A 72,089-nucleotide genomic window follows, 5' to 3' on the forward strand; every position below is an offset into this window, starting at 1 on the left:
AAAGTCAGATGAAGATTTACAAGCTCCTTGTGCCACTTTTCCCATGTTAAAAGTGACACAAAAGTGGCGCAATAATCTGTAGATCTGTTCCTCAGACTGTTGTAACCTATCTGTTGTCACTGCTTGGAGGTAATTGTACATTTCTATACAGTGAAGCTGCTGCACACTACCCATTCCCTCCTTTCACGGATAATTTGTTATTGTTTTGGAAACAAAATTCTTTTCTCACCTAGTGCCATAGGCATGATTAAAAGAGGGTGCTCTACGCCTCGAATCATGCTTCACTGTTGCCAACAGTGTTCACCACTTGAACTCAGGTAAGGTTCTATACTGCACAGTGGACACAGCAGCATCCTTACTGTAAAAAAGAAAAAAAAACGATGTGAGAGATAGTAAAAAAGAGAGAGAAAAAAGGACATTAAAATGTGGAAGAGACACACATGATGGGTGGGGGGCTGAAGCACTCTTAGCCTAATGGGTACTGCACGCCTGCTGCATACTATATATTCTCTCTTTTCACAGAAAACTTGTCGTTGTATCGGAAACAAGCTTCTTTGCTCACCTTGAGCTATTGGCGTCATTCAAAGAGGGTGCACTACGCGTCGAAGCAGGCTTCTCAGTCGTTGTTACAGTGGCCACGCATCATTGCAAAATACATGAACGTAGAGCTTTGTAGGTTTCTTTTGCGGAGGTTTCAACAATTTGTAAAACACAACCTGTACGATAAAAAGGTAGTTAACATTGTGTGTAATTTTTTTATGAAAGGAGAGGGGAAATAAGAGAGTGACTAGAAACAATATTCGTAGCTCACCTTTCTGTCACCGGTGTTTTTCACCACGTGCCGGACATAATGCTCTACATCAAAAAGATAATAAAAGAAAGATGTTGTGATTGATAATTGTTACCATCTAATTGTGCACTTAGATAACATTGCACTTTCATACATGTTCCTTCTGAAATTTATAAGAACTATTTGTATAGGTAATATTCCGGATGTTTCAGCGATTATAAAAACGTACCTGCTATTGGGAATAAAAATGTATACATGTAAATTGATACACTATATAGGAGTGTGTTCGTCTAAATCGCTGCGTCGCCTTTTTGTTTCGAGTCTGCTACAACCCTTTTACTCCCTTCGATGCGTACCCAGGCCTCACTGCTCACCTTTTTGTATAAAAGACACCTTCTGTATCATGTAGTCCCGATCTGCGACAAATGAGTCTCATATATGATGCTGAGTCTTGATATCTCTATGGCTAACGACATACTTGTGCTCCCATCATCATCATCGCAGGTTCTTCTCCCGCTCTGTGCTTTAGCTACCACTAACTCAGTGACCAAAGAGGCCACGCATGTGGTAGTGGGCCTCCTTGTCTGGTAGTTTGGGAACAACTCTAAAATGGCGTACAACACGTGCGCTCTGTCTTTCTTATAGATCGAGTCACGTGTGTAGTGACGGATGCGCTGCATGGGTGTGGTGTGGATGTATACCAACCATGAGGGAGTGTGTGTGTGCCGATCTGACAACTAGACCTGGAACTAACAAATCACTACAACGGAAATCTGGGCCATGTAGTGTTGTTGTGTTTTCCTGGTAGTGTAAGCGGGGTGGGCTGTACTGATGTATTCAGTCTCGATTCATTTACACCTCCCCCCGGGGTTTTAAATGTTGGGAGGGGGGCGGCCCGGCTCCGAGGCACAGGAGGAGCTGGTCTTCGGCGTGGCAGTTTCCAGGGCCTTGGAGGGCTCTGGGCATAGGGTCATGCAGTCTGCCACACACAATACACTAATAAGAAGAGAAAGTGAATAGAGATGATTTCTGACGTGTTTAGGCTTGAGAGCCTGGATAATCATTAAATGGGGTCTGGCAGTAAAGTGCATACTTATTCAGGAAGAAGCCTTTTGGGGTCTTGCGAAAGCAAGTCATCTTTAAAAATTCCCTCTCGCTGCGTGTACATAAAAAGATATCTCATTTACTCATATCTTAAAAACAGAAACTTTCAACACCTCTTTTTGATTGGTTGTGAAGCACTGTAAGAAAACGTATTAGCGACCAATCCTTTTCCTTGAGCAGATTTTGAAAATAAATGTATTGGCTGTTGTGTACTTACGTCTACCTTCCTCATGCTAATTTTGATAGGCTTTCTTTTTTCTATGTGACGTTACGATACAGTCACCATGTGTGTAGCCCAAGTTGTGAGCACTTTATTTTTCTATGCGTTTCAAAAACTGGTTGTGGTAGGGTGCTTTTAACTTAAACTGTGTACTCTGCTTACGAGTTTGTTGACTGTAAAAGTATTTAGAAACATTATTCTACTTTCCATTCTATCATAATTGTGCTGACTTTTCTCCTTTAGCGTGCATAACTATGCTCTTTTGTGAAATGTATAAATCTCAAACCATCCTTGAAAGAAAAATGCTCATGTTTTCAAAATATTTTTACTGACTCTTTTATATTCATCATATGGGTGAAATGCAAAAAATCTTTTACAATCATTAGTATCACGCGTATGACCAAATTGTGTTGAATTTCATAATAAGCACCTATTCCTTATGTTTACATTATATAAGTGTTGCCCCATCATCTTTTTATAAATTTTTGGGCTTCTTTTACTTTCACATAAAATAGAATAGAAGTGCTACGACAAACACTCCCTCACTACTTCATCTTTCTTTTTTTATGTACATTTCATGTCATTATTACATTTAACACTCATGACATTTTAATCCACATTTATATTACTTTTTTTCAAAAAAGTGCTTCCGAAGATAATCCCCCTATTCTTCACGAGTGAAATTTGCAAAAAGCACTACTTAATATAAATACTTTTTGCCCAATTTCACTCTAGAAGATAAAGAGTTTTTGTTTTAGTAAATTTTTCAATCATAAAGAAATACTTGCATACTAAAAAAAAGAATTGTCGGTTGTAAGTCAATCAACTCCAGTTGAAGGATCATACATTTTAATATAAATTAAAATATACATTAACAATATGATCCCTCTTTGGAAATGAAAGATAAATTGAAGATTATGACATCGCTCCTAATCAATACTTTGCACGCACTAATTCATTAAATAACCTTTATTTCCATTCCTATAATTTACCTCTCTTCGATATTGTTTCCATCCTCCGTAGAAATTCATCCAACTCCTCTGGAAAGTACACACAGTATTATGTATTTTTAAATATATATTAACAATATGTACTCTCTGAGGAAAAGAAAGATAATGTGAAGATGTTTCCGCAGTTCCGAATCATTCTGAATCATAGTTTATTCGCCCGTATTGATTCTCTGAAACAAAACTAATCATCCCACAGGTGTAGTTTACATACTTTTTGGTTACTTAACAGTCTATGGGATCAAAGTATTGCTCCTCCCACTATTCAGTCACGTTTTTCAGTTGAGAGGTGTTTTAATTTCCACTGTTTAAGCGTGTCACGTGTTGATGTAAATGTGCCTCTTTCCATACTTTTTAACTTTCAATTCATTTTTCTAAAATGCGTTATTTAAACTTGTTTTTATTAGTAAAGCATTTCTATAGTTTACTATTTTTTAATCGGAGTATTAACATTCATTCCCCTTTTTTTCCCGACTTATTATTCTTGTAACTTTCCTTTTTTTTTACTTTTTTTAATTCTCTTTATTACCATATATTAATTTAATCATTCACTCAGTAAGCATGTTCTCATGCAGTGAGGCAGGCTTTAGGGAATGCACTGATTCAAAGTGATATGTATTATGCATTTTGTGGTGTAATAACCTTTCCATTTATGCTTCAGAACTACAAAAATCCCCAACTCACAATATATACCAGGGGTCTCCAACTACTAGCTCGGGAACTACTGGTAGCTCACCAGCACCCTAAATGTAGCTCTCAGACATGAAGCCAAACCAAACCAATCTCAGAGATGTATATTAAAGAAGATAGTACTGCTCATTTCACTACCCCTAAGAGTTACAGTTAGCCAAAGCAATGGTAGGGCCTGCTCATAACACTCAAACACAAAGGGGGTCATTAGGATCGCGGACGGACTTGCGTCCGTCCGCGACCCCAGAGCAGGAGGGAACCCCCGCATGGCATGCGGAGTTTCCTCCTGTGCAATTAGGATGTGACCGCAAGGGTTGCGGTCACATCCTCTATTTTTAACATTGCGGCGGGTGGAGCTTCAAGCTGCACCCGCCGCAATGTTAAAAATGCACGCATTTCATTTGCATGCAGTAAGAGGCAGGCACCGCACGGTGCCTACCGCTTTCTGCATGCAAATGCAGGGGGGTACCATAGGTACCCCCCATGTGCACCCCCCACCCCCCCTTCACCTAGGGGGCCCGCAACAGGCCCCCGCAGTGAAGTTCCGTATGCTTTCCCACGGCGGAAAACCCGCCGCGGAAAAGCATACTTTACAGGCCATCCTAATATGGTGGACGGTGTCTGGAAGACACCGTCACCATATTAGAGCTTTTCCGCCGCGGTTGTAAGCCAACCGCGGTGGAAAAGCTGCGGACGGAAACCAGGACCCACCAGCCATCCTAATGTGGCAGGGGGTCTTTGGTGGGTCCGCTGCGGTTTTCCGCATCCTCTGTGCCGGCGGTGCCTTCCGCCGAAGCCGAGGATGCGGAAAAACCGCAATCATAATGACCCCCAAACTGTGGTGGCGTATGAATTAATCAATTAGGGATGTATAGACCTCACTATTCATCTGTGAGGATTTTCAAGCGCTGTGGGAGTGTGTGGGGGGGATTTGTGCAGCTTTCGTCATTCGAAGAGGCAGGTGTAATGGCTCTTCCATAATGCTTTCAGTGTGGGGGTTCATCTGATGCTGAGGGGGAGTTCTTTCCAGGTCTTGGTCATGATGTACGAGAAGGGTGTGCCTCTTGTCTGGTTATCTCATTACAGAGGATTTTGGCCAAGGCCTGGTCAGAATAGTAGGCCCCCCTCTGGGCCATCCATTATTAATAACAATAAAGTGGGCTTTGTTTTTTTTCTTCTTTTTCACAGCATACGCGTACTTTGCGCGTATACCGCAACTTTTTTTTTTTTTAAATTTTTTCCTATGGGGTTCTTGTGGGACCCCCTGAGCAGGCCTACGGGGTCAGGGTGTTTCTACCATGCCTCCTTTGCGTTTTTTTTGCGTTTCTTTCACTGCTTTCTTGTGCCATGGTCCTACCAATACAAAAGGGGGAGGTGATGGACGGAGCATTTGAAAAAACAAACACTCATATCCAGTCAACAGATCTGGGTATAATCCATCACCGTTCTTTAGCCCTCTCTGCCACCCCAGTTCAGACATGGCCATATGCAAATCAGTCTGACCCTGTGCCTCATGGGAACAGTCCAGCCCGAACTGCCAAGTCATGCCTTCCATGGACAGGAAACAAGCTTCCCAGGACCGGTTTCGGGCATTTCAGCCATCTTCAGCCAGGCTTACTTGAATCCAGTGGCAAAGTGAGCAAGGGACTCACGTCTGAGCATACCCTGCCAACTTATGGTGAACAAAGCGGTACAAAAGGTGGTGGTGATGGACGGAGCATCTGAAACAATCAAACACTCACACCCAGTCAACAGATCTGGGTATTATCCATCACGGTTCTTTAGCCCACTCTGCCACCCCAGTTCAGACATGGCCATATGCAAATCAGTCTGACCCTGTGCCTCATGGGAACAGTCCAGCCTGAACTGCCAAGTCAAGGTGACGGTCTTGACGATACCAAATCATTGGTAGGGCGAGGTGGCTGAATCTCCCGAAGACAAACTTTGGAGATAACCGGTGAAGGTGATACACGAAAGAATGTATTGTGACGTGGATCGTGAGCAATCGGCCTTGGAAGTTTTCAAAAGGAAAACACCAACCGGGGGAGGTTTACCCCGAGATGTCAAGGAGAAACCCACTACCCTGACAAGCCAGTTCGTGGCTTTGGAGCGACTCTACGAGCGCGAGATCCGTAAGTGGTGGGAAGGGACATCACTGCAAAACTATGTGGAGGTGGAGAGGGTCCCATGGGGCCTCAGAATATACACAGTTCCCGCTTACGGGAACCCCGACCCACTGCTCTTTGAGAAATGGTCTGAACACACCGCGCATTCATGCAAGGGGATGCTTCTGATACTCATAGAGTTCGCCTGGAGCGATCACAAAAAAGTATGTGAAATGATAGAGAAAATGCAAAGCGAAATAAACCTGGACACTGATGCAGCAAGGCAAGACACTCTAAGAGAAGGGATGAGGAAACGCCTGAAGATCTATGAAAGTAAAATCCCTACCCGCAAACAAGAGAAGTTTGAGCGGGACAAACGAGATTATGCATCAGAGAGGGTATTGACATTCGCCAAAAATACGATGCAAAAAGAAAAGCATTACGTAATAAGGTAACAACACAAGCAACTGAAGAGCCGGCAACGAGTGAGTCGGATGCAAATATATCCGAGCAATCTGATGAAGAGAACCAACAAGGGAGGAGTGGAGGAAAGAAACAAGGGATTTTTCAGGACGAGTTTCAAATAATCCGACAATCATGGCAACACAATGCAAGAGGAAAACCTCCGGAGCAAAGAAACGCAGGAAAACCAGGAGAGGAGGGTACGGGAACAGAAGGAGCAAGTTCCCCCATGTTGACCAGGAGCAAGAAGAAGTTCAACAGGTGACGGTGAACAGAGATGCCTACGATAACCTGACTATCATCAATTTGACCTCACGTGTGCTTACGAAAACTGAGAAGGATGTACTACAGTTGGGATTGACCTTTTGCCCCAAGAAGAAACTTGAATATACACAAACACGTATCGATATTTTCTAATTTGCCAGGAAATTAAAGTTGCATACATTCTTTAAGTTATGCCCTAAGAAAATGGAAGGGCGGGACAGGAGAAAGACTCCACACAACAAAGACATCTTAACAGTACGTGATATTTCAGCAATACAAGTACTTGAGGAATTGCATGAAGAATCGGGGGCAGATGCAATTCCGGCCGGATTTGAAGGTAAAGAACAAAGGAGTGCCCTAACGAACTTCAGGCCAGTATCTACTTTCGTTCCTCGGATGCCAAATGACATTGTTGATATTTTTGTGGAAAGGGTCACTAAGGACCTAATACAAATGCGTGACTGTGATGTTAGAGAAAAGAGTGATTGCAACTTTACAAGAGAACAGTATAAGGCAATTGAAGATTTGACGAATGATCCTTTATTAATTTTGAAACCCTCTGATAAAGGAGGAAATATTGTATTGCAGACGGTGGAGGCATACAATAAAGAAGCATTGAGACAATTGAATAACAGCGAGTCCTATGCTAAAGTGAAGAAAGGCGTATGTGTTAAAAGTATTGGGGAAAATCATGAAATGCTAAAGAAATGGTATGGGAAAGGGATGTTAGAGACGGAAGAATATTTATTCTTGAGGAAATTGAATCCGATCACTCTGTGTTTTTACCATCTTCCCAAGGCACATAAAAATGCCCTCAGCCTGCCAAGCAGACCAATCGTTTCATCTATAGGGAGCCTTGTAGAACATATCTCGATTTACATTGACCACTTTTTATCTGAGTTTGTGGTCAATTTAAGATCGTATACTAAAGACACAAAAGACTTCTTGGGGAAACTGGAAAAGGTAACCTGGAAAGAAGGGGACTTGATAATAGCCATGGATATCATTAGCTTATACACGAGTATAGCACATTCTCAAGGGTTGGAGGCGACACAACATTATTTGAGTAACAGAGAAGCCAGGTATACAGAACATAACAACATGCTATTGGAATGAGATTTTGTTTACACAACATCATTTTTATTTTTGAGGTCCAGCACTATCAGCAAATGTCAGGGACTGCGATGTAAATGTAAATGTAAATGTACAGGAATTTATATAGCGCAAATCACCGAGCGGTTTCTAATCGCTTGCTTAGGGAACCAGTCCTGGTATTCCCCTGTGAGATAACCCCGGCAGGGTATCCGCAAGTTGAAAGCCAGGCATCCCGCCGTGAGGGCCCGTTGTGGAGATTAAGCAAGCTATTGCCCAGAGTCGCAGAGTGTGAACCCGTGAATCGAGTAGGCACCGGAGCGAGAATTGTCGAATCCATGGACATTTAGGACTCAAGACCCCGCCGGACCGGGAATTGAACCCTGGTCCCGGGCTGACCTCTGCTTCCAGGTCTGCCTCCTCTAACCAGTGAGCCACACTTCTCCACAATGCGATGGGAACCTGCTTCGCCCCCAGCTACGCAAATTTATTTGTAGGCTGATGGGAGGAGCAGGTGGCCTTGGCAGCAGAAGATAGTCACATGGCATAGATACATAGATGACCTCTTCATTATTTGGAGGAGAGGTCCAAGGGCTGGTGCTGAGCAGTATGTGGAAGTACTTAACAATAACACATACAATCTGGAATTCACGGTTGACATGAGTGCTCAGTCTGCGAATTTCTTAGACTTGGAAGTGACAGTTGTTGGAAACAAAATATGTACTAAGTTGTTTCGTAAACCCACTGTGGGTAATTCGATCTTGCATGCCCGCAGTGAGCATCCTCTCAGATTGATAAATAGCATCCCGTACGGAGAATTGCTCTGCATAAAGAGGAATAACACATGTGATGCAGACTTTCAGAAGGATGCAGGAGAATGTGTGAGTAGATTCCATAAACAGGGATACAGTGTACAAACTTTGGAGGGGGCCAAGACTAGAGTGGATCATCTGAAAAGGGAGAAACTACTAGAAATCCGCACTGTGGAGAGTGGAAAGAAAGATGAGAAGGCAGGTTTTCGGATGATCACTACCTTCTCGAAAGATGCCACGAGACTTAGGCAGATATTTAGGAAACATTGGGGCCTGCTGCAGATTGACCCTATCATTGGAATGGATATTCCAAGGAGACCCCTACTAACGTTCCGTAAACCCAGGTCACTCAGAGACAGCCTCAAGTGCAGTTTCAAGAGAAAGGAACCGAAAGGATTTGCCAAAGATGTTAGGGGTTTTCAAAAATGTAAGGCCTGTGTGGGAAGTAAGAAAGTGACAACCTACAAAATACCAGGAATAGAGAAACCCAAGGTGATAAATACATTTTTAACTTGTACTACTCCCTACACGGTGTGCTGTTTACAGTGCCCGTGTGGGTTGAAGTATGTTGGGAGCACCATACACCAGGCCTAGATTAGAGTATTAGAGCATGCCAGGGCCATAACTAATGGCGATGTAACATATCAGGTGGCACAACATTTTAAGACTCTACATATTGGAAACAGGGGCCTGTTATGATATTTTTGCTTGGATCATGTACCACTGAACCCTAGGGGGGGGACAGACTGATGACCCTTAGAAGGTTGGAATCGAGGTACATAATTGACCTCTAGACAAAGACACCAGGGGGTCTGAATGCACATGAGGAATTGGCTGTACATTTGGGTGACTAGGTAGCTGTGAGGAAGGATTTTTGAAACGTATAAGAAACTTGACTTATTATAATGAAGAGATCTGATGAAGAAATAGTAGTTGATGGATGTGTAGGACACTGAACATACGGACATTATATGCCCACACAAGGGGTAGAAGTGCATGGCAGAAGTGATTTCGACATGGTATAGGCCTATCTAAGGGCTAGATGATGAAAAGAACACGTGATGATAGGCTACAATTTTGGCAGCTCATCTGTGGGCAGTATATGTGGATAATAAATGTGCGTGAGTGTGGCAAACTTATGATGTAATCTGTATAAAATGACGCCACTATTGTGTGAAAAATGATGCCACCATTGATGAATATGTCATGATCATATGTCGACCTGTAACTTCTCCATGCAGTATGTAAATGACTGATTGCATGTTCAAAGATGGCAACCATGAATTTGGTTACGTGGTAGGTTAACAGTGTCAATGATTTGTGAGCATAGAAAACGGACGTTTCAGCACCGCCGTGTTACCATCGAAGAAGGCAAATGCCGAAACGCGTCTGGAAACTGTGAGCTCACAAATAAAACTCTTGAGCTCGCCACCCTGAGTGCTTGTCTTTTTGCAGTGGCACACCGCAGAAATTTGGAGCGAACACATTTGCGGAGGGCACCATCCGCTGAAAAGCAGCCGCCCGTGAGTGCAAGGACTCGGTGCAACTTTGGAGCAAACATATATATATCTATATATATATTCACTGAAAAAACCATAGGTTTCACATCCGTTATAGTTAGGAATTAGCATTTAAAAAACCTATTAAATTCACTGAAAAAACCATAGGTTTCACACCAGTTATAGTTAACTGGAAATTTTACTGACATAAAACCATTGAAATTCCACAGTATAGTTAGTTGGACTCACTATAACTTGCGCGCCTGCAATGCACTGCTGATGACGTCACATATTACATCACTCATGACATGGTCAGTGACATCACTCATGACATCACTGTTGACAACATCCAGTGAATGTCTGTCTTTCTGAAAAATAAATATGTTTTATATATGAATATGTAAAGGTCGATGGAAGAATAAATGTTTAATAAGTGTTTTAATGAATGTTTTTTTTTTTTAATTGATTGGTTAACTGGCTTATTAAGTGTATCTTAGTGAATACATATATTAGCGAGTAATGTTTAAATTTTTAAATATATGTATCAGTGTTTCACTTTGTGTATAAGTGGCTGCATGGGTTGGTGAGTAGCTGCATGTGTGAGTATATTATTATTATTATTATTTTATTTTGTAGAGCGCATAGTCACCCGGGGGTATCCCAGCGCTAAAAGATCCTATCTCCTAAGTTCAGTGGGAAAAGGGAGGAAGAGGAGGAGAAGGAAGAGGATGGGGAGAGGGGCACGGCAGAACAGGGTAAAGGCCAAAGGTGATTCACTGAGGAAAGAGGTGGGTTTTGAGCTGTTTCCTGAAGCGGAGATATTGTGGTTCGACTCGCAGGACTCGGGGGAGTGAGTTCCAAAGTCGTGCGGTATGGACTGAGAAACATCTTCCTCCTGACCGGGCTTTCTTGAATCTGGGGACAGCAATGAGGTTTTCCGTGTCCGAGCGGAGGGGTCTTAATGATTTGTAGGGTGTGATAAGTTTCTTAAGGACAGGGGGGCCTTGATTTTGTTGTAGTTTGTGAGCTAGGCACAGGGCCTTAAACTTGACCCGCTCTCTTATGGGGAGCCAGTGGAGGAGTTTTAGGGCCGGTTTGGCCGAAGCTCTGGCAGGGGTGTTTGTGAGAATCCGGGCCGCGGTGTTCTGAATTCTCTGAAGTTTATTCAGAGTCGCCTCGGGGGCGCCCAGGTATAGCACATTGCTATAGTCAAGCCTCGAGATTATTAGGCCTTGAATTAGCAACTTTTGGGAGTTGGTGGGCAGGAGGGGCAGGACTTTCCTCAACGATTTCAGGAGTCTGAAACAAGTCCCGGCCACTTTCGTTGCCTGCACGGTAAACGAGAGGTCAGTGTCAAGCCATACTCCCAGACTCTTTTCTTCTTCCTTAGGTTCAGGGGGAGGGCCCAGACAGGCTGGCCAGATGTTCGGGGAAAGTGTGAGTCCTTTCGGGCCGAGGAGCAGAACCTCCGTTTTTTACCCATTTAATTTTAGGGCTGAGGTGTTCATCCAGCGATGGACTTGCGCAAGGCAGTTAAATAGGTCTGCTGGTTGTTGTCTGGGGTGGGATAGTGATACAACGAGTTGTGTGTCGTCAGCGTAACTGACGACGCTCACTCCGAATGGGATGATGACATCCTCCAATGTGGACATATAGATATTAAATAATGTGGGGCTCAGGGAGGAGCCCTGAGGCACGCAACATTGGAGGGGAATTTCGGAGGAGCGGGCGTTGTTCTCCCAGATCTGATAGGTCTGTTGAGCCAGGAAGGATGTAAGCCAGGCTAGAGCAGAGCCCTCTACACCAGCTCCCTTGAGTCTTTTGATGAGAAGTTGGTGGTTGACGGTGTCGAAGGCCGCACTTAGGTCGAGGAGGATCACTGCCACTGATCCTCCTCCATCCAGTAGCGCTCTGGCCTCCTCAACCGCTGCCAGGAGGGCGATGTCCGTGCCCTGCCCTGGGCGAAAACCCGTCTGGGAACTTTTTAGTATGTTGTTGACCTCCAGGAACTGGGAAAGTTTTTAATTAACCAGTTTTTCAGCAATCTTGCTGATTCCTGGGAGTAGGGAGATGGGCCTGTAGTTAGCCAGGTTTTCGGGGTCGAGGGAGGGTTTCTTTAACAGAGCTTTCACAACCGCCGCCTTCCAGCTCGGGGGTACAACTCCCTGTTGGAGTGAGATGTTAATCAGATGAGTCACGGGGGGGATGATCGTGGGAGCTACCTCCTTAAGAATTCGAAGCGGGCAGGATCCCTCGGAGAGCCACTTTTTATGGATATGGGTTATTAGATGTTTTTTTAGTATCAGTATGAGTGTCTGTATGGTTTGGTGGGGGTATTACTTAGCACATAGATGCATCAATGACTGACTCACTGTTTGTATGTGTTTTGAAGACAGCATATGTGCGGGACTGTATGGGTGGATGAGTGTGTATATGTGTGTGTTGGTGAGTGAATGACTGTTTCACTAGTGTCTTTATCAGTAACAACATATTTTTAATCTATTATATGGGAGTATTGATGTATATAAGTGAGTATATGTGAGATTGTAAGAGTTCCTGTTTAAATAAGTATGTGTTTCTATAAGTGATTGTTTAAGAGAGTAAGTATGTGTAAGTTTCCTTAGAAGTAGGTGGTAGTGTGTGTATAGTTGTATATGCAAATAAATGGATGTTCAATAGTTTATTTGCATGAGTATGTGTGTGAGTAACTTTCGGATGACTGTCGGTGTGTAACAGGATGTATAGGTGTATCACTACATATGATGAGTGAGTATATGTATGAGTGACTATATAGAACTGTTGGTGAATGAGAGAATGTGTATATAGATGGTGGATTTACTGAATTGGTTATTGTAACAGGTATGGATATCTCCATTTTTTTTTTAAATGTTAATTTCTATTTTCGAATATGTGTTTTAAGGGTTACATTACACTGAAAGGAGGTCTATCACTCTGTCACAAGGATGGTGTCATCAGTGATGTCATGAGTGATGTCACTGACCATGTCATGAGTGATGTAATATGTGACGTCATCAGCAGTGCATTGCAGGCGCGCAAGTTATAGTGAGTCCAACTAACTATAACGTGGAATTTCAATGGTTTTATGTCAGTAAAATTTCCAATTAACTATAACTGGTGTGAAACCTATGGTTTTTTCAGTGAATTTAATAGGTTTTTAAATGCTAATTCCTAACTATAACGGATGTGAAACCTTTGGTTTTTCAGCGAATTTCTTAGGTTTTTTAAATGCTAATTCCTAACTATAACTGGTGTGAAACCTATGGTTTTTTCAGTGAATTTCATAGGTTTTTTAAATGCTAATTCCTAACTATATATAAGGCCCCAAACCTATGTTTTATTCTTTGAATTTCAAAATTTTGGTAATAGAAAATGTCTATAGCTATGAAATGTAATATTTTTTAAAATGAATGAATCCTATTTTTTATTTGTATTTAAAACAAATGTTTTTTTTTTTGACCCTGGAGCGCTCCCGGAGCGCGCTACGGAGAGCTTCCCGTTAGCGCTATTGCCGTGAACGAAAACATGATTGTGACGTATCGCGTAGCCGCGTTCGCGTGATACGCACGGCGTAAGCGCACCCGGAAGCACTCGAGCGTATACGATCGCGCAATGTAAACATCCGACGCGCTTACGCGTCGGTCATGTGACCTGAAAATACCACTTTTTATTGGTGCAGAACAGTTTTGGTTCCATAATGATGAAATCCCTGGTCTTGTGACCTGAAAATAACACTTCTCATTGGTTCAGGCCAGTTTTTTTTTCCAAATGATGAAATACCCCACCTTTTTTCCTTATTCTGACTTTGTCCTTTGACTGAGGAAGACCTGTTTGTACCTCTCTGTACCTTTTTGAACTATAAAATGGCTTCAGTAGCAGCCGCAGCTGGAGCATCTGCACTACCACCACCACCACAACCACCAAGAGGACCACCACAAGATTACATTTGTGGTCAACAAGAGGAGGAAGAGGAGGAGGAGGAGGCGGAGGGGAGGAGAAGATGGCTTGAAGAACACAATACCCCACACCAGCCAAGACCACACATTGTATGGGAGTTTTTTTCGATCCCAGAGGGGAAGAAAAAAGTCAATGCGGCCAAGGTGACTTGCCTAATCTGTGGCATGGAACTTTCTAGGGGGAACCCGAATAAAAAATATTCATTCGGAAACAACACAATGATTAGACACATGCAGCGCAAGCATCCAATGAACTATTCTGCTGCAGAGATGAGGTAACTGGCCAGTAACCCTCCCCAATCTACAAGCACCACCTCCAGAAGAAAGCAACCCACTCAGTCGGGACCAGAGGCAAGGGAGACAATCCCTTGCATTCAGCCACGGTTTGTGGATTTCAGAATTACTTGTATTCATTGTGGGAAGACCATCTCTTATGGTGAACTGAGCATAAATCTCATAGTCCTTGCTGGGGACAACCACAAATGCCCCAAAAAACCCTCATTTTTTCATTTTTTTTTGGGCTCCATCCAGTTGAGCCATTTTCAATTCTCAGTTTTTTCGTTTCTCCCCATAAAAAATACAAAAAAAAATATAAAACTGTTCAGAAAACCCAAAAAAAGTAAAAAATGTTCAAAATAAAATAAAAAAATATAAAACAACACAAAGAAGAAAAAAACAGTTCTTTTTAGAACTACCTCCAATTTATAAAAAAAGGCTACTTTTTTTAAAACTCTGTCATTCTTCTTTCCCCATGGCCGCTCCCCGGTCTGCTCCCCGGTGAGCGTACCGGACGCTCCCCCCGCGCAAATCAAAAAAAATATATATATATATTTTGCTCCGCGGGGCCCTTTTATAGCCCCCACATCAAACCTAGGGGGTCAGGGGGGAGCAACCCTGCCCACTTATGGTCATTTTCCCCTTTTTTTTCCAACTCTTGTGTCTCTATCCTACCGAGACACAAGATGGCGGCCGGTCCGGACTGTTTCAAATGTTTACAGACACCCGGGAGCCAATCAGCTTTCCGTGCGCACCTCGCATGGCGCGCCCAGATAAATATATTTTTTTGAACCTATATTACTCAAAATCCACTGGAGCACATATCTTGAGACATAGCAAAGGCACATCGGGCTACCAGTCCCTACAATTTTGCCAAGTTTGGTGGAAATCCATTCAGCCGTTCAGGCTAAAAGTGAGTTTGACCGCCCTATGGAAATTAACATGGAGAAAACACATATTGGGACCCCCCTTGTATCTCGGCCCCCGCTTGACGAATTCCCCCCACATTTTCAGGGAAGGAGCGGGCCACAAACATTGAGAAATTCGCGAAGATTCGTCCACCGGCGCCAAAGTTATTCCCAATAGAATGTTGCAGATTTCCTATGGAAAGTAGATCCTAACTATAACTACCTACTGGTGACCGCCAGTAGGTAATATATATATATATATATATATATATATATATATTTTTTTTTTGACGAAGCTAGAGTAGCGAAACGCGTCTGTCAGTGGTGAAGGGGGGTTTGCAAATAAATATTTTCCAATCGGATTCCAGTGTGCTCGCCTATTTTCAGCTTGGACAAGTTAAATTGTTGGGATATATATATATATATATATATACACATATATATATATATATATTTACGATAACGCTCTCAAAGCACACCGCGCATACCAGCACTCTCCGAGATATATATATATATATATATTACCTACTGGCGATAGCCAGTAGGTATATATAGTTAGGATTTTTTTCCTATGGGATTTTTGAAAATTCTATGTCGAATAACTTTGGCGCTTGAGGACAGAATTGGCTGAAAATTTCAGGAAAATGGAACATTTTGTTTCTGAGCAGCCCCTGAAAATTTGGGGGGGTTTCGTCAAGAGGGGGCTGAGAAAAAAGGGGGGTCCCAAAACGTGTTTTTCCCATGCAATTTTCCATAGGGCGGTTGGCCTCACTTTTAGCCTGAACGGCTGAATGGATTTACACCAAACTTGGCAAAATTGTAGGGACTGGTAGCCCGATGTGCCTTTGCTATGTCTCAAGATATAGGCTCCAGTGGTTTTTACGAAAATTAACTTTGAAAAATATATATTGGGCTACATTGGGCTATATATATGTTGGAGCCCAAATGTAGCCCAATGTAGCCCAATGTAGCCCAATGTAGCCCAAAGATGGCCACCAGAGACAGAAAAAACAAATGTAGCCCAAAAATCAGCCAGATGTAGCCCAACTATAGCCCAATGACAGAATGTCCCAGAGAGTTCTAAAGAACAACTAGAGTGCTAACAGTCCTGCTTATTACAAAGGTATGGCACACCTGAAGCCATCTTGATTGGAATAAAGTAGTAACTCTTAAAACATTTAATTTAAAAAGGAACAAAATGAGGGGGTTCATTTTGCCATAGAAAGTATGATTAGCGAATATATGACGAAATCCCGCATACCATCAGTCCGCAAAAAAAATCCCGCATGTACTATTAGGCCGCAAATTAAAATAACGAAAACTTTTAGAACGAATATGCCTTTAGCATACACTAAACAACTAAACTACCCTAAACCCTAAAACACTACCCCCAGCATGACCCTACGCTACACAAACAGTACAACACTACCCTAAACCCTAAAACACTACCCCCAGCATGACCCTACACTACACAAACACTACAACACTACCCTAAACCCTAAAACACTACCCCCAGCATGACCCTACACTACGCAAACACTACAACACTACCCAAAACCCTAAAACACTACACCCCAGCATGACCCTACACTACGCAAACACTACAACACTACCCTAAACCCTAAAACACTACCCCCAGCATGACCCTACAATACACAAACACTACAACACAACCCTTAACCCTAAAACACTACCCCCAGCATGACCCTACACTACGCAAACACTACAACACAACCCTAAACCCTAAAACACTACCCCCAGCATGACGCTACACTACGCAAACACTACAACACTACCCTAAACCCTAAAACACTACCCCCAGCATGACCCTACACTACGCAAACACTACAACACTACCCAAAACCCTAAAACACTACACCCCAGCATGACCCTACACTACGCAAACACTACAACACTACCCTAAACCCTAAAACACTACCCCCAGCATGACCCTACACTACGCAAACACTACAACACTACCCAAAACCCTAAAACACTACACCCCAGCATGACCCTACACTACGCAAACACTACAACACTACCCTAAACCCTAAAACACTACCCCCAGCATGACCCTACACTACGCAAACACTACAACACTACCCTAAACTCTAAAACACTACCCCCAGCATGACCCTACACTACGCAAACACTACAACACTACCCTAAACCCTAAAACACTGCCCCCAGCATGACCCTACACTACGCAAACACTACAACACTACCCTAAACCCTAAAACACTACCCCCAGCATGACCCTACACTACGCAAACACTACAACACTACCCAAAACCCTAAACACTACCCCCAGCATGACCCTACACTACACAAACACTACAACACTACCCAAAACCCTAACACACTACACCCCAGCATGACCCTACACTACGCAAACACTACAACACTACCCGAAACCCTAAACACTACACCCCAGCGTGACCCTACACTACGCAAACACTACAACACTACCCAAAACCCTAAAACACTACCCCCAGCATGACCCTACACTACGCAAACACTACAACACTACCCAAAACCCTAAAACACTACCCCCAGCATGACCCTACACTACGCAAACACTACAACACTACCCTAAACCCTAAAATACTACACCCCAGCATGACCCTACACTACGCAAACACTACAACACTACCCAAAATCCTAAAACACTACCCCCAGCATGACCCTACACTACGCAAACACTACAACACTATCCTAAACCCTAAAACACTACGCCCAGCATGACCCTACACTACGCAAACACTACAACACTACCCTAAACCCTAAAACACTAGCCCCAGCATGACCCTACACTACGCAAACACTACAACACAACCCTAAACCCTAAAACACTACCCCCAGCATGACCCTACACTACGCAAACACTACAACACTACCCTAAACCCTAAAACACTACCCCCAGCATGACCCTACACTACGCAAACACTACAACACAACCCTAAACCCTAAAACACTACCCCCAGCATGACCCTACACTAAACAACCACCACAATTCTACACTACACTAACACAACACTACACTACACAACACTACACTACACTACACAATCACTAACCCACGAAAAAATTAACACAAACCCACTTACCTCTCTCGTCATCGTGGTTTTCACAACGCAAATGCATTTACCATACATGCCTTTAAAACGTAATTCTTTGTAAAGGCATGCGCGATAAATGCACATGCGTTTTGAAAAAATGCGGGATAATGGTATGCGAGGTCAATGACCTTGCGGGATAATGGTATGCGGACTGAAAGTCTGCGGGATAAAAAATGCGGGAAAATGGCTGCAAACCATGATTAGCAGCAGACTTCCCTGGTGAGCACTAGCTTTACTACAGTGATCTAATGAGCAACTAGAGTGCTAACATTCAGAATTTATGGCAAATGTGTGACACATCTGAATGCCTTCTTGATAGAACCAAAGTAAACAAGCATTGAAAATGCAATAGATCTCGCCCTCGTTTAAGTTAAAGCCATTCTGTTTTTAATGAGGTGGCTTTTTAGCTTTGCTTTTATTAGTGTTTTTAAAACTTTCATGTAAATAACATGCATATGTATGCATATATGTATATGTATGCATGCATTTATATTTATATAGATATGCAGATTATATATGTTTATATATGTATATTACCTACTGGCGATAGCCAGTGGGTATATATAGTTAGGATTTTTTCTCTATGGGATTTCTGAAAATTCTATGTCTAATAACTTTGGCGTTTGTGGACGGAATTGGCTGACATTTGCAGGAAAATGGCACAGTTTGTTTCTGAGCAGCCCCTGAAAATTTGGGGGGGTTTCGTCAAGGGGGGGCCGAGAAAAAAGGGGGGTCCCAAAACGCGTTTTTCCCATTTATTTTTCCATAGGGCGGTTGGACTCACTTTTAGCTCGAACGGCTGAATAGATTTACATGAAACTTGGCAAAATTGTAGATATGGTTTGCCCGACGTGCCTTTGCTATGTCTCAATATATGTGCTCCAGTGGATTTTGAGAAATTAACGTTTAAAAAAATATATATATCTGTGACAGCGCTCCGGTTAGCGCCCCGGTTCGCGTACCTGACGCGTAACGGAACTTCGCGAAGCGAAGCTGATTGGCTCTCCGGTGTCTGTCAACATTCTAAACAGTCCGGAGCGGCCGCCATCTTGTCTCTCGGTACAATCGAGAGACAAGATGAGGTGAAAAATGAAGGGGGAAATGAAGGAAAGGGGGCAAGGTAGACGACTCCTGACCCCCTAGGATTGATGAGGGGGATATTAAAGTGCCCCGCGGGGCAATAAATAAAATAAAAAATTTTTTTGCGATTTTACGCCGTAGAGGCGCGTCCCGGTACGCGAACCGGGCAGCGAACCGGGCAGCTCACCGGGCAGCTAACCGGGCAGCTAACCGGCAGCGTAGCTGTCAACATTGTAAACAGTCCGGAGCGCCCGCCATCTTGTCTCTCGGTAAGTTCAAGAGACAAGATGTGGTGAAAAAAGAAGGGGGAAATGAAGGAAAGGGGGCAAGGTAAACCCCTCCTGACCCCCTAGGATTGATGAGGGGGATATTAAAGTCCCCCGCGATTTTTCGCGGTAGAGGCGCTTCCCGGTACGCGAACCGGGCAGCTAACTGGCAGCGTAACGGGAGTCCGCCATCTTGTGTTTTTGGAGCGTCCGGTTCGCGTACCGGGTAGCGTCCTGGTAAGCGTAACAAGGGGAAAACCAAGAGAAACAGTAAAAAAAAAATTAAGGGAATAGATTTCCAGCAAACTTGGCAAAATTGTAGGGACTGTTTGTTTGATGTGCCTTTGCAAGGCCTCAAGATATGTGCACGTGTGGATTTTGTCTAATTAAGGTTAAAAAAAATATATATATCTGTAAGCGTGCTCCGGCACGCTTACGTTACGGGTTTTGTTTGCGCTGCAGAGCCGATACGTCACGGTTATGCGACGCGTCATGAGGCGTCTCACGTGGCTACGTGATACGTCACGTAATAAAGAATATATTTTACAGCTATAGATATTAGCTTTTAAAAAACCAATGAAATTCACTGAAAAAACCATAGGTTATAGACCATATATAGTTAGGAATTTGCATTTACAAAACCTTGAAAATTCACTGAAAAAACCATAGGTTAGAGACCATATATAGTTAGCTGGACATTTTATTGACATAAAACCAATGAAATTCCATATATAGTTAGTTGCACTAACTATATATCGCGCACCCGCAATCCACTGCTGATGATGTCACATATTACATCATTCATGACATGGTCAGTGACATCACTGATGACATCACTGATGACATCTCAAATGACATCACTGATGACATCACTGATGACATCTCAAATGACATCACTGATGACATCATGACACACCAATACCAGTTACTACATATGCACTCACTGATTCCTACGTCTACACACACATTCACTCATTCACCCATACAATCACTCATACATACAGTCACTCATTATTACAACACTATCACATGCACTCATACACCTATGCAGACACTCACACACTGCCACTCATCCATGGAGTTACTCACACACCTAGTCAGTCCTGTAAAGAATCAATCACACTTCCATTTCCTCATCTATACAGTTAAACACAGAACACCATACTTCAGTGACATCACTGATGACATCACTGATGACATCTCAAATGACATCACTGATGACATCTCAAATGACATCACTGATGACATCATGACACACCAATACCAGTTACTACATACGCACTCACTGATTCCTACGTCTACACACACATTCACTCATTCACCCATACAATCACTCATACATACAGTCACTCATTATTACAACACTATCATATGCACTCATACACCTAGTCAGTCCTGTGAAGAATCAATCACACTTCGATTTCCTCATCTATACAGTTAAACACAGAACACCATACTTTTCACACATATACTAACACATACTTACTCTCTTATACAATCACTGATACAAGTACACATTGATATGCACAGAGTCACACACCTCCCAGCCAGCCATACACACACTCAGTCTTCCATACATCCACTCATTCTTCAATATGTAAAACATATTTAAACTTTACAAAAACACACATACACTAGAAGATGTCATCAGTGATGTCATTTGAGATGTCATCAGTGATGTAATTTGAGATGTCATCAGTGATGTCATCAGTGATGTCACTGACCATGTCATGAATGATGTAATATGTGACATCATCAGCAGTGGATTGCGGGTGCGCGATATATAGTTAGTGCAACTAACTATATATGGAATTTCATTGGTTTTATGTCAATAAAATGTCCAGCTAACTATATATGGTCTCTAACCTATGTTTTTTTCAGTGAATATATATATATATATATATATATATATATTTATATATATATATATATATACATATATATATATATATATATATATATATATATATATATATATATATATATATATATATATATATATATATATATATTACCTACTGGCCGTCGCCAGTAGGTATATATAGTTAGGATTTTTTCTCTATGGAACTTTTGAAAATTTTATGTCTAATAACTTTGGCGTTTGTGGACGGAATCGGCTAAAATTTTCAGGAAAATGGCACATTTTGTTTCTGAGCAACCCCTGAAAATTTGGGGGGGTTTCGTTAAGGGGGGGCCGAGAATAAAGGAGGGTCCCAAAACGCGTTTTTCCCATTCATTTTTTTAGGGCGTTTAGCCTCACTTTTAGCTCGAACGGCTGAATGGATTTACACGAAACTTGGCAAAATTGTAGGGACTGTTAGCCCGATGTGCCTTTGCTGGGTCTCAATATATGTGCTCCAGTGGATTTTGAGAAATTAACATTTTTAAAAACAGATACATCTGTGACAGCGTCCTGGATAGCGCACTAGTTTGCGTACTTTTCGCGTAACGGAGCTTTGCGAAGGGAAGCTGATTGGCTCTCTGGTGTCTGTCAACAATCTAAACAGTCCATAGCGGCCGCCATCTTGTCTCTCGGTAGGATTGAGAGACTAGAGGAGGCCAAAACGAAGGGGGAAATGAAGGAAAGGGGGCAAGGTAGACCCCTCCTGACCTGACCCCCTAGGATTGATGAGGGGGATATTAAAGTGCCCCGCGGGGCCAAAAAAAACAACAAAAAAAATTGTGTTTCGTTTTAATTAAATTACAAGATGGAGGAAAAACAATGTGGGAAATGGGTATAAGGGGGTACGGGAGACGTATTCTGACCTGAGGGTGGCTGAGGATGCTCATATATGTTGATACTTGTCTTCCAGCGGCTGCGCGTGAGCGTTTTTTTTTTTTTTTGCTGCGTGACGTCTGTTAACGTTCGATTCGAAGGAAATCAGGAAGTGTTGACCGCCATTTTGACACTGCGAGTAAATATATTGTTAAAAATAATTGTTATAAATTAATCCGTATTGATAAACCTTGTCTGCGCCATCTTTCTTTTTTTCCAATGCAACACTTTTGTGGTGCACGGCAGTCATTTTAGATGCCTTGACCAGACCCACTCTCTGCACGACGCCAATCGTGACGTCTGTTAACGTTCGATTCGAAGGAAATCAGGAAGTGTTGACCGCCATTTTGACACTGCGAGTAAATATATTGTTAAAAATAATTGTTATAAATTAATTCGTATTGAGAAACATTGTCTGCGCCATCTTGCTATTTTTCCAATGCCACACTTTTGTCGTGCACGGCAGCCATTTTAGATGCCTTGACCAGACCCACTTTCTGCACGCCGCCGTTCCTTAGCATGGCTTCCCACCCTTGCAAGCATCTCCCCCACGAACTGGTCACCCCCGCTCTCTGTCTTATTCATGGGCCATAATCCTCCCCCATCTGCGCTGCTCTTCCCTGAGAATCATACCCTGTGCCCGCCCGACACCACCCTTTCACCCTATTCACTACCGCACCCTCTGACACTCCTCTTCCTTTGTGTCCGATTGTCCAGGCCGGTCCCAGGCTATCACCTAGCCCTGCGGATGTAGTTTATGGCTCCAACTGTAAAGAATCACCCCTCTTCAAAGGAGTTACAGTAGATCAAGGCCCCCACCCGATGAGATCCGTCACACCACACGCGTTCCTACTATCTGATAACCATCCTGTATTGTGATTGGGGAGGGGATTCTCACTGTGAGGGTGTGTGGGACCGAGCCTGAAGCGGAAGATTCCAGGGATGCCTTTTTGTACATCAAAGTCTTCATAATTATGTTTCACATTAAAAATATATAGAACTCCAAAAAAGTAGTAGGTTTATAACACTTTAATAACTTATAAATATATACATCGCAACAAAAACAGTAAACACCTTAAATTTTTTTTATTAAAACAGAAGCAACAATGGTCAGTAGCGGTCTGTTGTGCGAATAGTTCCAAGGCAGCACAACGTGCTGAGTTGTGGACGGCACCCAGGTGAAGAACCATCCCTTCTTCAAACCCTATGGTGACCAACTATAGTTTATTCTCTATTTCGTTCCCTTGCCATAACAAAATAAAAGTCTTGGGTTATTTATGGAAGGGAAGACTTTTTGTTTCTTCCAATTTTTAAAAAAAAAACAAAGGTTTAAGGAAAGGCAACCCTTAATGTGCATGTTTTCCACAGAAATTTGCCTTTGAAAACTAGAGGCAATAAATAAGGGCAAAATCTGTATTTTGTTTTTGGATACACATGTTATTTGTGTCTGTGTATTCATTTTTATGCATGACTTTATATGGAATGGTTAAAATAACTTATGATGCAACTTAACAGGAAAAATCACAAACATTTCAATGAGTGCTATGTCCCAGGTTTACATAAAGTAGTGTTTACCTAGAGTGGTGCTGTGTAGGACACTCTGAATGGAAATTAACCAGAACTATAACCATAACAACAACAACAACAACAACAATAATATAACTTTTATGCCCAAATTACGCAAAGATTTAGCTAATCTGCTAAAGGGGGGAGTCGCCATTTCTTTTGATAATTTATTCACCCATCCGTAGCCTCTCTAATCTCCATTACAATGTGTTTGTTGCTGTCGCTAGCTGATGAAAAAACTAAAGTGATAACTTCCTCATCCTTAATTTGTCTTTCTTTGTTCCTTAAGATGTCATCTGTGTCAACCTCTTCCGAGAATGCTGATGCGTTAGGGATTTCCTTGTGTTTCTTAATAGCATTGGTGTCTGCACACTTCTTTGTCAATTCTGTGAACATGACAGCTGCTTCATAGACAGACGATATCTTTGTTAAGTCATTAGTGTTAAGTGTGTCTGAAACTACAGTGCCCTTCTGTTTTACTTTCCTCAGACACTACAGAGTTTTGTGTGTTGTTCTTCTGAGCGACAATTATTCCAGAGGTTTCAGGTTCACTTGTTTTGTCCTGCAGTGAGTTAACAGCTTCAGAGACTTCATGTTTATTTGCTATGTCCTGCTGTGCGTTAACTGCTTCAGAGACGTCAGCCTCATTTGTTATGTTTGACTATATCCTGGAACTGCCCGGCCGCGCCCAAAATGGCGCCGGTATAAATGGGACTCGTAACTCCATGTTGTGTACTGGTTGCCCAACCTTGATATCACGAGATACGTATGCAGTTTTGAAGCACATGGCGAGCAGGGACGAGAATTGATTTAACATTTTGACATCCCTATTGATATTAAGTTCTGATGTGTTATTGATTACTGTACTATTGAAAGATCGAATTAACGTCACTCATGGTACTTGCCCGCTTTTGCTGCACTGTGCCTCGTCAGTAGCGGTCTGCTGTGCGAATAGTCCCAAGGCAGCAGAACGCGCTGAGATCTGGACGGCACCCAGGTGATGTCCAGTAAGTTGCCGCACTGGTTTTGGTATCCTACAATGCTGCTCCGAAAAACGGCGTGGGGCGCCCCGGGGGGGGGGGGGGTTTGCGGCGTGAACGCGCCTCCCCAGGTGGAGGCTCGTCTGCTGTAGTGGGGCGCCCCTTTACCGTTTCAGTTGCCATTCCGCCAGCTTTTGCTACACTGTGCCTTTTCCGCCATTCAGCTGTTTACCGCCCGCTCTTCCGGCTACAGCGTCTCGCTCACCATGTAGTTGAGTTGCTTCCACTCTTGCGGTGCAGCGATAGGCGGCTGCAACAGGACTCTTAAAATGGCGGCCGGCTCTTCGGATTTGGGCCTGGTCCACTAAAATGGCCCTGGGACACCTTGGAACTCGGACACTTGTCTGCTAGGGCATGGGCTCCATTCTTGAAAGCGTCCCCTCAGCCTTGAAGATTCTACAAAAGTCTTGGGGGCCCCCGACTCCCGCAGGCTTGCGGTGGGGAGCGGCTGCCATGATTGCTTGCGGAATGGCCACGACGGAGCTACGAGATGGTGGTGCTCTCATGCTGACGCCAGCTTTAGTCTGAAACATCCAGAAACACTGTAGACTATCAATTCGATGAGTTCCGGTGGAGCCCCAACGTGACCCGGTAGGGAAGAACTTGCCCTCCCCTTTTTTGAGTGATGGTTCTTGTTGCCTGTCCCCTCTGTTGTCATCTAACGGAACCTTTTTTGATTGCAGAGTGAGAAAAAAAAAGGTGGGTCTTTCATCGTTTGGGAAAAAAAATGTTTTAATCCAATGAAAAGTGTTATTTTTAGGTCATATGATCAAGCCTTCCATCATTAGGAAACCAAAAGTAAAATGAACCAATGAAAAGTTTTATTAACAAGTCACATGACCTGTTATGCTTACGTTACGCGCTGCGCGCCGCGCTCTGGATCGTTTCTGGGAAGCTGCGCCTTGCGCACCGGTGCACTTCCGGGTGCGCTAACGCGGCGCGTCATATGACGCATTACGCGACAACGCAGGTCCAGAATATAGTCAAAATGTCTCCACCAACCAGCGGTCGGAATACAACCCCTTTCAGCAGTCCAAAAAGTTCTGTTAAATGACAACAGAAGGGACAGGCAACAAGAACAATCAGTCAAAGAGGGGAGGGCAAGTTCTTCTCTACCGGGTCACGTTGGGGCTCCACCGGAACTGATTGAATTGGTAGTCTACAGTGTTTCTGGATGTTTCAGATTGAAGCTGGCGTCAGCATGAGAGCACCCAATTCTAAAACAGTAAATGCTTGGATAACAATCAATCAAATGTAGAGGGAAGCAGGCACAACGGGTTACAATGTGGGCAAAGGCTTACGTTACCTACCCTTCACTATCTGCAAAGAGAGAATACTCCTAAAAGAAAAGAGGAGGGGGGGGGGCAGCGTTCAAAGCACATCAGCGTGCATAAATACGAAAATGTTTTTACCTACCACGTACTTGACATTTTACAGCTTTTCATATTTGCTATTAAAAAACCATTGAAATTCACTGAAAAAACCTACGTGTTACAACTACGTTTGCTTTTTCAAAAACCTTTAATAAAAATGTTGGTGCACAAATACGGGCCTACAACCCCGTGGGCCGGCCACGGAGCAGGCTGGAACTGTAAATGGGGGGGGGGGGGGTATTTATTTGTGGAAAACATAACAGAGTCAGTGGTCGTTGATTTCATAGTAAAAAGTGCGACAAGTGCAACAAAATCATATCGATAATTCATTGTGAGCAAGTACCAAAAGTGTTGACAATTTGAACCTTCAATAAATACAGTAATCAATGATGCATTAGAACTTAATATCAATTCATTGTCCGAACGTGTAATCAGTACCCGTCCCATGTCAATTCATTGTTCGAACGTATAATCAATACCCATCCTGGATCAATTCATTGTCCGAACATATAATCAGTCTTTTCCCATATCAATTCATGTGCTAAAAACTGCATACATATCTCATGATATCAAGGCTGAGCAATCGGGCACAACAAGGAGTTGAGAGTTTCATTTGTACCGGTGCCATTTTGGGTGAGGTCAGGAAGGTCCAAGTATAGTCAAAATGTCTCCACCAACTCGTGGTTGGACCGGTACCTCTTTCGGCAGTCCAAAAGTTTTCGTTGAAGGGTAGCAGAGGGGACTGGCGACATGAACCATCAGTCAAAGTGGGGTGGGAGGCAACAATCTCTCCTACCGGATCATACTGGTGTCCCACCGGAACTGATCAAGTTGGTAGTCTTGCAGGATTTTGGTCATTTCAAGACTGAGGCCGGCGCCGGCATGAGAGCGCCGACGTCCCGCGGCTACGTCGTGGTCGTTCCGTGGGTGATCATGGCAGTCATTCCCCATCGGGGGTGTCTGCGGGGGTCGGGGGCCCCCGTGGCTCTTATAGAATCTTCAAAGTTGAGGAGAACGTTTCTGGACGCAGGACTCATTTTCTAGCTGAACTCAGAAGCGCCGTTGCACCGCAACAGTGGACGAGACCCCCGCTGGGTGAGCGGAGCATCATTGCCTCGCAATAGTGGACGAGACCTTTTGTTGGGTGAGTGGAGCATTAGGGGTGCAGCTGAGGGGCCCCTGGGGGGGTGGGAGAGGCTCGTTCACGCCACCTCTCCCTCCCAGCGCACCCCACGCCGACACCTGGCGTTGATATCTGTGATGTAACTGCTCCAATTACTATGCTAATAAACAGATTTTCCCCCCCCCAAAAAAAAGAGGGGGGGGTCGGAGGCAGAGGCAAGACATCCCCCCCGTGGCCTGCAGGGCGCCGCTTCAGGACCGAACGGGGAGCTCATACCAAGCCGGGGCCAGACCAGGAGATATGAGGGGAGGGGGGGGTCGGTGGCATGTGCAAGACATCCCCCCCGTTGTCGCAGACATTATTGAAGAAAGAAGAGGGATCCCGTCAGCCTCGGCTCCTCTCCTGGCCCAGGGGGGGGGGTCGGTGGCATGTGCAAGACATCCCCCCCCCCCGTTGTCGCAGCCATTATTGAAAAAAGAAGAGGATGGGACAAGGGATCTCGTCGGCCTCGGCTCCTCTCCTGGCCCACCTTACGCGACGGCTGCCAGCAGGACTCGCCCTACACGTGCCGAAGGCCTCGTCTTCCGGATGGGCGTAGCCGCAAACCTGTTGCACTTCGGGAGTTTCCGGAATGGGGGTAGGTATCTGCTGATTTGTATCTATTTCATGTTACCGTTATTGGGCGTGGCGGGCGGTGGGACAGACATGCTTGGAGCAGTGGGGGGGGTGGCGGAGCCTTTCTACCTCGTGGCTGCCGTAACGTCAAGCTTGGGTTCTCTCACCACTTTCATGTTTCTTATTTCTAGCGAAGTCAAAAACTCATCAGTGGCCTACTGATTTTGTTCGATTTCTTTCCTTTTCTTTTCAAGTGTGTTTCATACTAAAGTTTCTGTTTAACAGGATACAGTGATTACTTCGTATTTACATATGTCTTCTTTATTAGGGGTACCCTCCGGTTGAGCCAGATGATGTACCTCTAATAAATGGTCCGGGTGGAACTAGTTTATCAATCAGTGGGGAGTAGATGGGCATGACAGATTACAACGGGGGACAAAGGTCCGCATTACCCACCCTTCACTACTTGCAAAGACTAGACAGAATATTTCTATTCCACGTTATTTGCAATCAGAGAATACCTCGAAAGAACTATTCCTTGAACAACAAATGTCCAGCCAATCAATCAATCAGTGGGGAGAAAAACAGGCATGACGGATTACAACGGGGGACAAAAGTCCGCATTACCTATCCTTCACTATCTGCAAAGGGAGACAGAGTATTCCTATTCTTCTCTGTTTGTAGACAGGGAATATCTTAAAGAGCAATAATCGATAAAAAATGAGTAGGATTATAACACTTTAATAACTTATAAATATATACATCGCAACAAAAACAGTAAACACCTTAAAACATTTTTTATTAAAACAGAAGCAACAATGACAACTAACAGTAGTGATATCCTGGGCGGGTGATGGAACTGGGATTGTTAATGGAAAAACATCTACGGAGAAAGCTATTGGTGAATTATACTTCTCCGGAAATTTAAAACTCACAAATGTTTCATTTGTGTAATCGTTTCATAAACATGTACATTAAAAAACTAAATACGCTCCACTGTTTTAGAAAATCTTTACAACTTGCTAGATCGCCCTTTAAAGTTACAACTACGAAAACCTACTTACTTAAGCTGTTGAATTCGGCTTCAAATGTAAAGCATAAGTTCAAGCTAGCATATCATATGTCTAAAAGGTTTAACATAATTGATGTGCAAATTTAAATACTACCCTTTCTTAATGGTGACACTTTATCTCTCCAATATCCCACAATTTCCATGAGCAAAGCAAAAGAAATTCTGAGGCCCTGAAGAAATAAGGCTTACTGTGGGGTTCAACTCAATCTGGTGTTTGGGAGATTCCATGTTTTAGGGTGATATTCTGTGACAGGGTGCAGGCACCAGAAGAATTTTAGCCTAGTTCATCACATTGGAGAATGAGGGTCTGGGAAAATATCTAATCTGGTGAAGAACCATTCCTTCTTTAAACCCTATGGTGACCAACTATTTTTTATTCTCTATTTCGTTCCCTTGCCATAACAAAATAAAAGTCTTGGGTTATTTATGGAAGGGAATACTTTTTGTTTCTTCCAATTTTTAAAAGAAAAGAAGGGGGGGGGGGCAGCGTTCAAAGCATATCAGTGTGCATAAATACGAAAATGTTTTTACCTACCACGTACTTGACATTTTACAGCTTTTGATATTTGCTATTAAAAAACCATTGAAATTCACTGAAAAAACCATAGGTTATAGACCATATATAGTTAGGAATTAGAATTTACAAAACCTTGAAAATTCACTGAAAAAACCATAGGTTTTAGACCTTATATAGTTAGGGATTAGCATTTACAAAACCATAATTTACTCGCACAAAACCATAGAAATTCGCATATATAGTTAGTTGCAATAGCTATATATCGCGCACCCGCAATCCACTGCTGATGATGTCACATATTACATCATTCATGACATGGTCAATTTCTGGCAAATGTTCTTCTATGATTTCATGTAGTGGACAAAATCTCTCTCACTTCCTTCCCAGATTAGGAACAAGTCATCAATATATCATACCCCTAAGATCACTTGCCCATCCACACCCATCTGAGTCTGGAAAAGGCTGAGCTGGGCCAACCCCCGTTTGACATACTTTCCATGTAACTTGCCTCACCCCTCCTTCTTTTCCGCACCCAGCACCCACTACTCTGTCTGTCTGGCATAGTTTCTCTCAGCAGACAGCAACCAGCTGACTGCAGTCTCCTGTCCTGGCTCTTGCTCCACTGCTCTGCACAACAACCAGTGGTCCTTCCATTTGATCCCACAAGCCAATAGTCAGCCTCACTCTCACCTGATGCCCCTCCCTCTGTCGTGCTAGGTAACCCCGGCGGAGGTCCACTGCAACTCCCTTCTTCACCTGAATTCCCTCTGGCATTGAGACCACTGTATGACCACACAGCATACGCATACAGAGGGCTCACCACTCATGTGCCAGGACCATATCCAGTATCAGGACCCGCACCACCATCAACTGCCACAACTTCACCTCAGATTAGCTCTGAACCCTGAACCCCAGATGCCAGGACACCAACAACTGCACCAAGGCCTCTCCGGGACCAACAAAGGTCCTTTTTTCTTTAGGAACTTCCACTTCACCTGCATCACCGAGGATACCAACCATGCCACTCCCTCAGCCACACCACATCACATAAACCCACATACAAAGGCGAAGCCAACATCTCAGGAAAAATCCACTGATTGCTCATAAAGTCATGCTTACTCGTAAAACACACTACAGAAATCTGGGACACCATCTCAATCCACGCCCAGGACACCATCTTCATCACAGAGACTTGGCTGAACCCTGAATCCGCATCCACTCCAGCCATCACCACAGCCACCCGATGGTTACAAGATTGCACACCGGGACTGATCCAATACAAACGGTGGCAGCATCACCATGATCTACGAAAAGAATCTGGAATACTCTACCACCACAGATGACTCCACCCCCTTCATTGGGCACCCGAACGTCCTACTCTGAAAAAGCAGCAATACCCTCATAAGAGGCATTGACTCCTACAGACCTCCAGGACCATGCCCTGCTTTCTGCCATATTTACAACAAGGGGTGGTGAGGGACAGAGTCTCTGAATTAAACAGAATACTCTCACCCAGTCAAGAGATCAGGGCTAGATCCAACACCGTTTTTTAGCTCACTGCACCATCCCAGTTTCAGAACCTGGCTGTATGCAAATTAGTCTGTTCCTGTCCCAGTGCATGATGGGAACAGGGCAAACCAAACTACAAAAGCCTATTCTTACACTGGGAAGGAAACAAGCTACCGGGGACCGGTTTCTGGCATTTCAGCCTCTTCGGCCCGGCTTGCTTGAATCCTGATGGTGCAATGAGCAAGGGACTCACATCTGAGTATACCCTTCCACGCTTAGGGTGGACAAAAATATTTACAACAAGGGGTGGTGAGGGACAGAGTCTCTGAATTAAACAGAATACTCTCACCCAGTCAAGAGATCAGGGCTAGATCCAACACCGTTTTTTAGCTCACTGCACCATCCCAGTTTCAGAACCTGGCTGTATGCAAATTAGTCTGTTCCTGTCCCAGTGCATGATGGGAACAGGGCAAACCAAACTACAAAAGCCAATTCTTACACTGGGAAGGAAACAAGCTACCGGGGACCAGTTTCTGGCATTTCAGCCTCTTCGGCCCGGCTTGCTTGAATCCTGATGGTGCAATGAGCAAGGGACTCACATCTGAGTATACCCTTCCACGCTTAGGGTGGACAAAAATATTTACAACAAGGGGTGGTGAGGGACAGAGTCTCTGAATTAAACAGAATACTCTCACCCAGTCAAGAGATCAGGGCTAGATCCAACACCGTTTTTTAGCTCACTGCACCATCCCAGTTTCAGAACCTGGCTGTATGCAAATTAGTCTGTTCCTGTCCCAGTGCATGATGGGAACAGGGCAAACCAAACTACAAAAGCCAATTCTTACACTGGGAAGGAAACAAGCTACCGGGGACCGGTTTCTGGCATTTCAGCCTCTTCGGCCCGGCTTGCTTGAATCCTGATGGTGCAATGAGCAAGGGACTCACATCTGAGTATACCCTTCCACGCTTAGGGTGGACAAAAATATTTACAGCAAGGGGTGGTGAGGGACAGAGTCTCTGAATTAAACAGAATACTCTCACCCAGTCAAGAGATCAGGGCTAGATCCAACACCGTTTTTTAGCTCACTGCACCATCCCAGTTTCAGAACCTGGCTGTATGCAAATTAGTCTGTTCCTGTCCCAGTGCATGATGGGAACAGGGCAAACCAAACTACAAAAGCCAATTCTTACACTGGGAAGGAAACAAGCTACCGGGGACCGGTTTCTGGCATTTCAGCCTCTTCGGCCCGGCTTGCTTGAATCCTGATGGTGCAATGAGCAAGGGACTCACATCTGAGTATACCCTTCCACGCTTAGGGTGGACAAAAATATTTACAACAAGGGGTGGTGAGGGACAGAGTCTCTGAATTAAACAGAATACTCTCACCCAGTCAAGAGATCAGGGCTAGATCCAACACCGTTTTTTAGCTCACTGCACCATCCCAGTTTCAGAACCTGGCTGTATGCAAATTAGTCTGTTCCTGTCCCAGTGCATGATGGGAACAGGGCAAACCAAAATACAAAAGCCAATTCTTACACTGGGAAGGAAACAAGCTACCGGGGACCGGTTTCTGGCATTTCAGCCTCTTCGGCCCGGCTTGCTTGAATCCTGATGGTGCAATGAGCAAGGGACTCACATCTGAGTATACCCTTCCACGCTTAGGGTGGACAAAAATATTTACAACAAGGGGTGGTGAGGGACAGAGTCTCTGAATTAAACAGAATACTCTTTATGCCATGTCATTCCTGACTTCATTGCCCCCATCAGCATCAACCCGGATATGTACATCTTCCTAGAAGACCTCAACTTCCACGTTAACACCAGCGACGATGACCCGGCCAACCTACTAGAAAGCATGGCCAACCTCAGACTGATTTGATTTGCTCAAACATTCTGTCCATCATCCCCGTTGGTATCGCTTAGTTTGCCCTAAGTTGACAGGGTATGCCCAGACGTGGGTCCCTTGCTCACTTTGCCACTGGATTCAAGATAGCCTGGCTGATGAGGGTTATGTACCCGAAACCGGTCCCGGGATGCTTGTTTCCGGTCCAGGGAAGACATGGCTTGGCAGTTCGGGCCGGACTGTTCCCATGAGACTCATTTGTATATGGCCATGTCTGAACTGGGGTGGGTGAGTGAGCAAAAGAATGACAATGGAGTAAACCCAGATCAGTTGACTGGGGGTGAGTGTTTGATTTACTCAAACATTCTGTCCATCATCCTCTTTGGTATCGTTTTCTTCACCCAAAGTTGCCAGGGTATGCCCAGACGTGGGTCCCTTGCTCACTTTGCCACTGGATTCAAGATAGCCACCCTAATGAGGGTTATGAACCCTATTAAGATTTGTGTGTTTGTTTAATTGAATTGGACCCCTCCTGAGGCGATAAGCCGGGAGGTAGACTGCTGCTGAATTTGTGTGTTAACCTGCTGAATATGAGCGTGTGTTAACTGTAATTTTAGACGGCAAATTTTTAATTCTATTTTTTACTTAGTTGCACATACCTTAGTATTCAGCCCTCGTTAATCCCTTTCCCCGCACTTTGACGGTCACAGCCGATTTTAGGGCTGTGTACTGATTCCAAGGGAAATATTCCCAACGGCAGACACCTTGGGTGGGAGGCGGCAGCTTTGATAGCGCTCTAGCCATCCCTACATAAAGAGCCCATTTGTGAACAAACGCGAGATTTGTGTGTTTGTTTAATTGAACTGGACTCCTCCTGAGGCGATAAGCCGGGAGGTAGACTGCTGCTGAATTTGTGTGTTAACCTGCTGAATACGAGCGTGTGTTAACTGTAATTTTAGACGGCGAATTTTAAATTTTATTCTTTACTTAGTTGCACATACTTTAGTATTCTGCCCTCGTTAATCCCTTTCCCCACACTTTGACGGTCACAGCCGATTTTAGGGCTGTGTACCGAGTCCAAGGGAAATATTCCCAACGGCGGACATCTTGGGTGGGAGGCGGCAGCTTTGACAGCGCTCTAGCCATCCCTACATAAGGAAATGGACGCTCTCCGCGTTAGCGGACGCGCTTGGCGGACGCGCCTCGTTCAGCGCCGGAGTCACGCCAGAGTCAGCCCGTCTGCGCCCGTCCGCGCCTCGGACGAGACTTAGGGCCATGGCACAAACTTCACTTCATCCCAAAAACCTACTGCAGGTACCATTTATGGGAGAGATATATAAACCTAAGTCTGCTCCCTTATTCATAAAATATACCTCTGAGCAATTGCAGGCTCTGAGACCCCCAAGACAACCTTCCTGCAGTCTTCTGGAGTTAGGCCGGGAGAAAGCTGCATGCCAAAGTTGCATACTTGCCATTAACTCAGTAGGGACGAATGCTACAGAGTATAGAGTTAGTAAGAATTATTTTAATCATGAATCAAAAACATTCTCATTTCTCAGCCTGAACTGTCGCTCTCTACCTAAGCACAAGACCGAGATATTTAATTTAGTACTAGACGAGGCACCAGATGCCATGTTCATAACTGAAACATGGCTTCAGGAAAGCTCCGGACCGGATATTGCTGCGGCTCTTCCGGACTCATACGCCATTACGAGACTAGACCGGAAAAATAAGTTAGGTGGAGGAATAGCAATTATTTTAAAAAAAGTTTATAACTGTGAATTCAACAGACTTCCATGTTCAGGTTGCGAAGGTGCTATTTTTAAACTCATACTTGCCCCAAATGTCACCTTTTCAGGAGCACCTATTTATCGACCACCAGGCGCGACGTCAAACTGGTTGACAAGCATGTCAGAACTTATCGGCCCCTTAGTAATGAAAACTGCAAATTTTACAATCATTGGTGATTTGAACCTGCATTTGGATAAAGGGGACTGTATAACTGCCATTGAATTTATAGCTGATTTAGCGTCCCTCAACCTGATTCTAAAAAATTATGGACCTACGCATATTGCCGGCCACTTGTTGTATCCTATTTTTTCCAACATCAATGACATCGTCACCTTTCCTGCCCTACCCGTTCCCTGGTCAGACCATTTTCCTATTAAATTTGCAATTCGAGTACAACTGCTGAATAAGGACAAAACATCAGTTCCAACCCATGTCGTTAGGAAGTGGAAAAAACTAGACATTGACATTCTTAACACTTTTTTGGAAGCTCACATACCTTGCACTAAGTCAAGGGTTCAAAATCTATCAACATCAGTTCAAAAATGGCTCATGACAGCCATTGATTCATGTTTGCCTAAAACGAAATTAAACCATAACAATCACCGCCCCCCTGCTCCGTGGCTTAACGAGATATTAAAGCAGGAAAAAAACAGATGTAAAAACGCTGAGCGTCAGTGGAGGAAGACCTATTCTTCAGAAGCAAAGAAAGAATATAAAATAAAATTATCAAACTATCAAACGATGTGTAGTAAAGCTAAAGGTGAATTTGTATGTATTAAAATTACAGAGGCCCTAAATAAATCTAAAACACTCTTTAACATAGTAAAAGAGCTGGCTGGCTCAAATACTTCACAATCCTCACCTGACCTCAATAAAGCACAGTGTGACCAACTGGCTACTTTCTTTGTAAATAAAGTTGATCAAATATATCAGGGCATTGAACAAGCACATAATGAACAAAATAAGGCAAACATGAACGTTCTCAATACTTCTTCTGAGAGACTGAGCAACCATACCGATACACTAGGCCCTAGCGTCCGTGATATTCCTTCTGTCACACTAGAAAATTGGCCTATGCTTAACATCGATATCGTATTTGAGTTACTCAATATGATCAAATCGGGTTCGCCCAAAGACCCTTTGCCATGCTCAGTCTTAAAACAACTTAACAGGGGAGCTATGGCCATTATCACCGACCTTTTAAATGCATCCCTTCAGGAGGAATATGTGCCAGATGAATAGAAACACGCAATGATTCATTCGCTGCTAAAGAAAGCAGGTGCTGACCCAAATCTGCCATCTAATTTCTGGCCAATCTCCCTCCTTCCCATTTTCGCAAAAATTTTAGAGAAACACGTTCACCGGTCCCTTACGGAATTCCTAACTACACATGACCTGTTACCCCCCCTTCAATCAGGCTTTCGCCCAGGCTTCTCTACGGAGACAACCTTGTTAGGTGTAACAGAGAGCATCCGGGCCATGTTGGACAGAGGAGAAACGGTGGCACTTGTGCTTTTAGACCTTGGTGCTGCATTTGACGCAGTGTCACATGCGGCACTTATGCGGACACTCCACTCCATAGGCATTTGTGGTGCAGCCATCAACTGGATTAAATCATTATTGGAAAATCGCACATTCCAAGTTTTCTCTCAATTGGCCTGTTCAGACACTCTGACTTTTAAGCATGGAGTACCGCAGGGCTCGATTTTGAGCCCGCTACTCTTTAATTTATACATGAGCCCACTTGCTAAAGTAGTGGAAGAGACTGGATTGCAAATGTTTTCTTATGCTGACGACTCTCAGCTTCTTTTCTCTCTTTCCACTGCGGAAAGGGATAATCCCCCCACCTTAAAACTAGGATTGGGAAAGATTGCAGGGTGGATGCAAGAAAACTTTCTCAAACTGAACGGTGATAAGACCATTTTAATTGTCCTGGGTAAAAATAAAGAACTGTGAGGTTCCCAACATTGGCCATCTGAAATGGGTACTCCCCCGATTCCGACTTCGCAGGCTCGAAATTTAGGTGTCATTGTTGATGACTCCCTGAACATGCACCAGCAAGCTGTGAAGACATCGGCCACTTGCTTCGCAATACTAAAGTGGCTCAAAAAAATCTGTTGGATGCTACCCGAATCCACTAGGAAAATGGTCATCAACGCCTTAATAACATCCAGGCTTGATTATGGTAATGTGCTATATCTGGGGGCAAAAAAGGCAACGATCCGCAGATTGCAGACAGTGCCTATTTCCTCATCAACCTCCAAATATATCCGGGAGTTTCACTGGTTGAGAATAGAGAATAGGATTAAATTTAAATCCCTGTGCTTTATGCATAAGATTTCCACTAAAAATGTTCCCAAGTACCTACAAAAACTAGTCCGTCCCTATCATCCCTCCCGGACTCTTCGATCTGCAACAGCTAATCACTTTGTTATTCCCAAAATAAAATTATCACGCATTGGTGGAAAATCCTTTGCATTTCTTGGACCCTTACTTTGGAATGCTATGCCACACGCAATACGTAATGAGGTGAGTTATATGAAATTCAGAAAAGCCTTAAAAACTTGGCTGTTTAACATTTGAAAATGCCCTGTCCTGTAACACTCCACTGAATCATTAGCGCCGGGAAACCCTTTGTTGGGTAGCTGTTGCGCTATATAAGTAAAATAAATAAAATAAAAATAATGAAGGGGGCGTGGCTAGGGCGCCGATGGTGGAGGTCGCCTGAGCGCTCGGCTCCGCGATCGAGCCGCCTTTAAACCTGATTCCCGGGCAACAAGGGCTCCCCGACCCCCAGATCGTTGGGTGAAGTGGGTGCTGAGCCAGGGGGCAACTTTGGAGTCCCGCAACGAGGCACGATCGAGGTGAACGAGGACTGACCGAGTGCCCACAGAGCGAGCTGTGTTGAGCTCAAGATGGCGCCCACTCCGTTTTGATGGTCCTGAGGCGGCCTATGGACCTAGGAGACCGGCGACTCTGGCAAAGCCTTCTTTTTCTTTCCCCCCCAAGGAGGAATGACGCAGATGCCGGCTGCCTGAGTGACCGATGACACTTGTGAACTTTCCAAACGGTGTCCATCGAGACCGCCACTCGGCTGGGCCCTTAGCACGCTGCAGACCTGTGGAGAGAGGGGGGAGCTGCCCAAAACCACATCATACTCGAGACGACATCGGCCTCTGCCACCTCGGTCCTTGGGAACGTTAGCGTGTGGGCCCACTTGGCCAGTGCTGGAAGGGACCCAGGCCCAGCACAGAAATCTAGAGGCCGGGAGAGTGGCTAAACAGAGATCGGCCTAGCCACTGTGTCTACGTAGACCGGTAATGGCGACTGGAAAGGCCTGCAGTTTGTGACGAAGGTGACGGTGGCTCGAGGAGATCGGAGGCCCCGACAGCGCACTACGAACTGATGGTGACCCTTCTCCCCCCCTCCGCCTTTTTGCTTCCAAGGGGTGTGCTGCCGACCTCCGCCTGGCCCATTGCTACTGTGGCCTGACAAAGGGGACGACTTGTCGGTGCCTGTGCCACGTGGCATCTACAACGGGCGCCATTGTGGCCTGATCCACACAACCTTGTCGCGTCTGCAACAACCCACCTACAGCTATCACTGAACCCCTATACTTTCTGCGGGCGGAGGGATCCGCTTGGGCGAGCACCCAGTTCTGTGCTCCTGGTCTGCGAGCAGCCGTGACCTGTCCTGCCGCCACACCGGGGACTGGTCCACGGGCCGCGGCGATACAGGAGCTGAGATGGGAAGGCATTCCGATTGACCCCCCTTGTCTGGGCGATCACCAGATACACCGCTGGAGACCGCAGCCACCATGGTGAAGCCGAAGGGCACTAAGGGTGGTACTCAGGGCACCTCCGACGTGGAGACGCCGGACAAGGAAGACCGATTGGACCCAGAGACATCGAGGGACCCACACCTCCAGCAACAACTGGACAAGATTCTGGCGGCGATAACTGATACAAGGTCGGCACTCCAGCAAGACATTGCCAAGGTCGCAACGAGCCTGGGCTTGCTCAGAGCGGACCACGGTAAGCTCTTGGACAGAGTCAAGGAGGTGGAGAGCTCAGTCGGAACCCTAGAGCCTGCGCAAAAAACATTAGCCGCCGCCATGAAGGACGCTTTGACCCGCATAGATGCTCTGGATAGGAGGGCAGAGGACGCAGAAGGACGCAATAGAAGGAACAACATCTGTGTGGTGGGCCTGCCCGAAAAAATCGAAGGTGGGGACATGGTACACGGTACACTGGGAAGGAAACAAGCTACCGGGGACCGGTTTCTGGCATTTCAGCCTCTTCGGCCCGGCTTGCTTGAATCCTGATGGTGCAATGAGCAAGGGACTCACATCTGAGTATACCCTTCCACGCTTAGGGTGGACAAAAATATTTACAACAAGGGGTGGTGAGGGACAGAGTCTCTGAATTAAACAGAATACTCTCACCCAGTCAAGAGATCAGGGCTAGATCCAACACCGTTTTTTAGCTCACTGCACCATCCCAGTTTCAGAACCTGGCTGTATGCAAATTAGTCTGTTCCTGTCCCAGTGCATGATGGGAACAGGGCAAACCAAACTACAAAAGCCAATTCTTACACTGGGAAGGAAACAAGCTACCGGGGACCGTTTTCTGGCATTTCAGCCTCTTCGGCCCGGCTTGCTTGAATCCTGATGGTGCAATGAGCAAGGGACTCACATCTGAGTATACCCTTCCACGCTTAGGGTGGACAAAAATATTTACAACAAGGGGTGGTGAGGGACAGAGTCTCTGAATTAAACAGAATACTCTCACCCAGTCAAGAGATCAGGGCTAGATCCAACACCGTTTTTTAGCTCACTGCACCATCCCAGTTTCAGAACCTGGCTGTATGCAAATTAGTCTGTTCCTGTCCCAGTGCATGATGGGAACAGGGCAAACCAAACTACAAAAGCCAATTCTTACACTGGGAAGGAAACAAGCTACCGGGGACCGGTTTCTGGCATTTCAGCCTCTTCGGCCCGGCTTGCTTGAATCCTGATGGTGCAATGAGCAAGGGACTCACATCTGAGTATACCCTTCCACGCTTAGGGTGGACAAAAATATTTACAGCAAGGGGTGGTGAGGGACAGAGTCTCTGAATTAAACAGAATACTCTCACCCAGTCAAGAGATCAGGGCTAGATCCAACACCGTTTTTTAGCTCACTGCACCATCCCAGTTTCAGAACCTTGCTGTATGCAAATTAGTCTGTTCCTGTCCCAGTGCATGATGGGAACAGGGCAAACCAAACTACAAAAGCCAATTCTTACACTGGGAAGGAAACAAGCTACCGGGGACCGGTTTCTGGCATTTCAGCCTCTTCGGCCCGGCTTGCTTGAATCCTGATGGTGCAATGAGCAAGGGACTCACATCTGAGTATACCCTTCCACGCTTAGGGTGGACAAAAATATTTACAACAAGGGGTGGTGAGGGACAGAGTCTCTGAATTAAACAGAATACTCTCACCCAGTCAAGAGATCAGGGCTAGATCCAACACCGTTTTTTAGCTCACTGCACCATCCCAGTTTCAGAACCTGGCTGTATGCAAATTAGTCTGTTCCTGTCCCAGTGCATGATGGGAACAGGGCAAACCAAACTACAAAAGCCAATTCTTACACTGGGAAGGAAACAAGCTACCGGGGACCGGTTTCTGGCATTTCAGCCTCTTCGGCCCGGCTTGCTTGAATCCTGATGGTGCAATGAGCAAGGGACTCACATCTGAGTATGCCCTTCCACGCTTAGGGTGGACAAAAATATTTACAACAAGGGGTGGTGAGGGACAGAGTCTCTGAATTAAACAGAATACTCTTTATGCCATGTCATTCCTGACTTCATTGCCCCCATCAGCATCAACCCGGATATGTACATCTTCCTAGAAGACCTCAACTTCCACGTTAACACCAGCGACGATGACCCGGCCAACCTACTAGAAAGCATGGCCAACCTCAGACTGATTTGATTTGCTCAAACATTCTGTCCATCATCCCCGTTGGTATCGCTTAGTTTGCCCTAAGTTGACAGGGTATGCCCAGACGTGGGTCCCTTGCTCACTTTGCCACTGGATTCAAGATAGCCTGGCTGATGAGGGTTATGTACCCGAAACCGGTCCCGGGATGCTTGTTTCCGGTCCAGGGAAGACATGGCTTGGCAGTTCGGGCCGGACTGTTCCCATGAGACTCATTTGTATATGGCCATGTCTGAACTGGGGTGGGTGAGTGAGCAAAAGAATGACAATGGAGTAAACCCAGATCAGTTGACTGGGGGTGAGTGTTTGATTTACTCAAACATTCTGTCCATCATCCTCTTTGGTATCGTTTTCTTCACCCAAAGTTGCCAGGGTATGCCCAGACGTGGGTCCCTTGCTCACTTTGCCACTGGATTCAAGATAGCCACCCTAATGAGGGTTATGAACCCTATTAAGATTTGTGTGTTTGTTTAATTGAATTGGACCCCTCCTGAGGCGATAAGCCGGGAGGTAGACTGCTGCTGAATTTGTGTGTTAACCTGCTGAATATGAGCGTGTGTTAACTGTAATTTTAGACGGCAAATTTTTAATTCTATTTTTTACTTAGTTGCACATACCTTAGTATTCTGCCCTCGTTAATCCCTTTCCCCGCACTTTGACGGTCACAGCCGATTTTAGGGCTGTGTACTGATTCCAAGGGAAATATTCCCAACGGCAGACACCTTGGGTGGGAGGCGGCAGCTTTGATAGCGCTCTAGCCATCCCTACATAAGGAGCCCATTTGTGAACAAACGCGAGATTTGTGTGTTTGTTTAATTGAACTGGACTCCTCCTGAGGCGATAAGCCGGGAGGTAGACTGCTGCTGAATTTGTGTGTTAACCTGCTGAATACGAGCGTGTGTTAACTGTAATTTTAGACGGCGAATTTTAAATTTTATTCTTTACTTAGTTGCACATACTTTAGTATTCTGCCCTCGTTAATCCCTTTCCCCACACTTTGACGGTCACAGCCGATTTTAGGGCTGTGTACCGAGTCCAAGGGAAATATTCCCAACGGCGGACATCTTGGGTGGGAGGCGGCAGCTTTGACAGCGCTCTAGCCATCCCTACATAAGGAAATGGACGCTCTCCGCGTTAGCGGACGCGCTTGGCGGACGCGCCTCGTTCAGCGCCGGAGTCACGCCAGAGTCAGCCCGTCTGCGCCCGTCCGCGCCTCGGACGAGACTTAGGGCCATGGCACAAACTTCACTTCATCCCAAAAACCTACTGCAGGTACCATTTATGGGAGAGATATATAAACCTAAGTCTGCTCCCTTATTCATAAAATATACCTCTGAGCAATTGCAGGCTCTGAGACCCCCAAGACAACCTTCCTGCAGTCTTCTGGAGTTAGGCCGGGAGAAAGCTGCATGCCAAAGTTGCATACTTGCCATTAACTCAGTAGGGACGAATGCTACAGAGTATAGAGTTAGTAAGAATTATTTTAATCATGAATCAAAAACATTCTCATTTCTCAGCCTGAACTGTCGCTCTCTACCTAAGCACAAGACCGAGATATTTAATTTAGTACTAGACGAGGCACCAGATGCCATGTTCATAACTGAAACATGGCTTCAGGAAAGCTCCGGACCGGATATTGCTGCGGCTCTTCCGGACTCATACGCCATTACGAGACTAGACCGGAAAAATAAGTTAGGTGGAGGAATAGCAATTATTTTAAAAAAAGTTTACAACTGTGAATTCAACAGACTTCCATGTTCAGGTTGCGAAGGTGCTATTTTTAAACTCATACTTGCCCCAAATGTCACCTTTTCAGGAGCACCTATTTATCGACCACCAGGCGCGACGTCAAACTGGTTGACAAGCATGTCAGAACTTATCGGCCCCTTAGTAATGAAAACTGCAAATTTTACAATCATTGGTGATTTGAACCTGCATTTGGATAAAGGGGACTGTATAACTGCCATTGAATTTATAGCTGATTTAGCGTCCCTCAACCTGATTCTAAAAAATTATGGACCTACGCATATTGCCGGCCACTTGTTGTATCCTATTTTTTCCAACATCAATGACATCGTCACCTTTCCTGCCCTACCCGTTCCCTGGTCAGACCATTTTCCTATTAAATTTGCAATTCGAGTACAACTGCTGAATAAGGACAAAACATCAGTTCCAACCCATGTCGTTAGGAAGTGGAAAAAACTAGACATTGACATTCTTAACACTTTTTTGGAAGCTCACATACCTTGCACTAAGTCAAGGGTTCAAAATCTATCAACATCAGTTCAAAAATGGCTCATGACAGCCATTGATTCATGTTTGCCTAAAACGAAATTAAACCATAACAATCACCGCCCCCCTGCTCCGTGGCTTAACGAGATATTAAAGCAGGAAAAAAACAGATGTAAAAACGCTGAGCGTCAGTGGAGGAAGACCTATTCTTCAGAAGCAAAGAAAGAATATAAAATAAAATTATCAAACTATCAAACGATGTGTAGTAAAGCTAAAGGTGAATTTGTATGTATTAAAATTACAGAGGCCCTAAATAAATCTAAAACACTCTTTAACATAGTAAAAGAGCTGGCTGGCTCAAATACTTCACAATCCTCACCTGACCTCAATAAAGCACAGTGTGACCAACTGGCTACTTTCTTTGTAAATAAAGTTGATCAAATATATCAGGGCATTGAACAAGCACATAATGAACAAAATAAGGCAAACATGAACGTTCTCAATACTTCTTCTGAGAGACTGAGCAACCATACCGATACACTAGGCCCTAGCGTCCGTGATATTCCTTCTGTCACACTAGAAAATTGGCCTATGCTTAACATCGATATCGTATTTGAGTTACTCAATATGATCAAATCGGGTTCGCCCAAAGACCCTTTGCCATGCTCAGTCTTAAAACAACTTAACAGGGGAGCTATGGCCATTATCACCGACCTTTTAAATGCATCCCTTCAGGAGGAATATGTGCCAGATGAATAGAAACACGCAATGATTCATTCGCTGCTAAAGAAAGCAGGTGCTGACCCAAATCTGCCATCTAATTTCTGGCCAATCTCCCTCCTTCCCATTTTCGCAAAAATTTTAGAGAAACACGTTCACCGGTCCCTTACGGAATTCCTAACTACACATGACCTGTTACCCCCCCTTCAATCAGGCTTTCGCCCAGGCTTCTCTACGGAGACAACCTTGTTAGGTGTAACAGAGAGCATCCGGGCCATGTTGGACAGAGGAGAAACGGTGGCACTTGTGCTTTTAGACCTTGGTGCTGCATTTGACGCAGTGTCACATGCGGCACTTATGCGGACACTCCACTCCATAGGCATTTGTGGTGCAGCCATCAACTGGATTAAATCATTATTGGAAAATCGCACATTCCAAGTTTTCTCTCAATTGGCCTGTTCAGACACTCTGACTTTTAAGCATGGAGTACCGCAGGGCTCGATTTTGAGCCCGCTACTCTTTAATTTATACATGAGCCCACTTGCTAAAGTAGTGGAAGAGACTGGATTGCAAATGTTTTCTTATGCTGACGACTCTCAGCTTCTTTTCTCTCTTTCCACTGCGGAAAGGGATAATCCCCCCACCTTAAAACTAGGATTGGGAAAGATTGCAGGGTGGATGCAAGAAAACTTTCTCAAACTGAACGGTGATAAGACCATTTTAATTGTCATGGGTAAAAATAAAGAACTGTGAGGTTCCCAACATTGGCCATCTGAAATGGGTACTCCCCCGATTCCGACTTCGCAGGCTCGAAATTTAGGTGTCATTGTTGATGACTCCCTGAACATGCACCAGCAAGCTGTGAAGACATCGGCCACTTGCTTCGCAATACTAAAGTGGCTCAAAAAAATCTGTTGGATGCTACCCGAATCCACTAGGAAAATGGTCATCAACGCCTTAATAACATCCAGGCTTGATTATGGTAATGTGCTATATCTGGGGGCAAAAAAGGCAACGATCCGCAGATTGCAGACAGTGCCTATTTCCTCATCAACCTCCAAATATATCCGGGAGTTTCACTGGTTGAGAATAGAGAATAGGATTAAATTTAAATCCCTGTGCTTTATGCATAAGATTTCCACTAAAAATGTTCCCAAGTACCTACAAAAACTAGTCCGTCCCTATCATCCCTCCCGGACTCTTCGATCTGCAACAGCTAATCACTTTGTTATTCCCAAAATAAAATTATCACGCATTGGTGGAAAATCCTTTGCATTTCTTGGACCCTTACTTTGGAATGCTATGCCACACGCAATACGTAATGAGGTGAGTTATATGAAATTCAGAAAAGCCTTAAAAACTTGGCTGTTTAACATTTGAAAATGCCCTGTCCTGTAACACTCCACTGAATCATTAGCGCCGGGAAACCCTTTGTTGGGTAGCTGTTGCGCTATATAAGTAAAATAAATAAAATAAAAATAATGAAGGGGGCGTGGCTAGGGCGCCGATGGTGGAGGTCGCCTGAGCGCTCGGCTCCGCGATCGAGCCGCCTTTAAACCTGATTCCCGGGCAACAAGGGCTCCCCGACCCCCAGATCGTTGGGTGAAGTGGGTGCTGAGCCAGGGGGCAACTTTGGAGTCCCGCAACGAGGCACGATCGAGGTGAACGAGGACTGACCGAGTGCCCACAGAGCGAGCTGTGTTGAGCTCAAGATGGCGCCCACTCCGTTTTGATGGTCCTGAGGCGGCCTATGGACCTAGGAGACCGGCGACTCTGGCAAAGCCTTCTTTTTCTTTCCCCCCCAAGGAGGAATGACGCAGATGCCGGCTGCCTGAGTGACCGATGACACTTGTGAACTTTCCAAACGGTGTCCATCGAGACCGCCACTCGGCTGGGCCCTTAGCACGCTGCAGACCTGTGGAGAGAGGGGGGAGCTGCCCAAAACCACATCATACTCGAGACGACATCGGCCTCTGCCACCTCGGTCCTTGGGAACGTTAGCGTGTGGGCCCACTTGGCCAGTGCTGGAAGGGACCCAGGCCCAGCACAGAAATCTAGAGGCCGGGAGAGTGGCTAAACAGAGATCGGCCTAGCCACTGTGTCTACGTAGACCGGTAATGGCGACTGGAAAGGCCTGCAGTTTGTGACGAAGGTGACGGTGGCTCGAGGAGATCGGAGGCCCCGACAGCGCACTACGAACTGATGGTGACCCTTCTCCCCCCCTCCGCCTTTTTGCTTCCAAGGGGTGTGCTGCCGACCTCCGCCTGGCCCATTGCTACTGTGGCCTGACAAAGGGGACGACTTGTCGGTGCCTGTGCCACGTGGCATCTACAACGGCGGCCATTGTGGCCTGATCCACACAACCTTGTCGCGTCTGCAACAACCCACCTACAGCTATCACTGAACCCCTATACTTTCTGCGGGCGGAGGGATCCGCTTGGGCGAGCACCCAGTTCTGTGCTCCTGGTCTGCGAGCAGCCGTGACCTGTCCTGCCGCCACACCGGGGACTGGTCCACGGGCCGCGGCGATACAGGAGCTGAGATGGGAGCTGAAGGCATTCCGATTGACCCCCCTTGTCTGGGCGATCACTAGATACACCGCTGGAGACCGCAGCCACCATGGTGAAGCCGAAGGGCACTAAGGGTGGTACTCAGGGCACCTCGGACGTGGAGACGCCGGACAAGGAAGACCGATTGGACCCAGAGACATCGAGGGACCCACACCTCCAGCAACAACTGGACAAGATTCTGGCGGCGATAACTGATACAAGGTCGGCACTCCAGCAAGACATTGCCAAGGTCGCAACGAGCCTGGGCTTGCTCAGAGCGGACCACGGTAAGCTCTTGGACAGAGTCAAGGAGGTGGAGAGCTCAGTCGGAACCCTAGAGCCTGCGCAAAAAACATTAGCCGCCGCCATGAAGGACGCTTTGACCCGCATAGATGCTCTGGATAGGAGGGCAGAGGACGCAGAAGGACGCAATAGAAGGAACAACATCTGTGTGGTGGGCCTGCCCGAAAAAATCGAAGGTGGGGACATGGTGGCTTACTTAGAGGACTGGCTCAGGACGGTGGTGGCACCTGAGGGGCTCTCCTCTTTTTACACCCTAGAACGGGCGCACATGGTTTCGTTCAGGCCGCCACAACAAGGCCGACCCCCGCGTCTGGTGGTGGCGTGGTTGCTACACTTCTGATACAGAGACCTGCTTCTCAATGCCGCCAGAAAGAATGGACCATATCAGGTGGCAAACAGTAGAGTGAACATTTTTCCGGACTACACCTATGAGACCCATCGTAGGCAAGCCTCCTTCTTAGCGATCAAACGTGAACTGAGAAGTGAGAGCATCCAGTATTCATTGCTATTTCCGGCAAGGCTCCACATCATCCTGGATGGCACGAACAAATTCTTTGATACCCCAGACGAAGCGTGTAGCTGGCTGGAACTGTATGAGGCTGGCAAAGATGGCCCTGGGTCCTCCTTCTCGACTACCTCAGAGGTGGGCCTACGACGGAGGTCTAAGAGGATCCAGAATCGCCGGGGCAGACTTGGCTGACCCTCGACTGTGCAGACTACAGCAGAGCGGCGAGGGGTGTTGGAAATGGTATCCAGTATGTCAAGCTCCCAAGGTGGACCCATAATTGAGGATTCAGAACCTGGCGGTTGTGAGGGCCACACGGACACGGAGGACTCCAAGACTGATAGTGTGAACCTCCCTGTGATAACCCCTGAGACGGCAGAAGGACTGCTTGATGGCCAAGGGTGATTTCGGGTGAACCAGTTCCAGCAGCGGGGGAAGTGGTAGGAGGGGGGGTGAGCCCTCGCGGGGACTATTGGGTAACTGGGTGAGGGGTGGGTTGGGGACAAGTCCGGTATTAGCCCTCGCTACATATGGCTCGATCGCACTTAGGTAGCTCGGAGGTGGGGAGACCCCCTATTGATGCTCGACCCCCATATTGCCCCTAAGGCACGCCTGCGGTGGCTACCGTCAGGATAGTTTTTGTTTTTTTGGGTACAGTTTGGATGGGAACTAGATGGCACTATTTGGGACCTGTTCTGGGGAGGATGGGGGGACATGATTGGGGGTTGCATTGTTGTTGTTGGGGGGTACACCATCGGTGTGGGGCAATCACTGTGTTTGACTTTACTTGGGCACGACTGAGAAAGACTTGGAGAGACACAATGGGACAATGGCTGACCTATCCACTTTGAAATGCATTACCTGGAACGTGCGCGGGCTGCACTCCATGTCCAGGCAACACAAGATACACACTTACCTAGTGTGTAGAGGAGTGCAGATTGCGCTTTTGCAGGAGATGCACCTTACGAAAGCGGAGGGACTAGCATTACAGCGCAGGTGGAGAGGACAGTTATACAATACCACATACTCAGCTTATGCTAGGGGCGCGCTGATCTGGGTGCGGACTGGGGTACCCCTGCAGGTGACGAAACACACTGTGGATCCGGAAGGGAGGTTTGTGGCCATAGCGGGTAAACTGGGGGGAAAAGATTTGAACATCTACAGCATTTGCGCGCCTAACGTGGACCAGCTGGCCTTCTTCGCGGCGCTATCGGGCTCCCTGGCCCACTATCTAACGGGCCACTCTTGATCGGAGGGGACTTTAACTCAGTGGTGGATGTAGATCTTGATAGATCTCACCCTCCCCTGGTGGACTCACCAACCCGCCGGGTAGCCAAGGGTAGACTGGAATGGCAGACTAAATGGGGACTAACGGATATCTGGTGAGCCCAGCACCCGCATACCCGGGACTACTCCCACTTCTCCGGCATGCATGAACTGCATGTGCGGCTGGATGGGTTCTTGGGATCGGCGGAATTAGTGTCCTCGGCTGCGAGCTCTGAGTATTTCACAAGGACTGTGTCCGACCATAATCCTCTTCTGGCCGAGTTCAGATGGCTCCCGGGTACCCCCTGTATTCCAACTTGGAGGTTACGCTCCGAGATGCTGGAGGATCTAGTGATTCGGAGTGAACTGGAAGACAGAATCACTACGTACTTCGCGGAGAACAAGGGTACGACTGGTGCAAGGGCCACGGAGTGGGACGCCTTTAAGGTGGTAGTTAGAGGCTATTGCATCACAAAGAAGGTGGGGATGTGACGAGTCCTTCTGGAGGACCTCGGTAAAGCTGATCGAAACCTTCGTGAGCTGGAGCTCCTCCGGCCCGGCCGCCCGGAGCTCCAACAACAGACCGCGGCGGCGAAGGAAGCTGTAGCTGAGGAAGTTGAACGCCTACGTAGTTTTGACTACAAGGCTTACCTGACCAGATCGCTAGCAGAGGGTGATAAATCGGGGGCGCTTCTGGCTTGGCTGGCTAACCCTACGAGACGCACCTCTCCCACAGTAGCTATGCAGGACGCTGAGGGTGTGGAGGTTTATACCCAACCCGAAATCCTTAGTTGTTTTCTGAGCTACTACGAAGAGCTGTACCAGAGTAGGATGACATCGGACACGACCCCTATTGATGACTTCTTACGGGATTTACCTATCCCCACTCTGGAGCCCAAACAGGCGAGGGAATTGGGGAGAGACGTGGAGCAGGGGAGATCCACAGCGCCATAAAACGAATGGCACGAAACAAAACCCCGGGTCTGGACGGACTTCCTGTGGAGTTCTATTCCACCTATATTAACGTCCTGGCCCCGCAGCTTTTGATAGACTACAGGGAGTCGAAGCGCCTGGGGTGCCTTCCGGGCTCAATGCGTGAGGCCCTCGTGGTCCCCCTGCTCAAGCCCGATAGAGAGAGCAACGACCCGGCGTCTTATAGGCCGCTCTCGATGCTCACAGTAGATTATAAGATAGTAAGCAGCATCCGAGCGTCAAGATTGCTGGGTCACATGGGCTCTTTGGTGCATAAAGACCAGGCGGGGTTCATCCCCAAGCGTAACACTACAATGAACATACGTCGCATGCTCCGCCTTGAGGTAATATAAATTTTGTGATCAATTGTGTCCCCTATCTTAGACCCCAACGACTCCGTGTACACGCTACAAGTACATGTATGTTCCCTCCCCTTCAAGCTATGAAGACGCAAATACATTTGCGTCCAACGTTAACATGTCCTCTTTCAGATCCACCATGAATGGGTCAAATAGTCCGTTCCTAAATATGCCATGCCAACGTCTTTATGTAGTGTACTTTACACGTTTTTCAGCTCTGGCGAAGTAGGCCCTGAATTCTGCCATCGAGCCTTTTCCTGCCTTCTGACTCTGAATCTCAAACCTGGGCTTTGCATCTGTACCCGTGACCTCTGCCTCACTCCCTGTGCGGCTAACGGTACTTGGCTCAGCCTGTTGCCTGCCAAGACTGTATTCAACCTTCGAATTATCTGCTCCACTCCTCGAAAATACATTCCTGTCTAGTAGTTTCATGTCAACATCCTTCCAGCTGCAGAGCAAAGGGCTTGGCCTCACTGTCTCTATGCAAGTAATTCATGGCTCTGTTTCCATGGTAGGCCCATGCCCTCCCTCGCACCCCTCGCATCTCATGCAGACACGTAGACGCTCATACACGCACTCACAGTCAGTATAGAATAGCCTCTTGTCCGAGAGACCTTTTCCTTCCAGATAATACAGTTCCTTAAACATGAGATATTAGATACGATTTGGGATTAGGTTGATCTGACATCCAGACATCTGTCTCCACATGTAGGGCTAAATGTCAAGTCCCCCTTCACCCCTCAAGTTACACGTACATTACACGTCATACTGCTGCGCGCGCATCTCTGCCATGTATTTTTGCTGACACTGCCGGATTCACTCATGGATCCGCCTACTTATGACATCATGATAAATGACGTTCTTGTTCACGCCTTCATGCACGCCTATTGTAACGCTTTTTGTATTACGTACATGCTTTCTTATCTCTCTTCTCAGCTGTTACGCCTCCTGCATATGCCTTTACTGTAATGCATTGACTATATATATGAATGCCTGTCAATAATGTATTGTCGCATACTTGCATACTCGCATATTACCATTGACTCTGTCAGTCTGTCCCTTCCCGAACCTGCGTGGTGACGGAACGGTATGCCACCTTGGCTCGAGCCAATATGCTAATAACCCAATTCCTTTTATAGGAATAAAACCCTTTTTGAGAAACCTCAAATATCACGGATTTTGCCTCTTACTTATTATGAGTTATTCTTATTGACTTTACCGCATAGAAATTCAGTACCAGGTAATTAATTTTACCACAGCCTGTTGGAGGGGAACCACGACGAGGCCCCCCAACCTATGATCCTCTCAATTGACCTGGACAAGGCTTTTGACAGTTTAGAGTGGGAGTACCTCCGTAGAGTGCTTAGTCACTTTGGATTAGGGGAAGGATTCTTACGTTGGACTGATCTCCCAACAATACCCGGTAGAGCGAGGTACGAGGCAGGGTTGTTCATTATCCCCGCTGCTCTTCGCGCTCGCAGTAGAACCCCTGGCGTTATCAGTTCGCACCGGGGCCCACTATGGAGGACTGCGGACCTTGTCAGGGCGGCAGTTTATCTCCCTATATGCTGATGACCTGTTGCTTTTCCTAGAGGATGCTGGGGGGCCTTGGCTGGTGCCGATGCAGTACTCACTTCTTTCGGTGAGATTTCGGACCTTAGGGTGAACTGGTCGAAAACTTGCTTGTTTCCGGTTCGCGGGGGGCCCCAGCCCGACACACCTAGGGCAATCAGATGGGCGCCCAGCTGCCTCAAGTATCTGGGGGTTTATGTCTACCACAGCCCTGCTGACGTCCTGGAGGGCAATATCTCCCGATGCGTTCGGGCACTAAAGGGTAGCATGTCCTTTTGGGCCACCCTGCCGTTGTCGGTGGCAGGACGTATAGCGCTGCTAAAGATGGTGGTGCTCCCCCGGCTACTATATTACTTTCGGATGCTTGCGATCTGGATCCCACCGGCCGTATTCCGGAACCTGAATTCACTACTCGTGGCTTTCCTTTGGGGATCGGGCCGCCGCAGAGTTGCGCTTAAGACCTTAATGAGACCTAAGGCGGAAGCGGGGCTAGCGGTTCCCGACTTTGAAACATACTACTTGGCCGCCCAACTGCAGACCTACACTGAGGAGATAGCGCAGGAGTTTCGGGGTCCGGAGGAGGAGCGGGGTGTGGTCATACCCAGACACGTTCTTTCCTATATTGCACTGCAGCAGAGGCTGGCTGTGAGGGACCTCACGCAGGAGGAACGCACTATCAGATCGTGCTGGAACCGAGTACAACGCAAGTCGGGAATGAAACACCCCTACACCCCCAAAATCCCACTGGGAGTGCTCACAGCATTACCACATGGTGGAGATTGGTCGGAATTACAAGTTTGGGAGGACGCGGGCATACAGGTCATCGGCGACCTATAGGAGGATGGAGTGTTGCTGCCCTTCCAGGCAATTTTAGACCGCTTTGACGTCCCCGGGGTGACTTCCTGCTCCACGCAGCAGTCACGCGGGCACTCTAAGTGCACCAGCAGAATGGTTTTGAAGAACCACAGACGTCTATGGCATGTCAGTATGGTATGATGGCGGCGGGAACGGTCAAAGCTGTAACGTGCTTATACTCCAGGATGGTTAATGAGCGGTTGCCTCCATTGGGGGCACTCAAGGCCCAGTGGGAGGCAGATATAGGGAGGGACATCCCAGAGACCACGTGGGCCCAGCTGATGCGCCGGGCTTGGAAGAGCACATGTAACGCTCAATTCCAATTGGTCCACTTTTATATATTACACCGAGCATACCTGACCCCGGAGAAGATACAAAAGTACTTTGCCTCTGACACTGCGGCCTGCCCTAGATGCCGGACGATTGGGGCTGACCTAACTCACATGCTATGGTCCTGCCCCGCTTTGTCCTCCTATTGGACATTGATAGGGGACACCCTTAATAGGGTTACAGAGCGGACCCTACAATTCGACATTGCAGTAGGGATCTTACATTGGTTTCCACATACCCCCAAAAACAAAGTTACCAGTAAATTTATTGACATGGGACTGCTCTTGGAGAAACGAAAAATAACACAACACTGGAAGGCACGAGTTGGTCCAACGGGCACTAAATTCCTTAAGTGGGCTGAGGGAGAGAGCACCCTGAGATATCAACTAGCGAGGCGACAGCAGAATGAGAGGGCTTTGGAATCAGCACAAGCATGGGCAGCATTAGTGCAGGCCCTGCGCGATCACAGCACACCTAGCGACACTGATAGTGATGCCAATGAGCAACCTGCGACCCCTTAATGTAATACGTTCACTGCATTCCCTTCAGAATGCATACAGTCTCCTGCCACACGCTCTTTGATCATCTACCTAAGCACCGATGGCGTGGGGGGGAGGGGGGAGGCGGATAGAGAGAGGAAGGAGCACTATAAGCTTCCTAATAAACTTTTGGGTTTTTGAACCTGCTGCTTGGACACTAGACCTCTGGGCGAGTTTTGTTAAGTTGGAGGGGGGGGTTTCTTTCTTTCTTTTAGAAAAGCAAAAGTGAAAATTTAATTTATAACTGGTCGTATTTGGATGTCCGCAGGACCCACACACATCATTTAAGTACAAATTGCCGCCCGACCCCCGGGTTGTGGGCTGAATGGCCGTGTAACAGTGCTACTTCACCGTCGGTGTTACTATCACCGATTGCCTTATCGTTGACCAATGTACAACTATAACTGATTCCTGCAATAAAAATATATTTACCAAAAAAAAATAATAATAATAATGAACCAAAAACAGGTCCCAGGATGATTGTTCCCTGTCCAGGGAAGACATGGTTTGGCAGTTTGGGCTGGACTGTTCCCATGAGGCACAGGGTCAGACTGATTTGCATATGGCCATGTCTGAACTGGGGTGGTGGAGTGAGCTGAAGAATGATGATGGATTAAACCCAGATCAGTTGACTTGGGGTGAGTCTTTGATTTGTTCAAACATTCCGTCCATCATCCCCTTTGGTATGGCTTTGTACGCCCTAAGTTGGCAAGGTATGCCCAGACGTGGGTCCCTTGCTCACTTTGCCACTTGATTCAAGATAGCCTGGCTGATGCGGGTTATGAACCTGAAACCGGTCCCAGGGTGCTTGTTTCCTGTCCAGGGAAGACATGGCTGGTCAGTTCCGGCTGGACTGTTCCCATGAAGCACAGGGTCAGACTGATTTGCATATGGCCATATCTTTACTGGGGTGGTGGAGTGAGCTACAAAATGATGATGGATTAAAGCCAGATCAGTTGACTGGGGATGAGTGTTTGATTTTCTCAAATATTCAGTCAATCATCCTCTTTGGGATCGCTTTCTTCACCCTAAGTTGCTAGGGTATGCCCAGACGTGGGCCCCTTGCTCACTTTGCCACTGGATTCAAGATAGCCTGGCTGATGATGGTTAGAAACCCCAAACCGGTCCCAGGATGCTTGTTTTCAGTCCACGGGAGACATGGCTTGGTGGTTTGGGCTGGACTGTACCCATGAGGCACAGGGTCAGACTGATTTGCATATGGCCATGCCTGAACTGGGGTGGTGGAGTGAGCTAAAGAATGATGATGGATTAAACCCAGATCAGTTGACTGCGGGTGAGTGTTTGATTTGCTCAAAAATGTAATCCATCATCCCCTTTGGTATCGCTTTGTTCACCCTAAGTTGGCAGGGTATTCCCAGACGTGGACCCCTTGCTCACTTTGCCACTGGATTCAAGATAGCTTGGCTGATGAGGGTTACGAACCCGAAACCAGTCCCAGGATGCTTGTTTCTGGTCCAGGGAAGACATGGCTTAGCAGTTCGGGATGGACTGTCCCCTTGCTTTGTTGAAGCGAGAGCAGGATTTCCTGCTCTCGCTTCAATGATGCAAAGCAGAAGTTTACTATGCCGGGAGCCATGCTCCCGGCCTGCCATAGCAAACAGCAATGTCCGGGGGTGGCACCCCAGCACACTGCAGGAGCAGGCCCCGGGAGTGGTGGTCCCCAGGGCCATCAAGGGCTCCAGGAGGGGGGCCCCCTCCCTCCATTTGCATAGCCTGGGGGAGGTGGCGATACCCAAGGTTTGAAGGCCCCCGAGGCCCTCGTCCTTATTGTAATAAAGCCCCAGGTAGGTGCCGGTCCCTGGGCCTGTGGGGGCCACGTGCCCCTCACAGAGATAATAAATCCCCGGGGAGGTACCGTCCCCCGGGGCTGCTGGGGCCCCTGCAAATTAATTTGCCATTGCCCCCGGGACGTGGCCCTCCTGGGGTCTTTAATAAACAAAGCGCTGGAGCCTGTGCTTCTTTTTTTAAATAAGTGCAAATTCTGCCAATTTTTTAAAACACATAATGCTTTTTTGGGCCCTTGGCTTTTTTGTTGGACCCCTGAGCAGGCCTAGGATGTCAGGGTGTTTATTCCTGGTCACCTTTTCACTTATTTTCCACTTTTTTTCCCCCTTTTACTGTGACTTGATTACCGAGTCACAAGATGGCTGCCAACAGTTCCTCATTTGGAGTGTTGGCAGCCAATCAGAGTGAAGCTTGTGCTCGGGAGGCATCACTTTCTGAACCAAGAGCTACCTTTTTACCAAATTTCATATAATTCCATTCAGCAAATCGGGCTGTAGCTGTGTCTAAAGTTTCAGATGGAAATTAACATGAGGAAAACGTGTTTTGGGACCCACCTTTTTTCTCGGCCCCCTGTGTGACGAATCACCCCAAAACTTTCAAGAAAGGAGCTCACTGCAGCAAGCCGTTAGTTTGAAAATTTCACGAAGATTCTTAAAACAGCGCCAACGATATCGGCAAAAGAAAAAACATTTTATGAACAGAAACAAGGTCCTAACTATAACTTTCTATGGCGACCGCCAGTAGGTAATATGTATGTATGTATATACACACACACACATACATATATATATATATGTATAAATTCGTAGCTTGTGTAACATTGAAAGCAGTGATAGCACACAGTCGAAAAGCATTATGGATATTGTGATACCTGAATTACCAATATTGTGGGAACTAAGTTCAGTAAACTGATTATTTGGATGCAAAGTGTTACAAATTGTAATTGATTATTCGGGCATCTAATTGCCTAACAATTTGCTGACTTTTATTATCCACTTCAATTGAACTAATAATTGACCCATTTTCATTGTGAGTCAGTTTCTTATTGTGAAAGCACTCCATATGCTAATATGGGCCCTTCTTCACTGTTTGTATTTTTTTGGATATAGGAACAAGAAATTGACCACTGTGTGAATGCATATGTTTAAGATTCATAAGGAGTCAAAACGCGTTATGCTACACTGACTGCCATGATTAAAAGCCTGTCACTAATGCTCGGCTGGTGGGCTTGTTTTCATGCTACTAATGGTGGAGTGCGTGCTTTTCTTTGGAAATATTGAGGGCGTGAAGTTCTCTGACATGCCCCGACTTGACAGGTTGGGCGTCCTAAACGTCGGATATCAGATGAATTATTAATTAACAGAATGCCTGCTGATTGCAGATTGAATTGAGATTGGAGTGAATTCGAGGGGGCTCTAGAGGGTGCACGTGAAGGTCCTATGCTGCAGCTGTGCCTGCTCTGATACCATCTGAGGCAGCGGGAACAGTTGAGCGGCCGAGGCTTATTATTTACCACATTCCCAGAGCAGTGCTTCTGACATGCTGAGGCCTGCTCTGCCTGCCGGACCTGTGCACAGGGCATGCCACGGTGAGTTGGGAGGTGCACGCGCATGGGCTGTGGCGGCTGCGCCGGGGAGCGTAGAAATGCAGCAACTGCCTCAAGACTGGAGCATATAGGCCCGACTCTCTTTTCACTGTACATCAACAGGGTCATTCAGTATTTTGAGAACCATCCAACTTATGCCCCTAAGTTGGATGGTAAACTTATGCCTCTGCTGATGTTTGCAGATGACACCTTATTAATTTCTAAAACTCAGCAAGGTCTCCAGAAGGCTATTGATCAATTTGAGGTGTTCTGCAAGGATTATGGACTTTCCATTAACTTGAGTAAGACCAGGTTTATGGTCCTACATAAGTCCTAACATGTAAAAGTGAGGATGGTCATGAATGGAGCCCAGCTGGAACAGACTCAAGTCTTTTCTTATCTGGGCATAACCCTGGGATCGAAACTAGACTGGAAACACCATACCAACCAGCTGGTTATTAAGCATGTATCAAATCAAAGGAAGGGAAGAGGAGAGGAAGTCCATTCGTTTCCCCTTAACTGATAGCTATTAATCAAAAAGAGAATGGACACTTGTATCTGCAAAAACCATTAGTTTTTATCGAAGACCCTCATAGACATCCTGGAGTTGTTATAGCGGTATATCTTTTCATCCGCCCCATCAGGAGTCTTGGCATAGTCATCGGATCAACGATTAACGTGCAGCATGCCTGCCTCACCCGAGGCTACTTCTGGTGTATACAGAAGTGTCCAGAAATGAAAAACAAAATATTTAAAAACGTAATGACTTAGCCTAGAGGACTTAGTTTTAATCTGAAAAATGACTAGTCATTAGTATTTAAAAAGGATTTGGATATAGCGGTAGTTGGGTTACTGAACTACCATATCACTGTTTAACAAAAGTCGACATGTTTCAGCTCTTCCGGCCCACAGAGGGTCAATGGAGCTTTCGTCAGGACAAAGAACAAACACTTAAACATATATGACACATACACCCTTTATGTGTATGGTGAGAGTAACACAACGGAATTTCCGATCTGTGAAAGAAACCAACACGGTCATTGTGTCAACAGTGCATTAACTGGGTAAAGGCAGACAATACAGAAATTAGCATTACTAAATGCTGAAACGAGGAGTAAACCTAATTGTGGCTTAGCTCTCGAAAAGAGAGTACATAGGAGAAAATTCATGGGTGGATACTTCCGGGCTAAATGGCTTTGAGGATTTTTGTTCAGGGTAAGGTGTGGAGTTCCAAAAATAGAGGTGATTTTGTGACGGATAAGATTTTGAGGTAATGCGGCATAGTGACTATACATATCGTCGAGTACAAGTCTATACACAACTAGTGAAACGTTATACAAGAAAACGACTCGCATGTGCAGTGAGACGCGGGTGTAGGGAGACCTGGGTTTTACTAGCGGGGTTTACAACATATGTGGTTTGTGTTACCAACTTCATGCACACCCCAACGAAAACCCGTAAGGTACCTGGTGTTTTCAGAGGTATGGTATCCAACAGGGAATCAGAGTCGCATCTGGATTTACTCTGTATTCGGGATAATGTACATTCATTCAGGTTAGTATAGGTCGTCACCTTACCTTATTTCTTCGGGAGAACTCTAAGAACGCCATTCTTACCCATGCGGCACCAGTCTGTGGGCCTTGTGCTGACTCTGCCCCTGGTTGTGGGCGGGTCATGAATTGCTGGTAATTTATAGGCCAACAACACAAAGAAAGGACCAGTTGTTGTAGTTTTTTAGGCCGCTAAACAGAATAGGCGTAAGGGGATTACGGAACCTGCTCGTACATCTCAAGATCAGAGATACCTGGTGTTCATAAGGCAAGATGGAGATCTCTTTAGTTAAGTTGATTCCACGGAATGTGGTCGTTCATTCCTATTTCATCTGTCTTTAAGCGATCAACCCATCTTTGTTCTTTATTAAAAAGAACTTGTTCTGCGTTTTGATCCTTGATTTCAAGCATTTCTATTACTGTCCACTTCAGCTCATCACATGTATGTCCAGCTTCTATGTAGTGGGTGCACAGTTTTGTTGAGTTCTTCTTCAATCTTACATTACTCCGATGTTCCCCTATGCGGAGTTTGACTTTCCGGCAAGTCATGCCCACATATTGCTTTTGGCAAGGACAGGTGATCATATAGATCACGTGCGAGGAGTTACAGTTAGTGTGGCTCCTTTGAGTCCATTTAAGCTTGTCATTTAACTGTAATGTCTTGGTGCTAGATGTAAACTTACATACTCCGCATGTACCACATGGATAGTGTCCTGTGACTGGCATCATATGTGCATCTCTGATCGCAGACTTTAAGAGTGTTTTCCTGGGTCTGGTGTGTACCAGGAAGTCTTTTAAGTTCTTGGTTCTTTTGTTGGCAAAGCGCGGCTTTGGCCAATTCAATGTTCCAGAGGTCAATATTTGCCAGTTCTTCTTTATTAGTTTTTGCACCTCATAGGTAGCAGGGCAGAACGTGGTTACGCAGGTGACGAGATCTTTGATGGGTTCTTTTTGCGTGCTTTGTAGTAGGCAGTCTCTGGGTTGGTTATAGGCTCTTTTTTTGCATTTTGATATTGTTTTTGCAGTGTAGTTTCTCTTTTCGAGTTTTTGGCTCAATTCGTCTGCTTGTTTTTTATAATCCTCCTTTTTACTACAATTCCGTTTGTGCCTCAGGAATTGGCTATATGGGAGATTATCTCGCAGCGGACGTGGGTGATAGCTATCATAGGACAGCAAACAATTCTTAGCTGTTGGCTTGGTGAATGTTTTCGTCTCCAGTTTCCCGTTTTCCACGAATATGGTGAGGTCCAAGAAATCAATAGTTTTCTTGTGTGCTGTGGAGGTGAATTTAAGCCAGCGATCTCTGCTGTTTAGCCATTCCAGAAATGTTTTGAGGTCATTTTTTGTGTCCCAGATAAGGAGAACATCATCTATGTAACGTTTCCAGTATTTTATACTGGAAACGTATGGGTTGCTGTCGTGTAGGATGTTTTCTTCTTCAAGGCGGCTCACGTAGAGTCCTGCCACCGAAGGCGCAAAAGCACTGCCCATGGATGTCCCATGGCATTGGAGAAACAATTGGCCATTGTACTCGAAATAGTTTTCTTGCAGTGCTAGTCTGCAGCATTCTAGTAAGAAGTGACGTGGAGTTTTGTATTTCCAGTCAAGCTTAAAAAGCAAGTCCTCCAACATGTTCAAAGTGTCTTCTTGAGGTAGGCTGGTGTAAAGGGATTCCACATCCAGCCCTACCAATAACATGTTATTTTGATCAAAAGTGATTCCCCGAATCTGGTTTAGTAGGTCTCTCGTGTCCTTGAGGTAAGTGGGTGTCTTTTGTACCAACGGTTTAAGGAACTCATCAGCAAATTTGGATAGGGGCTCGAGTAGGGAGCCGATTCCCGAGACTATCGGGCGTCCAGGAGGCGGTGTTTTGTTCTTGTGAGTTTTTGGTAACGAGTAGAAGAAAGGTATTTTAGGTGATTTCGGTGTTAAGAATTCTGCCTCTTTTTTCGAGATCCATCTGTTTATTTCTGCTTCGTGTACCATTATCGCGATTGTATTGGTCAGTCTCTCAGTGGGATCTTCATCCAATTGTTTGTAGAAGGTTTCGTTGGACAGTAGGGAAAGGCATTGTTCGTTGTAACCTTCTTTGGTAAGGATTACTACCCCGCCACCCTTATCAGCGGGTTTAATAATGATCGTCTCATTGTCTCTAAGTTCGAGCAAAGCCTGTTTTTCTTTTTTGCTCATGTTATGGTATACCTTTTTGCCTTTGTCCATTTTGTCGATTCCTTTCATTATGGCTTGTTCGAAGGTTTGAACCTCGATAGGTACACTAGCTGGTGGAGGACAGAATTTAGATTTTCTTCTGAGATTGGTGTCTCCCTCCGTCGGGGGATTGTCAGAATTGCAAAAGAAAGCCTTAAGTTTGAGAGTTCTACAGAACTCTGCCGCTTCACACTTGAGTTTGAAGCGGTCGGTTGTAGGCGTCGGTACAAATCCCAGTCCTTTATTAAGGACGTTTTTTTGGTCTTCAGTGAGGGTGATTGTTGTTAGGTTCACTATGAGCGAATCTCCTTGCTCGGTCCCGGTTGTGCTGAGGCCATGCTTCTCGTTTGCACGTTGGGTTGTTGGTCTTGCCACTTGAGATTTTTCTTTTTGCCTCTTGTGGTGTTGTGGCCCCTCGATAAAAAAGGCTGCGTTTGGTGTTGATTGGCATTGTTGGGCATATGTTGATTTTCCATTTGTTGCTGTTGGTTTGCATTAGGATGGTATGGATTCATCCAACCCGCAAAAGGTGGCATGTAAGGGGGATAGTAGGGCATTGGGTTGTCATGAAAGAACGGTGGTCTCTGCCATCTGTTGCCTCGTCGGGGACGTGAGAACCTGAAGTTGTTCCGACCCCTTCTTGGGGTAGAACCATCAAAACTCGCTTCTGATCCATCTGAGGAAGTTCCTCCTGATGTGTCTCCATCAGTACCATCGTTGGTAACAGTGAAGTCTTCCTTTGAATATGGGTGCATTTTCTCCTGGCTGAACTTTTTTAGTTCTTTAGCTAGTTTCTGTAGTTTGTTTTGTGTAAGATATTCTTGCGTATCTTCCATCTCTTTGTTAATTTCATCCAGACGCTTCTTATATACCTGGGGATTGATGTTTTTCTTCATTTCATTTTCTAAATCTTGTATTTCTTGTAAAAGTGCGTCCGATAATCTTTTGGCTGTTTTCACTATTAATACAAGGTAATCCAGTGTACATTTCCACGAGATGGAAGACCAATCGCGTCGGAAGACCAAGTCGTGCAAAAAGATTCTCGGTGCGTTGGTGATCCATAAGCCTTTCGGCGCGGATTTAGATCTCAAATATTCGGTCATTATTATACCGTGTATTGCTGTCCGGATTTGCTCCCGTTTTTTTGTGGTCAGAGTGTCCCACTCGTCTGTCTGCGCGATTGTGTCAATGAGTTCTTGGTTCTGTAGTAACGACTGACCTGCTAGGATTTCGTCGATGTCACTGCCTGTAAAGCTTAAACCCATATTATTCTCCATGGTTCCTCTCTCCAAGCGATTCAGAGTCTAGATAGTACTGTAACTAGGTCTCTGTAGAATCCCTGCAGCTGTGCGCTGCTTAAAGACTTATATCAAATCAAAGGAAGGGAAGAGGAGAGGAAGTCCATTCGTTTCCCCTTAACTGATAGCTATTAATCAAAAAGAGAATGGACACTTGTATCTGCAAAAACCATTAGTTTTTATCGAAGACCCTCATAGACATCCTGGAGTTGTTATAGCGGTATATCTTTTCATCCGCCCCATCAGGAGTCTTGGCATAGTCATCGGATCAACGATTAACGTGCAGCATGCCTGCCTCACCCGAGGCTACTTCTGGTGTATACAGAAGTGTCCAGAAATGAAAAACAAAATATTTAAAAACGTAATGACTTAGCCTAGAGGACTTAGTTTTAATCTGAAAAATGACTAGTCATTAGTATTTAAAAAGGATTTGGATATAGCGGTAGTTGGGTTACTGAACTACCATATCACTGTTTAACAAAAGTCGACATGTTTCAGCTCTTCCGGCCCACAGAGGGTCAATGGAGCTTTCGTCAGGACAAAGAACAAACACTTAAACATATATGACACATACACCCTTTATGTGTATGGTGAGAGTAACACAACGGAATTTCCGATCTGTGAAAGAAACCAACACGGTCATTGTGTCAACAGTGCATTAACTGGGTAAAGGCAGACAATACAGAAATTAGCATTACTAAATGCTGAAACGAGGAGTAAACCTAATTGTGGCTTAGCTCTCGAAAAGAGAGTACATAGGAGAAAATTCATGGGTGGATACTTCCGGGCTAAATGGCTTTGAGGATTTTTGTTCAGGGTAAGGTGTGGAGTTCCAAAAATAGAGGTGATTTTGTGACGGATAAGATTTTGAGGTAATGCGGCATAGTGACTATACATATCGTCGAGTACAAGTCTATACACAACTAGTGAAACGTTATACAAGAAAACAACGCGCATGTGCAGTGAGACGCGGGTGTAGGGAGACCTGGGTTTTACTAGCGGGGTTTACAACATATGTGGTTTGTGTTACCAACTTCATGCACACCCCAACGAAAACCCGTAAGGTACCTGGTGTTTTCAGAGGTATGGTATCCAACAGGGAATCAGAGTCGCATCTGGATTTACTCTGTATTCGGGATAATGTACATTCATTCAGGTTAGTATAGGTCGTCACCTTACCTTATTTCTTCGGGAGAACTCTAAGAACGCCATTCTTACCCATGCGGCACCAGTCTGTGGGCCTTGTGCTGACTCTGCCCCTGGTTGTGGGCGGGTCATGAATTGCTGGTAATTTATAGGCCAACAACACAAAGAAAGGACCAGTTGGCCTATTCTGTTTAGCGGCCTAAAAAACTACAACAACTGGTCCTTTCTTTGTGTTGTTGGCCTATAAATTACCAGCAATTACCAGCAATTCATGACCCGCCCACAACCAGGGGCAGAGTCAGCACAAGGCCCACAGACTGGTGCCGCATGGGTAAGAATGGCGTTCTTAGAGTTCTCCCGAAGAAATAAGGTAAGGTGACGACCTATACTAACCTGAATGAATGTACATTATCCCGAATACAGAGTAAATCCAGATGCGACTCTGATTCCCTGTTGGATACCATACCTCTGAAAACACCAGGTACCTTACGGGTTTTCGTTGGGGTGTGCATGAAGTTGGTAACACAAACCACATATGTTGTAAACCCCGCTAGTAAAACCCAGGTCTCCCTACACCCGCGTCTCACTGCACATGCGAGTCGTTTTCTTGTATAACGTTTCACTAGTTGTGTATAGACTTGTACTCGACGATATGTATAGTCACTATGCCGCATTACCTCAAAATCTTATCCGTCACAAAATCACCTCTATTTTTGGAACTCCACACCTTACCCTGAACAAAAATCCTCAAAGCCATTTAGCCCGGAAGTATCCACCCATGAATTTTCTCCTATGTACTCTCTTTTCGAGAGCTAAGCCACAATTAGGTTTACTCCTCGTTTCAGCATTTAGTAATGCTAATTTCTGTATTGTCTGCCTTTACCCAGTTAATGCACTGTTGACACAATGACCGTGTTGGTTTCTTTCACAGATCGGAAATTCCGTTGTGTTACTCTCACCATACACATAAAGGGTGTATGTGTCATATATGTTTAAGTGTTTGTTCTTTGTCCTGACGAAAGCTCCATTGACCCTCTGTGGGCCGGAAGAGCTGAAACATGTCGACTTTTGTTAAACAGTGATATGGTAGTTCAGTAACCCAACTACCGCTATATCCAAATCCTTTTTAAATACTAATGACTAGTCATTTTTCAGATTAAAACTAAGTCCTCTAGGCTAAGTCATTACGTTTTTAAATATTTTGTTTTTCATTTCTGGACACTTCTGTATACACCAGAAGTAGCCTCGGGTGAGGCAGGCATGCTGCACGTTAATCGTTGATCCGATGACTATGCCAAGACTCCTGATGGGGCGGATGAAAAGATATACCGCTATAACAACTCCAGGATGTCTATGAGGGTCTTCGATAAAAACTAATGGTTTTTGCAGATACAAGTGTCCATTCTCTTTTTGATTAATAGCTATCAGTTAAGGGGAAACGAATGGACTTCCTCTCCTCTTCCCTTCCTTTGATTTGATATAAGTCTTTAAGCAGCGCACAGCTGCAGGGATTCTACAGAGACCTAGTTACAGTACTATCTAGACTCTGAATCGCTTGGAGAGAGGAACCATGGAGAATAATATGGGTTTAAGCTTTACAGGCAGTGACATCGACGAAATCCTAGCAGGTCAGTCGTTACTACAGAACCAAGAACTCATTGACACAATCGCGCAGACAGACGAGTGGGACACTCTGACCACAAAAAAACGGGAGCAAATCCGGACAGCAATACACGGTATAATAATGACCGAATATTTGAGATCTAAATCCGCGCCGAAAGGCTTATGGATCACCAACGCACCGAGAATCTTTTTGCACGACTTGGTCTTCCGACGCGATTGGTCTTCCATCTCGTGGAAATGTACACTGGATTACCTTGTATTAATAGTGAAAACAGCCAAAAGATTATCGGACGCACTTTTACAAGAAATACAAGATTTAGAAAATGAAATGAAGAAAAACATCAATCCCCAGGTATATAAGAAGCGTCTGGATGAAATTAACAAAGAGATGGAAGATACGCAAGAATATCTTACACAAAACAAACTACAGAAACTAGCTAAAGAACTAAAAAAGTTCAGCCAGGAGAAAATGCACCCGTATTCAAAGGAAGACTTCACTGTTACCAACGATGGTACTGATGGAGACACATCAGGAGGAACTTCCTCAGATGGATCAGAAGCGAGTTTTGATGGTTCTACCCCAAGAAGGGGTCGGAACAACTTCAGGTTCTCACGTCCCCGACGAGGCAACAGATGGCAGAGACCACCGTTCTTTCATGGCAACCCAATGCCCTACTATCCCCCTTACATGCCACCTTTTGCGGGTTGGATGAATCCATACCATCTTAATGCAAACCAACAGCAACAAATGGAAAATCAACATATGCCCAACAATGCCAATCAACACCAAACGCAGCCTTTTTTATCGAGGGGCCACAACACCACAAGAGGCAAAAAGAAAAATCTCAAGTGGCAAGACCAACAACCCAACGTGCAAACGAGAAGCATGGCCTCAGCACAACCGGGACCGAGCAAGGAGATTCGCTCATAGTGAACCTAACAACAATCACCCTCACTGAAGACCAAAAAAACGTCCTTAATAAAGGACTGGGATTTGTACCGACGCCTACAACCGACCGCTTCAAACTCAAGTGTGAAGCGGCAGAGTTCTGTAGAACTCTCAAACTTAAGGCTTTCTTTTGCAATTCTGACAATCCCCCGACGGAGGGAGACACCAATCTCAGAAGAAAATCTAAATTCTGTCCTCCACCAGCTAGTGTACCTATCGAGGTTCAAACCTTCGAACAAGCCATAATGAAAGGAATCGACAAAATGGACAAAGACAAAAAGGTATACCATAACATGAGCAAAAAAGAAAAACAGGCTTTGCTCGAACTTAGAGACAATGAGACGATCATTATTAAACCCGCTGATAAGGGTGGCGGGGTAGTAATCCTTACCAAAGAAGGTTACAACGAACAATGCCTTTCCCTACTGTCCAACGAAACCTTCTACAAACAATTGGATGAAGATCCCACTGAGAGACTGACCAATACAATCGCGATAATGGTACACGAAGCAGAAATAAACAGATGGATCTCGAAAAAAGAGGCAGAATTCTTAACACCGAAATCACCTAAAATACCTTTCTTCTACTCGTTACCAAAAACTCACAAGAACAAAACACCGCCTCCTGGACGCCCGATAGTCTCGGGAATCGGCTCCCTACTCGAGCCCCTATCCAAATTTGCTGATGAGTTCCTTAAACCGTTGGTACAAAAGACACCCACTTACCTCAAGGACACGAGAGACCTACTAAACCAGATTGGGGGAATCACTTTTGATCAAAATAACATGTTATTGGTAGGGCTGGATGTGGAATCCCTTTACACCAGCCTACCTCAAGAAGACACTTTGAACATGTTGGAGGACTTGCTTTTTAAGCTTGACTGGAAATACAAAACTCCACGTCACTTCTTACTAGAATGCTGCAGACTAGCACTGCAAGAAAACTATTTCGAGTACAATGGCCAATTGTTTCTCCAATGCCATGGGACATCCATGGGCAGTGCTTTTGCGCCTTCGGTGGCAGGACTCTACGTGAGCCGCCTTGAAGAAGAAAACATCCTACACGACAGCAACCCATACGTTTCCAGTATAAAATACTGGAAACGTTACATAGATGATGTTCTCCTTATCTGGGACACAAAAAATGACCTCAAAACATTTCTGGAATGGCTAAACAGCAGAGATCGCTGGCTTAAATTCACCTCCACAGCACACAAGAAAACTATTGATTTCTTGGACCTCACCATATTCGTGGAAAACGGGAAACTGGAGACGAAAACATTCACCAAGCCAACAGCTAAGAATTGTTTGCTGTCCTATGATAGCTATCACCCACGTCCGCTGCGAGATAATCTCCCATATAGCCAATTCCTGAGGCACAAACGGAATTGTAGTAAAAAGGAGGATTATAAAAAACAAGCAGACGAATTGAGCCAAAAACTCGAAAAGAGAAACTACACTGCAAAAACAATATCAAAATGCAAAAAAAGAGCCTATAACCAACCCAGAGACTGCCTACTACAAAGCACGCAAAAAGAACCCATCAAAGATCTCGTCACCTGCGTAACCACGTTCTGCCCTGCTACCTATGAGGTGCAAAAACTAATAAAGAAGAACTGGCAAATATTGACCTCTGGAACATTGAATTGGCCAAAGCCGCGCTTTGCCAACAAAAGAACCAAGAACTTAAAAGACTTCCTGGTACACACCAGACCCAGGAAAACACTCTTAAAGTCTGCGATCAGAGATGCACATATGATGCCAGTCACAGGACACTATCCATGTGGTACATGCGGAGTATGTAAGTTTACATCTAGCACCAAGACATTACAGTTAAATGACAAGCTTAAATGGACTCAAAGGAGCCACACTAACTGTAACTCCTCGCACGTGATCTATATGATCACCTGTCCTTGCCAAAAGCAATATGTGGGCATGACTTGCCGGAAAGTCAAACTCCGCATAGGGGAACATCGGAGTAATGTAAGATTGAAGAAGAACTCAACAAAACTGTGCACCCACTACATAGAAGCTGGACATACATGTGATGAGCTGAAGTGGACAGTACTAGAAATGCTTGAAATCAAGGATCAAAACGCAGAACAAGTTCTTTTTAATAAAGAACAAAGATGGGTTGATCGCTTAAAGACAGATGAAATAGGAATGAACGACCACATTCCGTGGAATCAACTTAACTAAAGAGATCTCCATCTTGCCTTATGAACACCAGGTATCTCTGATCTTGAGATGTACGAGCAGGTTCCGTAATCCCCTTACGCCTATTCTGTTTAGCGGCCTAAAAAACTACAACAACTGGTCCTTTCTTTGTGTTGTTGGCCTATAAATTACCAGCAATTCATGACCCGCCCACAACCAGGGGCAGAGTCAGCACAAGGCCCACAGACTGGTGCCGCATGGGTAAGAATGGCGTTCTTAGAGTTCTCCCGAAGAAATAAGGTAAGGTGACGACCTATACTAACCTGAATGAATGTACATTATCCCGAATACAGAGTAAATCCAGATGCGACTCTGATTCCCTGTTGGATACCATACCTCTGAAAACACCAGGTACCTTACGGGTTTTCGTTGGGGTGTGCATGAAGTTGGTAACACAAACCACATATGTTGTAAACCCCGCTAGTAAAACCCAGGTCTCCCTACACCCGCGTCTCACTGCACATGCGAGTCGTTTTCTTGTATAACGTTTCACTAGTTGTGTATAGACTTGTACTCGACGATATGTATAGTCACTATGCCGCATTACCTCAAAATCTTATCCGTCACAAAATCACCTCTATTTTTGGAACTCCACACCTTACCCTGAACAAAAATCCTCAAAGCCATTTAGCCCGGAAGTATCCACCCATGAATTTTCTCCTATGTACTCTCTTTTCGAGAGCTAAGCCACAATTAGGTTTACTCCTCGTTTCAGCATTTAGTAATGCTAATTTCTGTATTGTCTGCCTTTACCCAGTTAATGCACTGTTGACACAATGACCGTGTTGGTTTCTTTCACAGATCGGAAATTCCGTTGTGTTACTCTCACCATACACATAAAGGGTGTATGTGTCATATATGTTTAAGTGTTTGTTCTTTGTCCTGACGAAAGCTCCATTGACCCTCTGTGGGCCGGAAGAGCTGAAACATGTCGACTTTTGTTAAACAGTGATATGGTAGTTCAGTAACCCAACTACCGCTATATCCAAATCCTTTTTAAATACTAATGACTAGTCATTTTTCAGATTAAAACTAAGTCCTCTAGGCTAAGTCATTACGTTTTTAAATATTTTGTTTTTCATTTCTGGACACTTCTGTATACACCAGAAGTAGCCTCGGGTGAGGCAGGCATGCTGCACGTTAATCGTTGATCCGATGACTATGCCAAGACTCCTGATGGGGCGGATGAAAAGATATACCGCTATAACAACTCCAGGATGTCTATGAGGTTATTAAGCATGCTCAATTAGCAGGTGCCCTAAAAAAAGCGATTTTTCTCTCCCACACACATCCAATTGCCCCAGCACTAAAAATGTATGATGCTAAGATTAGTGCGGCTGTCATTTATGGGGCCGATCTATGAGGGTAAAGCAATCTTGCTATACTGACTAGTGCCCAAAACAAGTTTCTGAGGGGTATAACAGGCCTTCCAGTATCTACCCCCGTAGTTCCTCTCTTCTATGACCTGAGATGCCACCATCTGGAGGACTTGGCTCGGTACAGACCAGTGGCTTACTGGAGGATATTGTGGGTCACCCCAGAGCTCTCCCAGTATGCCTGTGCATTCCTTGAAGTCAGAGATGCAGATAGGGCACATAAAATCCCATGGATGAGGGAAGCAAGGGCAACATACTCTGCTATGGGTTTGGGTTCTTTATGGGAAGATTCCTTGCCGTCTAGGAAAATATTTAGAGAATTATATTGGAGCATGGTTTCATCGAGAAGGTTCAGGAACTGTACTAGCCCCTCACTTACAGATGAATTTTTGGAACCAAAACACTCAACTGCTCTAGAGGGCTAATGGGACTTCATTATGGATCCTGTTGATAGGAAGTGGTACCACCAATTTAGGGTTGGGACCCTTCCCGTAAATTCATTTATTTCCAAATGGAACACTAATCTAAACCCTGGTTGTCCCTTTTGCCCCACACAACTGGAAAGTATTGCCCACATCCTCTTTATCTGCCCAGAATATAAGCATCCAAGGCAGATGTGGTTAAACCCTATCTGCTTGCAGATGGGACTTACCACTGGTTGCGAGGCTTTAAGAATTCTCAAAATGTAATTGCTCTGAGCCCGTGGCCATAGCTGTCGCCAAATCTTTACACTGGATGTGAATAATTCGAGCACGCAATTTAAGTCTTCATTGATTCTTAGAGTGTTAAAATACTTGTATGATCTTGTTGTTAAAAATTCCACCTGAGTTACAAACAGTATATGGACTATGTGTTTTCTTTTTAATTTTTTCTATCCCTAAGTACAAATGTACCGAAGATGCTTTCTTGGAGATATTTTTTAAATAATGAAAATGTACTTTTTTTATTTTTTTAAATGGACGGACTAACATAATTGCCATAGCCCCCGATATTTTCGTGTGTAACATTATTGGACTAAAGAAATGTTATGTTCTTGGTTTTTATTCTTCCTTTTAATATATATATATATATATTTATATTAAATGTATTTATATATATATATAATGTGACCAAGAGCCTGTGCGCTCGAAACGCGTCTGTTTCTTTGCCCATTAAAAATACCTTGAACCCTACCTGGCTGGAGTGGCTCGTGATTCCTTCGCATTTGCATGGCTTGTGCAGGAGATCGGATAGAATATATATATATATATATATATATATATATATATATATATATATATATATATATATATATATATATATATATATATATATATATATATATATATATATATATATATAATGTTTTGTCTTTTATGATATTAATATCAAAATAAAGACTTTATGAAATGAAATGGAGAACAGCTGTGCTGAGGGATAATTGGCCCCTACCTCGCCCATTTCTGATATCTACAGATGGGAGGGAGGTCAATCTCTGTATTTGGCCCAGGGACTGTTTGATTTGGGGCTGGTGGACTGACAGCAAATAAATATTACATGAGAACTGGCAAATTGACGTCCTGTAAGGGTATATCCAGGATTTAGCTGTACCAAACATTGCAAGCATGGTCCCTTATCTAAGCCTAAGTGATGTTCTTGTGCGTGACTGGAGTACAGCGGGAGAATCTGGAGTCTGGACTGGGTGTGGGTAGTCGGGCAGGGTCTGCTCTGACAGTGACGTACGAAAGAGTGGCAGCAGAGGGAGTGCCAAGTTCGTCTTGCTAAGCATCAGTAGTGGATGGATTGCAACTAGTTGCTAGACTTTGTAAGCCACAATGTAGCCCTGGGCATATACTGCAAACTTAAGTGCTATGTGGCACTGATCTAAGTGTATCCAATCTTGGCACTGACTTGCTGCGAGTGGTGGATTACATAAAAGCAGCTGTTGTGTTTGAATAAAGCAGATAACAGATAACACATTGGCAGCAGGGCCTAGTAGTATGGGGAAGCCTGCCAAAATGCAACCAAGACTCACCTTCAACATGCGGAACACAAGCAGATCATAAGGCAAGCCAAATTCAGACTCAGAGGCAGACGGCCTCTACTCTGGAATCCACCATCCAAGGTACAAGGCTGGGAGAGGTGGAGCAACGAGTGTCTACCGTTGAAGATGACTTGCGACGGTCTCCGACAAATCTCTCAACATGGAGAAGGTGCTAGCGGTGATTCAAGTAAAAAATGAAGATTTAGAGGTGAGGTCCAGGAGGACTAATATAAGAATAACTGGGCTTCAGGAAACAACAAATGTGGGAAAAATGGAACTGTATGTGGAGTAAGCATGGGCGGAAAATCCGTTCCGCTCGCGGATTTTGCGGATTTTCGGTAAATTCGCAATCTGCGAACGCTTGCGAATTTACCGAAAATCCGCAAATTTGCACGCAGCGGATTTTTTTTTCTTGGTGATACAATTTCGCGGCGCGCGGCGTTCACTTACCGTCATTCAGCGTTTGCCGAGTTGTTTTTCTCGATATTTTGCGAGTGCTGCGCCATTTTGGATCTTGCTGCGGGATCCCGCGGGAGTTTGACGACCGTGATTACGTCATCGCGGCTTGCCACCTTGCACAGCGAGAGTTTGTGAACGCGAGTATGCCGTGATCACTTATCGCGGGAGTTCGCAATTGCGAGCATGTAGATGCGGCAGGCAGTAACAATCTCGCACTCGCGAAAATACAAAATTTGCAATTCTGCACAAGAAATCCACCAGCAAGCAGCATAAACCTTCTGGAAATGATGATTTTTATCAGAATAACTCCTCAGGTTGACATTTGCCTGCGCTTTTTTTTGCAAGGAGTCCATTTTGGGGGGGGAGGAAAGAAGTGCCCCACAGTCTCCAACTTCCTGTTCCTGTCCAGCAGGCTCCTCCCAGTGCTTTCTTCATGTGCTGGTCACTTTCATTCGGATTCTTCAGCTGGAAAGATTACTTTTTGTGGATGATGCTGGATATTTGGATTTGAGGCCGTTTTGACTTTCTTTGGATCACTTTTGGATTAGAAATTTCAAAAGTAAGTTTGTTTGGGGCATTACAGTTGCTGCAATTACAATTTTGGAATTTTCAATTTTTGGGCTGTTGTTGGGGCCTTTTGCCCAGGGATACTCAGTGGTGGGTGGACTGAGTCTTTCTGTGGGGTCTCTTTATTAAAAGCATCATGGAGGGCCTGGATGGCTTGGGATTGTGCTGATTTTTCTGTGATTTTCGTTTTTTTGGGCTGTTGTTGT

Source organism: Lissotriton vulgaris, chromosome 5 (genome assembly GCF_964263255.1).
Source record: "Lissotriton vulgaris chromosome 5, aLisVul1.2, whole genome shotgun sequence".
NCBI lineage: Eukaryota > Metazoa > Chordata > Amphibia > Caudata > Salamandridae > Lissotriton > Lissotriton vulgaris.